At 37.7% G+C, this 55,434-nt stretch overlaps 1 protein-coding gene across 5 annotated transcripts; it reads right to left on the minus strand.

Moving 5' to 3' along the window:
- Window positions 1–550: 550 nt before the first annotated feature.
- On the minus strand, window positions 551–46,409 carry LOC111584796 (myocyte-specific enhancer factor 2C-like). 5 transcript variants are annotated; one of them, XM_035940893.2, is made up of 12 exons: window positions 46,198–46,409; window positions 41,622–41,727; window positions 30,426–30,601; window positions 25,660–25,863; window positions 11,006–11,149; window positions 10,737–10,920; window positions 10,562–10,606; window positions 9,976–10,139; window positions 9,854–9,877; window positions 7,781–7,910; window positions 7,564–7,687; window positions 551–5,574 (listed from the first exon to the last, which is right to left on the minus strand). In XM_035940893.2, the coding sequence occupies exons 3-12, from the start codon at window positions 30,477–30,479 to the stop codon at window positions 5,253–5,255; spliced, it is 1,395 nt and encodes a 464-aa protein (XP_035796786.1). In that variant the 5' UTR covers window positions 30,480–30,601; window positions 41,622–41,727; window positions 46,198–46,409; the 3' UTR covers window positions 551–5,252. The 5 variants fall into 5 exon arrangements, with proteins under 5 accessions (XP_035796786.1, XP_035796784.1, XP_023149831.1 ...); XM_035940891.2 differs by having other exon boundaries at window positions 10,737–10,923; window positions 46,198–46,404; XM_023294063.3 differs by lacking the exon at window positions 9,854–9,877 and having other exon boundaries at window positions 46,198–46,402.
- Window positions 46,410–55,434: the final 9,025 nt, after the last annotated feature.

A 55,434-nucleotide genomic window follows, 5' to 3' on the forward strand; every position in this document is an offset into this window, starting at 1 on the left:
CATGTGCCTATTTTAGAATGTTTTTTTTTTTTTTTTTGACTCAGACGGAATCATGACTCGAAGATGAGCCTGGCATCAAAATGTAGGTAATGATGAGATCATTCATTTGCCATAACATATTTTGACCAACCACCTGTCCTACATGGTGATACGACCCTTGAAATTCACCAAAAATCTACTTTTTAAAATAAACACAACACACTGGGTGCCAGTGCTTGTTTCAATGACTTTTTGTCATAGACTTTAAATTGGTGCAGCTGTGCTTGTGTGGTAATATATCCCATGATACTGATGCTCAAAGTTTGTTACAGAAAAAAATGATGCCGAACAAAAAACACACAGTGACACCTGGAGTGGATGTGGAATTGATTTGGTTGCCGCTTTATGTGTCTATCTCCTGTACTTCATTACATATATTAAAACTATTAAACATAAAAAAATGCTTGATATTATATAATGACCCATATCTCTGTTGATGCCACATCACCAAAAACCTGAAATAAATTCAAATCTAGCATGAAACTGAAGAGACAATAACAAACCATACCGAGACATTTGTAACAGAGCCTTTATGTATATTTTTTTCTGCAAAATACAAATACTACCACGTTTCTGAGTGAGGGATTGCTGTACATAATCTGCGACAACAGAGGTGCACTTGATTTAGTTTTCATTGTCTCCAAGTGGCGACAAAGGCCAGCTTATGCCGCTAACAATCTCTTAGAATACCTAACTGGTGTTATTAGAAGCATTAGTGCATAAAGAGGGGAGAGTACAGCCCCGAGTGTACAGTTATAGTACAGAGGACATTCACTGATGTCGCCAAATAACAATAAAATTAAATAAAACTTCACTTCAGGGCTTTTGAGGTACAGATTTGACAAAGTCCCAGGCAGTTACTAGTTAAAGAATCAAACCAAAAACACAAATAAACAGGGTTTTTCACACGGTGTTAGTTTACACTCCAGCTTCCCTTTTGTGTGAACTTCACCTCCGCCCGAGGACGAGCTCCTGGCTCTCACATCCTTCAGTCGGCCTTGTTACGTGGACGAGGCGGGCGTGGTGCAGTAAGACCAGCTCGTTGAAAAGAAAAGGAGCGTGGGAGAAAACACGTCTGGGCTCTGCCCTTCTCAACACACCTTGTAACTAAACAGCAGGGCCGCTCACACTAGAGCAGCTACAGGGATCTGAATTTACTTACAGCACACAGTGGTCAAGGGTTCAAGCTCCAAATATACAGTTTTAAAACCAAAATATTCAAATGTGAACAACCCTCAGCCACATCTGCTGCTTCAGAAATTACAAAAAACTAAGTGGATTTTGCTCAGCAGGCCTTCAGCTCGTCTGCTCAGTCTCTGACTGCAGTTGGTGTTGGAAACAGCTGACAAATGATTCACAAACGGAGTCATGTCCACACATATGCAGTGGTGGAAAGTACATTTACTCAAGTAGTTTGAAGGTATTTGTATCGTTTTGCACCTTCAATTATAAAATTAAGATTAAACCAGGGCTTCCCAACCATTAGGATTTTGAGCTAAACATGCTAAAAGTTTTCAAATATTCTCCTTTTTATTTATTTACAATTGTTTAACAGCTGTTACTTTAGAACATGTATAATTAACTTGCAAAATAAAATCATTTGGCCTTTTTGTGTAGTGCTGTGTTTCAGGTGCCTACAAATTAGGGTGGAATGATTTGGGGAAAACATCACATTTTTTGACAGATATTGAGATCTGATTTGACATTTTTCTTTAGAGTTTCAGTTCAATATTTACCCTGTAATAGATTTAAAACAAGATGGAGCATTACCACATAAGACACCACTGCTCCATCTGGTGATGTAGCCAGGTACTACAGCTAACATTTGCGTGTGCAGTGTTGGCTGGCACTAAATAATAAATGAACTTTTTAAAAATCCTGTATTTTCCATTTACTTCTTCTATTGATGTTTTAAAATGTGCACAAAATATGGTCCTACTGTTACTACTATTTTACTGCACTCTGATTACTTTAAAGTACATTTTGCTGAAAATACTTCAGCAGGATTTTAAATGCAGGACATTGCAGCTTTAGTAAACGACTACTTGTTCCACCACTGCAAATGTATTTGATGAGTGAGGCTGTGCTTGGAGAGACTGTTGCTGTGAGATCATGTTGCGTCCGACACCAGCTGAACAGCAGACAGGCTATAAAAGGGAATTTAATCTCTAACATTGAGCTGAATGTAAAATCTCCCTGAATGTCTAATAGAAAACTGAATGCTGCTCTTTATAGAACTGTTAATAAATAGAATTGCAGACATCCAAATATATCGATTTGATATAACAAAGAAGGAAGGACTAAAGTTCAGTCTGAAAAACACGACACTATGAACTTTGTGCAGCAAAGCATCACCGTCCCATCAGTTTATGGCTTTTAGGATCCTCACTCTGATCTGAAAAATCCTACAAACTATCAGCACAAGATAAATGAGTCTGTGCATAACAAGGACGTCTTCATCACTCCACTTTGTTGTATGGAAGCACATAAAGGCCAAACTCTATGTTTTAAATCATCTGGAAACCAAGTTGTGAAATGTAGCCACTACAGAATACTTAATGTTAGAATATACCCATCTGAACGAAAATGATGTGACTATAGGTCAGGGGTGTCAAACATGTGGACCATGGGCCAAAACCAGCCAGCCAGAGGGTCCAATCCGGATCGTGGACAATTTTGTAAAGTGGAAAAATTACAGAGATCGCATTAACAACAATTTGTAAATCAATCATTTTAAAATAATTTCTAGACCATGACACGTTGTTTTGATCATAACGCAAAATACTGCACTGTTCATTGTTTTGTCATTTTCTCATTTTTTGTAATATTTTGTCTCGTTTTTGTCTTTTTTTGTCTGACTTTTATCATTTGTCTCACGTTTTTGTCATTTTATTTCTCATTTTTGTGTTTGCTTTTTGTCTTGCTTGTGTTTTTTGTCTCATTTTAGTCATTTTGTGTTTCGGTTTATTCATTGTTTTGTGCATTGTTTTTGTAATTTTGTTTCACGCTTTTGTCATTTTTTGTCTTGTGTCGCTTGTTCATTTTTTTTGTTGCTTTGTACATTTTTTGTCTAATTTTTTGTCATTTTGTTTCTCACTTTTGTCATTTTGTATTTCATTTTTGTAATATTTTGTCTTATTTTTGTCTTGATTTTGTCTTTTTTAAAGTAAAATACTATATCGTTCAGTTGCAGATACCTGTGACTAAATGCTTTATGCCTTTGTAGATACTCTCTGATCTATAAGTTGTCATGTGTAAATGATAAACTGAAGCATAATGCTGTTAAAAGTGAAGTTATTTTCAGTTCATAGTGTTGTGTAAAAAGATAGCTGATTAAATGCAAATATTTTCAGAATGTACTTTTTTGCACTAAAACAAAGTAAAAATATGGAGTTGTTGTTATTTGTAGGTCATTATGCTGTGATTTTACTGGTCCGGCCCACTTGAGATGAAATTGGGCTGAATGTGGCCCCTAAACTAAGATGAGTTTGACACTCCTGCTATAGGTGGTTTCATTTGTTTTTTCAATTAAGAAAAACTCCTGTTGAAATTTTGTGAATTTAAAAACAAGATTTCCAAAAATGAAATTATTAGTAGTAGGAAATTTTAACAACTCAGTTTCTTTTAAGATTGAATCCTCGCAGCTTTTTTGCTTCTACAGTTTTGTGTATCTGGATTGTATTCACCGCAATTCTCACTTTTTCTAACTCGGTTCTGAAAATTATTCACTAACTCTGATAAGCGTCTTCACATCAAGTGAAATTTGCCTGAAGCTTCTTTTCTATGCAAACTGTTGCACGATCACTTTCCTTTTAGTCACACTAAACCCTCCTCAGTCACAATTCCTCCATCGCCTTCTCTTCCATCACTTACTCAGACTCTCTTTTCCCAACTGTTCCATTTGCCACACTTGATTTCCGTGTTTCAGTGTGTCTCTATGTGCACACATGTTGAACCTGCAACGCTGCATGTGGAGCAGTGGACTGCTCTCACATGACAATAAACTCACCAGTAGCTTCATCGTTCAGAGTACCAGACTTCTTCACTTTCACCTTTTTTGTTAGTTTGCATACATGTGCACATAAGCGAATGTGCGTTTTACATACGTGTTATTTACTCATATTCCCTCCCCCAACACACACACACAGATAAAACAAGCAAATACATGTACACCGATGAACCCTCCAGCCGCTTCAGTACATGCCAATCTGATCCTGGACAGGTAGTGTTTGTGGAAAACTTGTAAGAAATCGTCTAAAACTTCGCTCATGGATCAAAACACTCAACACAAAGGAGGAGCTTTAAATGAAAAATCTGAATGTGATGGTTTTTGCAGATAATTTCATTTTCACATTTGACTTTTTACTCCACTGCATTTATCAAACAGATCAAGCTACTTATGAACTAAGCTTATAAGAATTTAATAACTTAAAAAAAAAGACCCGTCAACTGCAACAGTTTGACAATTTTGACCTGAACAAATAATCAATTAATTTAATTGTCAGAGAATTAGTCAGCAGCTGTCTGATTGAAGTTTTAAGCAATTTTCATGTGAAAACATTTGAATATTTTAGGAATTTAGCTCTGGTAGTATGACAACTTGCAGCTTGCTTTGAAATTTAAGAAGCTGGAATCAATGAATTTAGATTTTTTTTTGTTAAAAAATACAAACTGATTATAAAAATATTTGCTGATTGACTGATTATTACAGCACTCATTTTTCAGCTTTGGTTGCCATAGAATCTGTAATCTGCTGAGAGATTCTTATTTATCTTTCCATTTTAGTTCAGGATGTTTAGTGACATACACTACAATTTCTATTTAAATTGTACTTTGTGACTGACAGTTATTTCTTGACTGCCTGTTGATCACACCATGACAAGATAACGCTCCCAAATCTACCTGTTAACTGACAATTTTTTGACACATAAGCCAAACTTTAGAACAAATTTCTTACAAGTTTTGTACATTTGTACTGATCTGCACTGATCTCCAAAAATCGTTCCTCTAGTGTGAAGTCTACCTACAGTACATGTAAATACAGCAGAGCATCACTGTATCCATAAAAAACAGCCCCCCCTCCCAATTTACATGTTACCATTACACATATAGCACACCCACTCAGTACAAGAATATGATATTATTAATAATAATAACACTATAAGGTAACTTTACTAACATTTCCCTCCCTTCTGGTTGCAGACCGGCTCCCATCATGTCGCCCAACCCTCCGATAACCTCATCCGTTTGACCGATGGGCTGTGGCGCTCCTCCTGATTAGGCAAAGGTCGGAGAAGGAAGCTGTCGTTCCCGTGATGATCGTCGCGGTCCTCGCTGCCTTCGTATGAGCTCCCACAGCTGGACGCACTGTCGCCGGGGGAGCGGCCCGGTTCATGGGGACCCCTGCCGCCGCTGGAGTATCCTGCACCCATCATGCCGACACACCGGTCTCTGGGAGGGGATGCTGGCTCAGACTTGATGTGGAGGTTCTGATGGCTGGAAGGTAGGTTGAGATTTGAGTTCTGGCACAAGTTCCTGTAAAATGAGAGCAAATTGTGGGAATGTCGAAAAAATGCAAATCATATTCACATTCTGAACAGAGAGAACAGATATACGGCCCCACTTATCAGGTATTATTACTGCAATCCTGACTGCCCCCTCCAGGTACAGAAGAACAGGAGAACAAAGGATTGCTTACAAACTTGACAATTCTCCTCAAACTATTGTGACGCTACAGAAATGCATTCACCAGCCACTTTAACAGGTACATCTCTGAAATCCAAACATGCCATTGTTCAAAAAGGTGATGACTCCCCTCTCATTACTAAAGTCAAATTAGGTAGTGAGCTGGACTGTATTAATGAAATGCGTTCCTAATATTCTGCCCGCATCATGTGTTATGGGATAAAATATTAGGGATATTTCTAAATGTCAAGCAGTCCTGTACACCAAGTATAGTCATTACATTTTTGATGTTTGAGTAAAAGTATGGCAGAGCTGATGTTCAAAATAAAGTGGCTGGTGAGGATATTTCTCATGCATGTCCATTTGTCAATTTGCAGACAAAGGATTTAATCATCTGTATCAATATCAGTCCTACTATTAGATAAAAGCAGTCCATAATAATATATGCTGTTTGCACTTATTACTCCACCAAGGAACGCAGTGGAGTTATGTGATGATCAGCATACGTTTGTTCATCTGTTTGTCTGTCTGTTCGCAACATTACTCAAAAACTGATTCAAGGATTTGGATGAAATTTTCAGGGAAGGTCAGAAATGACACAAGAACCTGTTGATTAGATTTTGGCAGTGATGCAGCTTATTGTCTGGACCCACAGACTTGTGAAAGATTTTGGTATTATTGCGAGGCTGTGGCACAGTGTCACTGTAACTATGACAACAAGTGAACACTACGTCAGCTGCCTGCTGATGATCACATGATTGCGATCCTACTACAAATCGACCGCTGTGGACTTATCGGGACTTATCCGTCGAAAATGATACAAGGAACAATTGATTAAAATGTTAGGGTTTTTCTGAGTCCCATCAATTCCTGCCACATGCTACATGTTTAGGTGACTCGATTCGGTATCCGTACATAACGTACACATGCATAACACACGCCTGTGCTCAGCGAAAGGCCATTTTGTGATCATCAATAACTAATAAATAAACAAATGCTGCATTTCTGAAAAAAAAAAAAAAAAAAGCTGCATTTCTGACAATGCCATATGGGGGGATGGACAGCTTTGGCAGAGTACTGCGATCTCTGACTGCTTTTATACTTTTTAGCAGTTTTTATGTCAGTAAACAAATTATGGTAATCCGAGTCATTTGTGCCAAATCTGAACTAATGTGTTCATTTTTCATAAAAGCATGAACACTGATACACTTGTAAAGTTTTGGGGGTCCTGAGCATTTTCAAAGGGATTTTAAAAGATAAAATGTTGTGCGGCAGCCATTTTGAACAATATGTTCTAAGTCAGACATGATGACACAGACAGAGTGATGTCTGCCCACATGATTACATCATTCATTGCAGTAGACTTTTTGAGAAGGTGCAGCATTCAATTTTACGCATATTTCATGTTCTCATATAGTATTATTTTCCTCTCGCAGTGTCACTGAATTCCCTTTTAGCTATTCACTTGGACAATTTATCATGTAGTGCATAGTGTAACTGTAATCCCAGACCATCAAAAAATTTGGCCAGATATCACATTTTCTGTGTTATCATGCAGGTTCAACCGAGACGGTGCACGATACATAAAGGGGTAATGGCAGAAAGTCAGGAGATTTTGTGACAGCTCCAAATGTTAATAACATTTTCACATATGATTGAACTACTGGCTGCAACTAAAGATTATTTTCATTACCAATGGTTTTCATTTTTTTGATAATTATTTGACTTGTAAAATCTTTAAAAATTGAGAAAAGTGCCAGTGTAGAAGAGGTCTGGTGTTTGCTCACAGTGGGCTGTAATGTGTTCTGAGCCCTGATGAGATATAAAACAGCTGCTCACCCCATGTGTCCAAGTGCCGAATGCTGTAGATTCTGTATCTGCTGCTGCTGCCAGTTTGTCATTGATCCAAGACCAGAACCTCCAAACCCAGACAGAGAGGACAGGTCGGTGCCAAGGGAGAACTCTGAGGATGAACCAGACAGTTGCAGGTATTTCATCCTACATGAGGCAGCCTCTGGTCTGTTGCTGAACAGTGATAATGTTTTGTCATACTCACCTGTGCCGTAAGAGGAGGAGAGTGCAGACGGATACCCGCCCATCCCCTGACCAGGCAGCGTGGCAGCAGAGAGGGAGACTGCAGGAGTGGACAGCGTCTGAGCGGTCTGGGAGTGATTTATTCTCTGGTTCTGTAAGGACAGCAACAATCTGTCACACACATGCATACACCAATCATCTAGCCATATGTTACATTCTGTGGTGTGTTTGAGTAGGTAATGTAGGTTGTGTTTTTTTTTCTTCTATTTTCCCTGTTCCCAGGTTACGCCCAGTGGGAGTGGCTAGGTGCACCTGTGGCTCCTTACAATCAGCAGGGATGGTTAAAGGATGAGCCAACCTGAGCGTTGTGGCCAGTGGGCCAGATCAGCTGCCGGAGTACTAGTGTGGTGTTGTTGTCATGCGTTCTGCTTAAGGACAAGTCTCTAATGGTTAAAGAGCTGTGTAGGGTGACCAGCTTTGTACTTACAAAGCGCGCTTTGTGTTGGAATTGTGTTTTTGGATAAATAAATTTTCTTTTGTTGATGTCACACAATCAGTTTTCCTACCTCTGCATCTGTTTCTTTATATTTGTTACTCCCCTCATCCCCTAGATCTCGGGGACGTAACACCATATCTTAGAGGGAGCTTTGGGTTAAAATTTAGTTTTAAAACCTTCAGTATATACACTATCGTCCAAAAGTTTGGGGTCACCCTGACAATTTCCTCTTTTCCATGAAAACTCACACTTTTATTCATGTGCTAATATAACTGTACAAGGGTTTTCTAATCATCAATTAGCCTTTCAACACCATTAGCTAACACAATGTAGCATTAGAACACAGGAGTGATGGTTGCTGGAAATGTTCCTCTGTACCTCTATGGAGATATTCCATTAAAAATCAGTCTGTACTCTCAAATCTCATGATCTCATGATGACCTCATGATTTACAGAAAATCATCTGGTATTTGCTGTAAGTCTAAAGAATAGTTCCAAGAAAAGCCTGTTTAGTTTGGAAACAGGTATGAGGGAGAATGTGTTTTTTGTTTTTTGCTACATTATGAATCAGTAAAGATACTCTGATTAAATGTTTCTTTTCATGATTTAATCAATAATTACTTGCAATTTTATCTCTGCATTTGAGTTTCTAATCTAATTTATGATGTGAAATTCCCACAGAAAGAGTCCCTTATCACCTGGAAGTATTCATTTTAAACCTTCTAGATGTGAGCTGCAGACTGACAGTCCTTTGGATGGAGGAATAAAATTGATTTGTGAAAACAAATACTACAATATTATTTTTTTTAAATTGTGAGCTACTCTGATAATCGCTTATTTGGTTTGAATAATTTATCTAAAGGAACAAAGTCCAAATTCTATGATAGCAGTCTCGTAAATGTAAATATTTGCAAAAGAAAGTCTGACATTTGATGCCATTTGATATTTTAAAGACTAAACAACTAAATAATTCATCAGCAAATTAACAAAAATGGAAACAATTGTTAGTTGCAGCCTTCGACAGCATCTGTTTTTGTTCAGCTTAATGCAACAGCTCCTGGCTGTCAAACAAAGTGTCATAAAACCAGTTAACCTCTTTCTATGGCAGCTATTTTAGGAGGCTTTATCTCCCATTGCTCTATTTAATGAGTTACGGTTAATGCCATAAACTGAAAAAACATAAATATCACAAAATTATTTGTTTCTGAATGAAAATATTGGACACTGACTTGACCACTCCTTATTTGATAAAACGTTTAACTGATATAAATTCAGTGTGGATTTTGGTGGCTAAAGAAGAATTTAAATGGCCTCTGGGGGGTTGAGAATATAATTTGTTAATTGCAAAACAACAGTAGCTTCTTTAAACATCCAGTTTCACATATTTGTAGCATATAAGTTGCTAATAGTTCTGGGAGCTTTATTTGTATGACACAGTTAATTATTGTTAGCTATTTTGCCACATACAGACTCTGGTGTCCACACAACAGGAGACGCTGCTGCAGAAAAAGGTTAAACTGATTCTGTGTCAGTATCTGACCAGTACAGCCTCCCTGTTCAGCACAACATACCTGAGAGTGAACTCTGAGATCTACTTACCAACATGAGGTCAAAGTCCTCACACTGCAGGGCAGCGTTAAAGCACAAACTAAAATTAGTCTCTGTGCTGAACAATGCACTTAAGAAAAAAATTAAAGTAGAACTTAGAGAGAAACACTCACAACAGTTGGCATGTTGTTGCACTTGTTGGAGGGCGGCATCAGTGTTCGCAGGTCTGGTTTGCGGCTCATGCTCATCGAAGGAGGACTCTTGTCCTGCATGTTCTTGGAAACTCCTGCTGGAGACAGCAGGCCGGGGGAGCTGCAGTGGTTGTAGCTGCCATTTCCTGCAGAAAAGTCCCCAGGAATTAGTCAGAGAAATATGTTGCTAAATATTATTGTAGGGTCTTAACCTTAATATTCATAATATACCGGTCAGTTTGTAACATTAATCTTATTTCTCTGTTAGAAAGCACTTTGGCTTAATCTCTGTTAATAAATGACAGTAACCTATTCGATTTCATCAGGCTTCCATGTCTTTTTGTTTTCAGATTTTTGATTATTCTCCTCATATTTAATTGAATTTATCAGTCTGTGATACCTCAGAATTTATGTTCTAATTTTAATGATTAAGTAATGATAATAAAGTTCAAATAAAAGTTGGTAAGATGGAATTTTTATCTCCTGTTCTGCTAAATAATAAAACATTCAACTGGTCTGTAATTGTTTAATTTGCTGATTGGAGGAAAATAAAAAAGTGAAGTCTTACCAACATTGGAGACAACAGTGTCGTGCAAATCTGAACCCATCAGACCTGCAGAAAACACACAAAGTCACATGCTGGCACCACAGTTCAAATGTAGTGTCAATAAATTAAAAATACAAAATGTAAAATAAGAGTTTGCATAAGTCAGTGTTTAGCAGATGTGATGAGGGTAATGTACCTGCATTCCCAGTGCTGGAAGGCCGCTGTGGGGACAGGCTGTTTCTCTGCAGGGAGGAGTGTGAGATGGGCAGCAGGTTGTGGTTACCCAGACCACCCCCCATGCCCTGGTGGGAGTACAGCAGCCCACCAGGGTTGCTGCCGGGGAGGGACACTCCCATGTCGTAGCTGGATGGAGGCAGACCCTGCTATACCAACATTAGGACTTGATGAGGCGACAACACGCTGCAGCCAAATTACACATCATTAACAGAACAGAGGTGAACTTACACAGATTCTCTGTCTGTTGATCATCAGGTCGATGTCTTCGTTGATTTTGCGGTATTTGTCGTCTGACTCTGGGCTCTGGCCAGCAGAGTCGTCGGCCTCGATGTCAGGGCTGTCGCAGCCGTTTAAACCCTTCTTACGCAGCGTCTATTAAGAAGAACATGGCAGACACATCTGGATGAGTTACAGAATCCAATTTCTGCTTTACTGATGTTTGCTTCACAATCTCACATGTGAAGAAATAACAAGTAGGAGGCGACTGATATGTCGTCTTTTTAGAGTTGATACTGAGTAATTATTAATGAAGGAGATATTCGGAATGGATAAACATTTACAGTAAAAAATCTCTGTTCAAATTCAGAATAACACTAATTCCAACAGTTCTAAATAAAAACAACCAAATCTATAAAAAAAAAAATTCTCATCTGACCACCTAAAAATCACATTTATTATGTACAACCATTTTAGTAAATGAAATGCAGACATGCAAAATTTTACTTTCACACCAATTACAGGCACTTGAATTACATAATAGCGAGCTGAATTTTATAGCTTTTAAATTCACTGTTTCCAGCATTTTTGAGCCTTCATAACATCATAAGTACAGGAGATAGACACATGAAATTTACAGGACTGAAAATAAAACATAATTTTTTGATAAAAATATCAAAAACTCAACATAGATAAATGCAACATTGGTATACCGAGGAGCAAGTTGTCAGCAGGCTGTTGGACATTACATTCTGCATGGTAAAATATCTTTATAGAGTTGATGTACAAAGTTGTGTGAAAAATGTTGTATATATAATATATATAAATAGTCAAATCTGTAGTATGTTGTATGTTGAGGTTGATTCCAGTTATATATATTTTTTTTATTTTTGTAAAAATAAGTATTTTTTTTCTTCTTGTTTACAAATTATTGCATTATGACTATTATACTGCACTTACACTACCCTTCAAAAGTTTGGGGTCACTTAGAAATGTCCTTATTTTTGAAAGGAAAGCAGCTTTTTTCAATGTGGTAAATGACCATTCTAGCTGGAAATGGTTGATTTTTAATGGAATATTTACATAAGGGTACAGAGGAGGAACATCACTCCTGTGTTCCATTGGTACAATGTGTTAGCTAATTGTGTTGAAAGACTAATTGATGATTAGAAAACCATTGTGCAACTATGTTAGCACATGAATAAAAGTGTGACTTTTCATGGAAAACGAAATTGTCCGGGTGACCCCAAACTTTTGAATGGTAGTGTAGGGCATTTCTGAGTTCTCTACTTCTAGCCATGGTTGGGCTGCTTCCATAGACGTGCACAAAGTTATATTGCAGTCAAAAACGAGGCCACAGAGAACAACATTGTGACAGGAGCAAATGGATTGCACAAAGACTGCTTGGTGTTCAGAGGGCTAAACTTAAAAGAAAAAAAAAACAAAAAAACAAAAAAAAAAGCACTGTCGACCACAAGAGGGCGCCATCCACCAGGGATCCGCCACAGACACGCCACAAGACCACATACCAGAAGTTAGTCAGACACACCACAACTAGGCTTGACAAGTTAGTTTCAATGAAGTTCAATGACAAGAACAGAAAGTCAGCCATGTTTCTCTGACTTTTTGTTCGTTTCATGTGTAAAAAGGAGCATCAGACTGTTCACATGTGTCGTGTATGTGACTCAAACACAGTCCGTATTGTGAAATCGTCTCTCACTCAGGTGTCAGATGATGGTGGCGGTGTGTGTGTGTGTGTGTGTGTGTGTGTGTGTGTGTGTGTGTGTGTGTGTGTGTGTGTGTGTGTGTGTGTGTGTGTGTGTGTGTGTTGTACAGTATGCGGTTTGGCTGTCGGTAGCCTGCTTCAGCACTTCACAGCCCATTAGTCCCGTCTGTCACTGCACAACATCGGCGCTATCACTCGGCGGCCGGACCAGCACAGCTATCCCACTCATCCCAGTCATGTCCACCTGTTTTGCTTTAGCGGGGAGGAGGGTGAGGCAGCTACCACCAATGCTGGCGTGGCTGCCTGAGGGATGGCCGTAGAAGGCTATTTTTTGCTCCTGTGCGCCGCAGAGTTCCTCGTCACTCCCATCCCTCCCTCGCAATCTGTCAATCTGGCTGCTCTATTAAAACATAAGAGCGAATCCGCTAGCCTACTTTCCCCTCTTCAAACACACACACAGTACACAGTGTTACTATACAAACACACTCCTCCTTCAATTGAAATGCAATGTAGCCAGGTGGAAAAAGCAATCAAAGATCATGTACTTTAAAGCAGCAAATACTCTGAGTTAAAGTTTTGTAGTATTACTAACAAAATGTACTCAAAGTCTGCAGTCTTGAAGGCACTTTCATGACCTTCATTGTTAAGCTCTAACATTATAAGGACTAGTCATATGTGCTGTACCTGTCTAAACTATCCAGATCCTCCATCATTTCAGATGATATTGTTTTTACATGAGATTTAATATTAAGGAAAGGATTTTCAGCAATTTTTGTATCTTACAATGAAAAATCCATCAGAGCTTCTCCCTTGAGTCCCTCTGAATCATCTGATTTTTTTTATGTACAATAACTTTAGTTCATTTAATGAAATCATGCAAAATCTTGCCTTCAAAAAATGAATATTTTTGAAGTACACAGGGGTGGGTTGAAACATAGGACTTTTCAATTTACTTGTTTCAGCATTTTTGGAGCCTTTATAACCTCATCAATACAGCTGATAAACAAATTTAATTTTCAGGTTTGAAAAACACATTACAGCTCTTTTAAAAAACTGCAACCACTTCAGGTATCACAATCTAAAGCCAAAGTCTGGTCCATGGTGCATGCATGATTTTTTCTATAACCAACCCGTGGCATTAGTATTATGGGATATAATGTTTATGACATGAGTCGGACAAACAAGCATCGGTAGCCTACAGGGCAGAAAAATGATTGTGCAGGAAAAAGCCTACATAAGTATTGTTTCTATGTCATAGACAATAAACTGGAGAGGATTTTTGCTACTGAGACTGTGATGGTTCATAACTGTGTAGGGGAGGCTATCTGTAATGAATATTTAGAATTTCTGGAGTTTTAGTCACACAAAACAACATGTCTGAAGACACCAAACTTGGTTCTATAAAGTTGTGATTGCTGTATTTTGGTATTTTCTAGCACTTTTTTTCCTTCAACCATTGAGCCCCAGACACTTTGTGTTCAAATTCACAACCTCAACACTGTTATGACGAGATATCTATCCTGCCAGCTTTTTATGGTGAGTCATGTAAAAACTACAATTTCACAATCTCTTCCCTTAATATTAGGGCTGATATAAAAAATCTCCAAGGTTTGTCTTGGAGGACCTGCATAGCTGAGAAAACGAGATAGGGGTTATACAGCTAGTCTGTATAATTACCAGGATAAAAGCTTAAAAGTAAAGGTAGTGCCTCATAGAACTCATAGGGTTGTTTATCCTTAAGGGCCTCCATAGAAGCATTTGGTTTGACGTGGACATTATTTGTTGTTTTGGCCTGTTTCTATGGTTAATTGAAACATTATCTGTGATTATACTAGCTATCATGTGTATTTTAACAAAATAACAGTAAATTGTTCAAAAACTGCATTTAAAACAGCACTTTTGTTGTATTTTGGTGTCATCAAAACTACTCTGCTGATAAAGTACATTAGGAGGCTATTGTAAATGTGGCATATTTTGGTAAAAAGAAGAAGAATAGAGTCAGAGCAGCATAAAAATGGAAATATTTGAGTATTTGGCTCTTGGTTACTTTTAACCACAAAGCAGGAGCATGTCTTGGTGGGTGTGTGAGGTGGCAGGTGGTTTGAACAGCTCCTTGTCGAGACAGAGAGGGAGGGGGGAGACAGCTGAGGCGAAGGGGGAGGGAGGATGCCATAATATCATACCAGTCTCCCTACTCCTCATCCTCATCCAGATCCACCCAGACCTCCTCCTCCTACTCCAGCCTCGCTGTGGTGCCTTTCCGTCGATTTTGTTTTCTCTTTTCAGCTTCAGCTACTTCCACCGCTCTCCTTGCCGTGGGTGGTCTCCTCCTCATCCACGTCATACGATGCTCTCAGTGTTTCTCTAATGGTGAGCGTGTGCCAGGCAACATGACATGCAGCTTTTACAACCCACTGTTAACCTATTGCTCAGGCTGCACATCAACCAAAGTTCTCATTTATCAGACCCATATTATGCGTACAGACACGAGAAAGGGACGGAACGTTTCATATTTCCTGTTCATTTCCAGGTAACTTTGTTCATAGACTCCTTAGCATTAGCTACTGTTTAGCTGTAAACATCAAACAGAATTCCTAAATAGTCTTACGCAGGAGTTTGATGCTAATTCAGGGTCAATAATAAGCGCTACAATCATTTCTAACGGCAGCACGTGTTGTTTCTACTCTTGATACTTTTGTGAAATAACCCCAAAAGCCACTGTCATGTTTGAAAGGTATATCTTAAAAAAAAAGTTCAACAAAATGACAATGACTTTTCAACTTTGTTACAGTCGTTGAATGATCTGTCTGTGAAGCGTCAATCAATCAGTAAACTTACTCAGATCATAAAAATTCACAAATATATACGTTACTTTACCCGGATTGTGTAAAATAAATGAATAAATAGATTCTGAGCTCCTCAGAACAGCCGTGTAGCCATGACCGAGTTTTCAGATGAACTGCAGCGTTTACACATAGGGGAAAGAAGATGACAAAGAGAGCCTGAGAGGAAAATAAAACATACTGGATCAATAAAATCATTGCAGCATGACTCAAAAACAGGATATGGTTGTGTGGAGATACATTCTGCAGTTGAAGCAGATGAGTGTGTAAAAAGGTTTGCAGTGGTTGTAAAAATGTAAACAGTAAAATATCTATATATGGAAGAGCCACCATGTTTTTTCAGTGTTTGTAACATCAGTGCACACTGATTGATTTCAGGTTTTGTCAAATACATATTAAAAGCAGTTTAGCTTTTTTCTGCCATAAAAAAATAATAAATTAGGGCTTTCTAACTGTGCCATACTGCACAGAAGAGAATTCTGAGTTCTCTCAACTTTCAGCCATGGCTGTGCTGTTCGCATTGAGGTGTAGGACTTTATACTGCAGTGAAACATAAAAGCCACAGCAAGGAAAAATGTACATAAAACAGCCAGAAACTGCTTGCAGTTCAGAGAGTTAACATATTTTGCAAGACACTATGAATAAGAAATGTTATTTTAGCAAAGCTTGAACTTTTAACAAAGCACCTCTAGACTAATGTGTTGCTTCTTTTGCTTAATGTATGAGTGCTTCTTCTGTTGCTGCTGAAAATGTATTATTACAAACACTTAAGACAGATTGATTTTATATGAACAAGTTTTTACATGTTTACTCGTAGTCAGAATCAAACTGAACTGGTCAGAAAAGGAAAAAGGAAGGAGAGAAGAGGCAGAGGAGGTCGTGGGTTACTCAGTCTGAAGTTGCTTCTCTTCCTTTTCTTTATTTTCCTCTTGCGGCTCACAGTTCTACGCAAACACACAGTCATTCACAGCAAACCACAGTCGCACACACTCACAGCCCGTCATTCCTATTCTTAGCTGTGTTCTGGGCTATTTATAGACCACTACCGGTTTCCAGCCATTTAGCAGGGAGGGATCTCAGCCAACACAAAGGAACTGGACTGACTCTGCGAGCACATGTGAGTTTCATCTGTTTCTAATCTGAAGGCAGCCACACACACGCACGCACGCACGCACGCACACACACACACGCACACACACACACACACACACACACTGCACAGCAGGCTGAAGCAAAAATAAGGTTAACAGAGGAAAAACGAGGAATGCAGAACTCCTCTATCTTAAAAATAGCAGCAAAGTTCCCAGGCGAAATCAACGCAACACAATACGGCGATAGTTATCTGGCCTGTAGCCTGTAAAACACACAAACAAGCCGATGCCAGCCCGCCACATGAGAACAAAAAAAAGATGACCAAAACAAAGGAGCCTCTCTTCTACTGAATTCCTGTCTGGCAGATATTTCTTTGGCCTTTTCACAGCTATGTGGGCGTACTATCATCCAACCCCCATCCAACTCACTTTTTCCCTGTTGCACTCCTCCACAAGTGAAGAGAAACTGGTTGTTATGAGCAAGACAGCAACTAACAATTATTTTTTGATTAAAATGCCAGAAAATAGTCTAAAAAATGCACAAGTGTCAGTTTAACAGATTAGAAAACAAGAACAGTTTTCTAATCAATGAATCCTCTGAACTCCAAGCAGTTTCAGGGCATTTCTTCACTTTCGTCACATTTTCATTTATTGTGGGCTTTTTACTGCAATATAAAGTTCTACCCCTCTATGAAAACAGCACAATCATAGTAGTAGAGAGAATTCAGAAATGTTGTCTGTACAGTATGACATAGCTACAATGCCATGAATCACAATAATAAAAAATTTCTGCGATCATTTGTTTTACAGAAATGGGCAAAGTGTCTGAGTGATCATGGATGGTACCAATACTGGAAACTGACTCTGCCTACTGTAGATATTATTAATATTAAAATCTAAATATATCCTATTCACGTTTTTAGGGCACAGTGGATTGGTGGTTCGCACTGTCGCCTTGCAGCTAGAAGATTCCCGGTTCATGTCCCCGCCTTCCCAGGATCTTTTTGCATGGAGTTTACATGTTCTCCCTGTGCATGCGTGGGTTTTCTCCAGGTTCTCCGGCTTCCTCCCACAGTCCAAAAACACACTGAGGTTCATTGATAATTCTAAATTGTCCATAGGTGTAAACGTGAGTGTGATTGTTTGTCTCTATATGTAGCCCTGTGATAGATCTGTCCAGGGTGTCCCCTGTCTTCACCCTGGTCAGCTGGGTGCCGGCCCCCTGTAACCTTAATGAGGATTAAGCGGTGTATAGATAGTGGATGAATATTTACGCTTTTACAAAAAAAGACGAAAGACATGTGACAAAAGAGATACAGAATGAAAGAGTAAAAAATGACAAAAAAGAAATTGAAAATGACTACCAAGAGACACAAAACAATACAGAAACGCAAAATTAAAAAGAAATTAGAATAACAGGATGCAAATTAGTACAAAGAGACTAAATGTTCATGTAAAAAGAGTATTTTTTTTACGCAAAACCGAAGATGTTTTTTACAATTTGATGGTTTACATTAACTTTTTCTAACGTGACACTTATTGGTGTGCCTAAAAATACATTATGGAAACATGGTGACTGTGGATTTGGAGACAAAAAATCTAACTTGTTTGAAGCCTAACAAAAAAATAATTTTAAATGATCACTCTGTCCAAATCTGCTGTATGTACTCTTAATAAAATAATATTATTAATTTATGATTTCCCTAAAAAGTGAGAATTCTATCCATGTGTAATCTCACCAGTTTTATACAGATGACCCGTGGTTGTGTTACTGTTAATGTGCTGTGTTAATTTTGAAGTTAATTTAAACAAGTTACTATTATCTGCACACTAAGATGTACTGTGATCAAAAGTATAATGTGAAAAATAATGAGTTTGAAGTAGTTTCGGAAAATTTGTACAATGAACCACAGCTGAAAATTTGGATATTGTTGGTAATGACTCCATGGAAAGACTCCAAAAGTTCTTTTGATTTCATTGTACTACCTTGTGTTTATGGACATTTTTACCATTTCTTTACTGAGCTAGTGTTTAATTTTCCAACAAAGACATTCCTCAGTCAGAGAAGAAATTTGTCAGATTCCATTTTCATGTCAAGTTAAGTGTGTTCATTGGCTTCGTTGAGGTTTCTATTATGCAATAATGTGTTTCAAAAGTACTCGATAATTTGAGTTACCCTAAATTTCATTCGATACTTTGGGTTATCCTAACCCAAGTTATATACTAATACTGTGAGACTTTGAATTTAAGCAGAAAAGCAGTAAAATCTAAAATAACACTGACATGTAACAAATAACTGAAGAGCACCTGATAAACTGTGACTCTGTGTCACTTTGGAGATGCTCATATTCATCCTGCTGTTGTCTGATGCTGAAGGTATTTCCTAAACTCACAGTAAAGACTCCTACAAACAGCTGGAAACAACAATCTATATTACATTGGCTGATTCTGAAACCTGTGCTGTGTGGACAACACATTGTCCTGAAGCAACAGCAGCCGACTCAAAGCTTTCCCATTCTTTTTTCTTTGATTGCTCCAAACATTTGAGTTTTCATGGACATTGATATAAGGCGTTGTAGTGTACAGCTATGCCCCAAAATGGGAGTAACAGACTTTGCTTCTGGGTGAGGCCAAGAACTTTTTGAAGGAACCTCGTATGTGCATTTGCTTTCATCAAATGAAAGCCTGCAAGCTGTGTCTTCTGCTCTTGGTAAAGTTTATGGACCAATGTTGATGCTGAAATGTGGAAAAATCCAGATGTTCAGACTTTGCCCTGTGTGCAGAGGAAGCCTGTTTAACCTATATAACTGTGTTTGTTTCCATGAAGGAAGGGCTCTGAGGCTTCCTCTTATTTGGGATGAGGTTTGTTGGGCAGCGTGAGAGTTGGCAGCTGTGAGTCAAGAAATACTTCCAACATAAACAGGATTTACTTTACTGGCATTGTCTATGTCAGACGAGAAACTTGACATGAACTTCATGTCTGTGCAGTAGAAGGAGACATAGTTAGCCTTGTTTAGCAAGTAAAGACTTGAAGCTGGGAGGAACAGCTAGCTTTCTTAAAAGAATTTTACACTACCTGGCAGGTAACATGTTTCCTATAAACTCTATATCCTGCTAGTGCAAGATGGCAGCTTCTCATGAATTTTGTTCTTTAATAACACACTTAAACTGATGCAAGGCATTCATATTTGCTTCCATTTGGCAGCATTTCTGTGCTTTTCAGCATCTAGTCAGAAAAACTGGACTTTCTGAATTCTATCTAGCCCTCTGGACCGCAATCTGGATCCCCAAAGCTTTCACAGAGCAGAGTGGAGACGACAGGAGAGACTGAGAAGAAAATGAAACTTACTGAATCAATAAAATAAATGCAGCATGGCTTAAGAAAAGTATAAAGATGAGCAAGTTGTCAACAGGTTGTTGGAAGATACATTCAGCATGGTGAAACATCATGGTTGGAAAAATGTAGAACATGATGATTTCAGGTGATTTTTAAATGAAGAGTAAAAATTCTAGACCATGTTGTACTGTTTCCATAGTGGTGCAGGACTTTACAGTAAAAATTATCCCACAATGAGGAAAAACAAAACAGGACCAAATGAAATGCCTAGAAACTGCTTAAAAGTGGGAACCTACTCCAATTTTCTTCAACTCAACCTCAGACAGAAAGAAAGCTTTATTCCTTTGTGTTGAACTGTTCCTTTAAAATCAGTCCTTCCAGCTGAGAACAACCCCAACTCGCTGATCTGGCACAGCAGGCCTGACCTTGGCACTGCTGCAGCACCATGTTGTGCCATGCATTGTTGCCCTACGCTGTGTGGTTGCACATGCCTTCCAAAGATTTCTATCCCTCGAATCATCCAATCAGAGAGTAGTGAGATTAAGTGAGGTGTGCTGTCCAAGTACTAAACACTATCAGCTAACACAGGAATCACACTGAAAACGTGGATGGACAAACTACTAATTCACAAACACACACAAAGACGCTTCCAGCTGCCTTGTTTTCATCAGGATGATTAGAAAGTTGCTCCAGTGTGTGACAACATGACAACTGCAGCTAAACATCTTAAAGACAGCTGACAGCCTCACAAAAAGCTACGAAGTCGAGCTTCAGTTAAGCTTTTTTCTTTGGTTTTTATGTCAAGAACAAACTTCCAGAATGAAACGTTAGAACCATCTTTCAAAACTTCACTATACACAAAAACAGCATTAACATTAATTATGATGTGGAAAAAGTTAAATAAATTATCATTTATTACATACAAATAGCAAAAGGTGTCCAATTCCAACCTAACTTTTCCTTGCAGTTAACAATTAATGTGCATAATTCAAACTAATGTTTAAATAAATGCAAATAGAAATTTTATGTGTCATTCCATTAATGGCAATTCCATTTAAATTCAACCAGATTTGAATGGCTTGGTGCATCCTCAGCAGTGATGCAGGCGTTTATCAGACTATCATGATGAAGAAGGAGCTGAGTCGGAAGGAGCCCTCTGAACTCCAAAATCTGCCAGCAGGTTTGACAGGCATGACAAATTTACAAACAAACACTGAAACTACAGTATTTATTAGAGCTAGAAATTGTAAAAACAGAATGAATGGTTAGATTTTCAACTTTAGTTCCTTGAACTTATCATGTGTGTCTGTCATTGGGAAAATTAATCATAAATAAACTGTTTTGTTTAACCAAGCTCTGTAAAAAAATAAATAAATAAATCAAATATTTGGACAACTTAAAAATGTAAATAATAAACAGTAAATATCTACGTGGTGCCTCCATTTTTTCATTGTTGGTAACACCTGTGGACACTTGAAAAACACTGGACTTGTTGATTCTAGGATTTTTCCATTTTTGCAAAATAGATGGTGAAAGAAATGTTTCTTTTTTTAATGATTTATGACATCATAACTGTGTCATACTGCACTGAAAAAAAACTGCATTTTTGAGTTCTCTCTATTTCTAGCATGGTCAGAGTTGTGCTGTTTCCATAGAGGTGCAGGACTTTACATTTCAGTTAAAAAGTAGCTCACAGTGAGGAAAAATGTGACAGGAGCAACAGACGCCAAGAACCCTAACCTGAAATTCTGAAGGTTGATTACTTAATGATTAATTTTTATTATCTACAGATGGCACAGAGCAGATCAGAATTTAAAATGCATTCTTTTTAAAAGGTAAAAGTTGCTTTATTACTAGCTTTAATCTTTCAGTTCTATTCTAATCAAACATCACACTTTCATTGGCCGAAGGAGTTCAAAACCAACAAAAGCCAAGAAGACACAAAAAAAAGACAACGGTGAAGAGCAGCGAGGGCTGAAATGTGAGGTGAAAGTTCAGCAGGTCCTGTGGCAGCAGTTACGGCAGTAAATAACTCAGACTGTGTGGATGCGGCAGAGATGAAGAGGCTGCCTGCATGGATTACACTAATGAGCTAAACAGGATTGTGCTAGATTACAGAGGATTACTGAAGAGTAAGCCCAGGTCTGACAGTGCTGGCCAAGAGGCCATGTGGTGGGCCGCGTGGAGGGGAGGGCTCAGGTAAACGCACATACATGTTTGTACATGTGCACAGAAACAGCCCACAACAGCAGCAATTCAACGGCGCCTGTTACAATAATGTCAATATTACTCTGACGCTCAGCTAAAAATATTTCTTTTCAAATTACAAATAAAAGATCTTAAGGGTTCATTAGATAGGAAATTATCATCTTTATTTTGCAGATCTTTGTCATTATACAGTGCCTGTAAAAAGCATCCAATTGAAAATTATATTCACCATGATTCGTTGCTGAAAAGTCATGTCACGTGGCAACAGACATGTTGCACATGATAAGTTGTGCTTACTCCCTGCACATGGGCACGAAGCGCTACAAAGTCTCGGTCATGGCGGCCATTTCTAACAAAACTGTCACAATGCTCTCAGCACATAAACACAAAATTGAAACTGCCTGTAGCCTAAGCAACTGCCTATTTGGGTTGCTACAGCATCAAACCCAACACAACCGGGTACTACAGCTAATGTACAAGACATTTTTTTACATGAATATCCGTTGTCATATGCCGTAGCGATTAATGTATTTGTAATAGGTTCATTTATTAATGAATATAAAGATTCCCTGCATTCTCAAGAGTATTACTTTTATTTTGAAATCTACAAAACACGATGGCTACCAGCTGAGAAGAACTCTAGTATGTTGCCTGGCAGGGCTTCAGTGAAAAAATCAAAAATCTTGGTTAACTGAATCAATCGATTGGTTGGAATGTTCCCTACATATTCATGTTTGCTCTTATATATGTTAAATTGTATACATGAGGGATCAATAGAACAATAATCCATTATGGCAAAAATGTTTATGTTCAAAAATGCACATGAATAAAATTATTGTTATTTGCAGCGCTGGTTTGTACACTGCAAAAAGGCTACATCAAGTTAAAAGGAAAAGGTTAAGTTTAGGCCTTACAGATCTTTGCTAAGGTTGGCATTAGCAAAAGTCCTTAAGTAACTTAAGACTTGTTTACTAGCAGTATTTTCATTCATCTCTGTGGTCACTGTCTGTTTCAAGTGATTACACAAAGTCGAAGCAGAGAGGAGCTCAGAAACCAGCAAGAGGACGGGAGATTGTAAAATGAATTCATTGACTAGCTGTTATCTATTAAGTAGTCTACAAATCAGCTTGAGTAACTTTTCAAGTAAAATTAGTCTAAATTCTGTGTGTGCAGCTTCTTAAATGTGGTTATTTTCTGTTTTCTTTCCTTGACAGTCAACTGAATTTGGGTTGTACACAAAACAAAATATTTGTCATTCTGGACTTTGGAAAACAGTGACTGTAACAGTGACATTTTATACATCAAATAATGAAAAGTGAATCCAGAAAATAATTATTTGCAGCTCTGGTCTGAAAGCACACAATCAAAATGTTCCTTCTAAAGTCACTCATGGGGACATTACAGCTCTGTGTTGACATTAAATCCAGATAAAAATAATAAAAAAGGACACAAAGCTTGCACATAGGGAAACCACAGAATCCTTAGATATGTCAGGTATCCTTGTATATTTTTGTAAGGTCAAAACTTTAGTCTTAAATTTGTCAAATTAATCGTTAGGGTCACAGCTTTGATGTCCATATGAGTTAGGTTAAATTCCATAAGTTATAATATTGTCGTGTTTCAGCTACATCAGTGCACTAGATAGGTTATTCTCCATATTTATTATTACTGTAGAGTCTTTTTACGTCATTATCAGCCTCATTATGTATTAGAGTCAGGTTAAGTTGTATTTCATATAAGTTTTGTAGGTAAAATCACACTATGACTAACATTGTAGGGTCTTAACCCCAATATTTGAACTAGTTAGGTGTATTCATTATCTTTTTTACTAGACAGTAGGTTGGCGCAATGGCTTTAAAGTGTTAAATGTGCTACATAAAAAATGGTGGTTGGACTTGATTATTTTGACCGCCTAACACATAATTTCCTATTTTTTCCTTCAAAACTTTAAAGTCAGTAAATAAGTGCTTCAGGTTTTCTTGAAAGTATTCGTATAATTTGCATCAAATAGCAGCCAGTATGAAATTTCGAATATATTTTCTTAAAAATGAGCTGAAAAATAGTATGTTGTGTTGTTAACCGATGGTCCCCAATTGGAGAAAAGCGAAGTCTTGTCATCACTGCACTTATCAAATTAGAGAAAATCTTTCTACAAATTGCATACAACTGTCTCTGTAATCAATAACATAACTTTTGGCTGATTCCAGCTCTGTCAGCGTCACAGCTCCACACTGCTGTCTGCACACTTGACTTATGGTGGCTTAAATGTGACGCTGGTGTAATGGTGCGCTTAGCTGGGTGTGAGTGTGCGTTTGCATGCGTAGTACACTTGCTATTGTGTTCTCCTAACACTATTACGTAACTCAAAGCAGACTGAGGTTTGCTCTAGTACACACTGTATCACTGTCACACACTTTCACACAAATTGTTCTGCAGTCAGTTACACAAACATACACCTGTACTATGGTTTAGATCAAACTGCTATAACAGCAGTCAGACTTCAGACACATCTACATCCACATTTTACTGGGACAAACTTAACACAGGCTGTAACAACATAAAATGTTCTTATTGTAGCTTCCTTGACTAGATAGAAATGACTAACAAAGTCCTCACTACCGTTTAAATCAGTTTCTTAAAAACACTGTTGCCACTCTCCAAGACATGACAAACTACAAATTATCGGACATGTTAACCTGTTTTTTTTGTTGTTGTTTTTTTGCTATTTGTTTCATAGCAACTACAATCTAGTTTTGCTAGTTAAAAACAAAAGCCTTTAGTAAATTGGTTGCTAATTACTCCGCCAAGGAAAGCAGCAGAGTTATGTGATAATTGGCGTTGGTTTGTTTGTCTCTTAGGAACATTACTCAAAAATGGACTAACAGATTTGCATGGAATTTTCAGAGGTCAGAAACGACACAACGACCAATTGATTACATTTTGACAGTGATATGGCTTATAGTCTGGATTTCAGTTTCATTGATAGCGGCACCGAGTCACCGTAACTATGACAACAAGCGAACACTACGTCAGCTACCTGCTGCTCACATGAGTGCGATCCTACTACAAATCGACCACTGTGGACTTATTGGGATTTATCCATTGGAAATGACACAAGGAATGAGCAGCCTTGGCGGAGAACTGTGCTCTTTCAGTGCTTTTCTAGTTAACATCTGTGGCAGCGACCAACCAGAAAGCAATTGACAACAGGAGTGGACTATATTTTATGGCATGGTATCAGTATAACACAATATCATTGAACACAAGTTACATCAGCCAACCGTTTTGGTCTTCTAACTGGTACAAATAAAAGAATGTCCAAGTTCTGGCTCTTCTGCATTTATTACTAGTGACATACAGTTTTACAGTTTCCTCTCTGTTTTGAAGTCCTTAATGGTTTAGCTCCACAGCAAATCAAATCTAGTTCCAGTGTGCGTGCAGCATATATGTACTGTACTTACGTCCACGATGTCAGAGTTAGTCCGGCTCTCATGCGGCTCATTGTATTCGGTGTATTTGAGCAGAACTTTGTCCATGTCGGTGCTGGCGTACTGAAACAGCTTGTTGGTGCTGTTGAAGATGATGAGGGCGATCTCGCAGTCGCACAGCACGCTCAGCTCATATGCTTTCTTCATTAGGCCAAACTTACGCTTCGTGAATGTCACCTGGAGAAAAGAAACACTATGAGATGTCTATACCTGTGGATTTACCACTGCTAAATCACTCTAGGCGTACTGAGAATTAGTGCCATCTAACTCAGTGTACCCCATTTAGCAGTTTGTAAATCATGCCTCTGTATTTTTAGCTAGCTGCATAGTTTGATGGTTGGTTGAACAATTTGATTCAGAAATATCTCAACAACAATCAAATGAATTATCAGAAAATTTGGTTCAGACATTCATGTTCAGTAGACGATAACTAACGGTCTTAACGATCCTCTGACTTTTCCTGTAGTGCCATCAAGTCAACATTTGAATGTGTCCAGTACTTTGGTTTATGACCAAATACCTGCTAAGTTAATAATAGTCCCATCATCCTCAGCTGCATTTGGTGTTTAGTGCAAGCAGAAAATTCAGATGAATTGCCTCACAAGATGCTGGCTCGAAAAAAACATCCATCAAGCTGCATCAAAGTTTCCCTAGAATTTCTGAGCCGATATATTTTCAACAAGTTGTTTTGGGCTCAATTACTAAATTCAGTCCCTCTGATCAGTGTGCTGGTGGTCATTTTGGAAAAGATGTCTTTGTTAATAACATTTGAAAGCTCCACGGCTACTAACTGACAGTTTTGATTGGCAGTTTTGTCTTCGGTTCCTGAACTCATCCCATCTCTGACTGTTGGAGCTTCTATTTAAAGAAAAGCTGTTTTTAATAGACACGCAGCTCTATTGCATTTGTGGTTCAGGAGTTACACGAATTACTGCCCACTGCTGAAATCAGCTCCCCATGGAACGCAGATGCACCCAAACCATAACCATTTATAAAACTAACTTTGCTAAATCTATTTAATGCAGAAGTATAAATCAAGTCTGAGTAAAGACCTTATGAACCTCAGCATGTTTAGCATCATCCTTCTGAGTATGTTAACATGCTAACATTGTTAGCATTTAGCTCTAAGTGCAGCCTGTACCTCTGCAGACCTGATAGCATTGCTGCAGACTCAAAGACATCCACTGATTTTCGACTTGTTTCAGAACTTCAGCATTGAAACTACATTGTCACTCAAAAGATTGTAATGGCATATAGATTGCATGTTCAGAGCCTCCTTATTGATGTTCATTTTGTGAAGAAGTAAACAGAAACTGTAGTTCAAATCAGGGATGTCCTGATCAGGTTTATCTGCCCCCAACACTATACAAGTGATTTACTCTTTAGTGTCTGCTGTTACCCGATACCATTTTTCTAGGTAAAACACACTTCGTGTATCTCTTACTGTTTAACACTATAGCTACCTGGAAAGGCCAGCAGTTCTATGTTGGCAAGCAAAGAGCACTGTGGGGGTTTAAGCTAGTAAAGCAGCACATGAAAGTCTTCTGTGAGGTTTGATGACATCCAGTCAACGCGTATGTGTTAACTTAAGCCGGTATCAGCTAGAATGGCAAAATGCTGCTGAGTCATGTGTGGCTTAAAACAGTGACATCAACAAAGGCTATATGTCCAGTGTGTTCAGATTATACTAAATAATAATTAATTGATAATGGTATACAAAGTTAATCAAATTTACGACACCTGTGTGACAGTGGACGTGACCAAAAGATCGGGCTTTTGGCCGATTGACTGAGCCTGGTGGTACAACCCAAGATAAAATATTAATATACTGTCTAGAGAATACATCAATCAGCCACAACGCTAAAACCACTGACAGCAGAAGAGTTTAACATTAACAATTTAATTATAATGCAATGCTCTGGTGGGAAACCTTGGGTCTTGCATTCATGTGGATGTTACTTTGAAACACATCTTAACCTTGTTGCAGACCAAATACACATTCAGTTGTATTTTGCAGCTTCAGCTATTGATTGGTTCTGATCACTCTGAACTCACTGAATCTAAAATCTTCCTTTGGCAAAGCTATAAATATGATCAACTGGTGAAGAAACCTGAGCAGTCAGTCTGTAAACCAACAAGCATTTTATCCAGATGATCTGAACGTCTTCATTTAGAGGTAAAGTAATGATCCCTGATTATAAAGAAAAAAACTGCTCACACTACAGTAAAACGAAGCAGTAAGATGAACCCTTACTCTTCCACATAATTTTGACTAACCTGGAGGTTTGATCATGTGATCATTTACTTGTGTTTGGACTATTTTTAGCACCACCGCCATTTTCCCACATCTCAGCCATTACTACCTGAGGCATTAAAATCAAACTTACGTTGGATGAAACTGTATTTTTCATACAACTCTCTAAAATCCAAGCAGTTCCTGGATGGTATTTTTTTGTTCCTATGACATGTTTCCTCATTGTGGGTCCTGCACCTCTCTGGAAACAGCACAACCATAGACAGAAGAACTGACACGTCTTCCTTGCAGTAATAAACAGATAGAATAACAGAAATAAAAAATGAAAATGAAAGTAGAATTTATTTGATTATTTAAAATTTTACAAAAATTGAATAAAGCTATAATCAACGTACATTATTTTTGCAATTGATCCTTACTATGTACATTTTTACAGCCTATACAAACTTTTTCGCTCTACTCTGCACATCGACTCGAGGTAACAGAAAGATGTTTCACCATGCTGAATGCATCTTCCAACAAATTGCTCCTCTGTAAACTGTTTTTGAGTTATGCTGCATTTATTGTATTGATCCGGTAGGTTTTATTTTCCTCTGAATCTCTTTCATTGTCACTGCCTGCAGTTCAACTGAAAACTCTGAATTTTTGACTGTAAGTCACAACTGAGTGAGCCATGACTACTCAGTTGTGTTGAAAAATGCAGAATTATTGTTGTTAACAGAATCAGTTTACAGCAAACTGTTTATTTTAAGTTTATCTTTTTGTCAACTTTCCAGACAGAACTGTATGTCACACATTTCTGGCTATCATGCCTCTCAAACCAACTGGTGACATTTTGGGGTTCAGAGAATTAATAAATGAATGCACACTGTGGTTATAGCATCAGCTTTTTGTTGCTTTTTCCTGTTTATGGTCTGTGGTCTTTGGGGTTCACAACAACACATTTTCTCAAATGAAATGCTTCACAACCAAATCCTCAGAGTTTGTTTGTTTTTTGTTGTTTTTATATTGTCTGACTGAGTGCAAATAGGTAGACAAAAACTAGCGCTACAGTGATTAATATGAACTACTAAATTAGTTGCTAACTATTTTGATAATTGTTTGAGTAATCCTTTTTAAAAAGTCTAAATTCTCTGCTTTTTCAAGGTGAAAATTTTGTGTTTTTTTGTCCTCTGTGGCAGTAAACTGAGTATCTCTGGGTTGTGGACAAAACAAGACATTTGTCATTTTGGGCTTTAGGAAACACTGCTCTATATATTTCAGAATTTTCAACCTTAGAGACCAAACAAGTAATCAGGTAATCTAGAAAATAATGGTTTTGTCAAGCCATCACGAAGAAACTGCTGTAAACACTCATTCGCTCACTCTTTTTCTTTTTTTTACACTCAAAGACAACAGCAGCTGCTCACAGAGCACAGACACTGGCTGATATCATGTGATGCTCACACTCAGTGACTGTACAGAGACTATCAGTGCAACACAACAGCAGAGTGATGAGGGCAAACTGTTGATGGGAGTTTTGCATGGCTGCATTGTCACACACAAGTGCACACATATGAACGAACACACGCACGCACGCACGCACGCACGCACACACAGTTCCTCTCTTCCTGTTATGTCAGGAAATGCAGGCCCATGTGCTTCCTGACCTCCGTCACAGAACTGACCTCACTGTCCTCTGCTGGACCATACGATGGTACCAACGTTTCTCTGTGAGGAGGAGGCTGCTGCTTTATCCTTTACAGGGTTATATATATTTTTTTATAGGCAACCATTTGAACACCACAACCTGTCAGCAGGTTTAAAAAGCATATCTTTTTTTTAAAAAAAGTATCAAAATTACACAATATATCAGCCAGAAACTGTAAAAAGAGAAAGAAACGTCTGATTTTCAACTTTCTGACAACACATGAATTACTCGTGTGTGATGTGTGGATTGGAATCTAAACCAAATCTTGGCTTAAAATTGTCGTAATTCGTTAAAATTACTTTATTCAACAGTCTCACTCAAAGATTCATCAGGAATAAAACAAATCCTGTACCAAAACTAAATGCTGAATTCTCGTACACGTTAAAACCATAAAGCTATGACCGACTATGAAAGTTCCAAGATTTTTTGGGTGAAGTGCTTGCTGCATTTATACAATGTAAACAGCTAAATATCTACAGCATCTAGAGTAACACCTGTAGACACTTGGAAAAATGTTGCACGTTGATTCCAGTTTTTTACAATAAACTGTCAGAGAAATGTAAATTTTTTTTTCGTTTTTATGATTTATAGCATTCTAATTGGGTCACACTGCACAGACTATATCAGTGCTCACTATACTTGCCATGGTTGTGCTGTTTCCATAGAGGTGCAGGATTTTATATTGCATCGTTCCAGCTGCTTTTAATTCAGATGTGTGTCCACCTTTTGCTGTGTACTGTTGTTACTTGAGTCTGAGTGACTCTGAGGTTACTGTCGGTGTGTGTGTTTGCTTACGTGTCTATTCCGTTCATCCATAATCCGAGCTATCTGAATCTTTTTCCTCCCCATCTTTGCTATTTTTCCTGTTCCTCTTCTTCTCTCCTTTATCACAAGTCTCTTCTGGCTTCTTCAATTAACTTCCAGGTCTTTGCGTTATTTTCACTTCTCAATCCCAAACTGCTGGCTGGCTTCTGCAGAGAAAAGAGAAACAAAACACGACAGCATTAAAAAAACTCAGGTCAAGAACTGTTACACACCTCTGAGTGCAGGATTATCAAAAGATAATGTCAAAAAAATCAACAACCCCCTTTATAGAAGAACATATATACACAGTAAATTATATTATCAATGAATGGGATGTATTAAAATGAGAAAACGCATAATTCCCAGTCGCACATATGGATGAGAGAAGACCATAAACAGGTTTGTTAGATTTCTGCGTCGACTCATTGCCAGGGCGACACAAACAAAAAAAAAAGCAGTAAGACAAAACAAACACAAACTTGTATGAACGCTTCATCTAATTACAAAAACTGGCTCTCGTGTGGGCGTCATGTCGTGCTTTGGTGAAGAGTTCAACCGCCATGCACGCACAGACAGGCAACATATTGTGTGTTGTGGTGTTTTCATGTCGCTGCTGCTGGATCCCCCTGACACACCCAGAGAGCAGCTTCCTAAGGGGGTTAACTGTACGCTCAGGAGGAAGCGAAACAACCCGGCATGTCAAAATGCAAATAACACACATGGAGCTGTCTGCCTCTGTTTTACGCTGCATAAAACAACAGCTGTAGCTTCTGAGAAACCACACCTGAAGACGGGAATTTAACCGCTGGCCAGAAAACTTCCTCTGTGGGTGGAGCTGAATGAGGACAAGCTAGCGGGAAACACCTCGACTGTCACTAAAGTCTGCTCAATCAAGATTTTTATAATCAGGATTCAGGGAGTTTGATTTTTTATAAGGATATCATATTTTGACAGATACTTTCACATGTGCATAATAAAAGCCACTCAAGAAGATGTAGGGTCAGCCTCTGTCATTTGAGATATGGACCCAAAACACAGTTTTGTAAAATATTTTGGCTGAATTTTGAGGACTTCATATGTTTTTCAGAGATGGGAAATCTTGTTATCTTCACTCTCAAAAAATGTTGTACCATTTGCAGGGGAGCCATCATTTCTCAATGGACTTACATTTACACTACCAGTCAAAAGTTTGGATACACCTTCTCATTCAATGCTATTTAATTATTTTATACATTGTAGATTAATACTGAAGATATCAAAACTATAAAAGAATACATATGGAAATATGTTGCAAACAAAAAAAGTGTTAATCTTTAATATTAATCGACAATGTATAAAATAATGCAAATAAATAAAAAGCATTTGAATGAGAAGGTGTGTCCAAACTTTTAACTTGTAGTGTATGTGCAGAACGGAACTCAGTCTTGCATGTGTTGGTTGATTTGTTTTGTGGTTATAGCACTAACCATGATGTGTTTCATTAAACATACATATTTATTGTACCCTCTGTTGAATTATCATCAGTTTCTCTGCTGATTCTGAGAAGGTTGGCTGGAAGGCATTGATAGACTGAGATATCTGCAGCTGATATTCTGACCAGTCCAAACTGGATTACACTGGATATCTCTAATTATTGTTTGGACTAGTCAGTATGACGTTATAGTTATGCATAATTTTAATTTCTTACAGTCACTTTATACAACAAAGCTGGTAAATGTTAAAGCGTATTGTCACACATGGCTTGAGGCTGTCTAATACAGCATGAAGCCATACTTGTTTGGTCAACAAGTAAAGTCGGTGTAATGAGGGGTCTTCTTAAAGTCAGTATAGCAGGATCTCTGTGTCTCAGAGAAAACACTCTTAGTATTTGTGTGTGTTTGTGTGTGCCATGTGACATGCGTCTCACTCCTGAAGTGCAGCTTAAGAGCTCTACTCGCCGAGTTAACTGGATGTTCACGCGCAGTTAAATGGATGTTCACACACTCTGGGACAGACACCAACACACAACACACACACTCAGCAGGTTTTCTTGGCAGCTTTTGTGTCATCATCACAGTCGGCAGGGCGACGACAGCAGAGCGTGACTGCTCTCAGGAGGTGGTGGCCCTCCGGCACACAGGCTGAAACCAAGAATGAAACAAGGACTCACGAGGCGATGAAGGTGTGTGCTCTCTGAACAAAGGGCAGAAAATCACTTCTTTCAAAGCCGGCACAGTTCGGTCTGATCATGTAATTACCATCATCATCATTATTCATTATACAAGAGCTAAGTTGCAGCGATTGTTTTCAACATTTATTTGGTTACATAAAAACAGACCGCAGTGCTCAACCACAACCAAACCATAGCGAGCTTAAAGCCCAAATCACAAAATGGGTTTGCACATTGAAATCTGTTGGATATTTTCTTTTGTCTTCAACTTTAGACTAAATGTTTGGAGGAAAATATCTAGCTGTGATCTTTGACTGACATTGTGATTTAATGTTTAATAGTCAAATTTCAGTATTCACCATGTAACAGATGCAAAACGTACAGTTATATCTAAGACATTTTAAAGCACATTGGGTGTCTTTTAAGAGAAAAACTTCTGAAAAAGGTAACTTTGATACCAAGAGATGAGATCTTTGGGGTTAAGTCAACAACCTGAGAGCGGCTGAGAGCTTGATATACAACTATGTACTGAATCCACCCAGTAGCCTGACAAGCACCTCCTCTGAAATGTCGCTGCACATTGTGGCTACGCAGACCACAGCAACTGTGATTGGTCCGCTTGGTTGTAATATGCCGTGTTTATACAACATGATGATTTGTCTGTACTCTAATGTCTAACAGGGTGTAACTGTATCTTTTTTCCTCATAACTTTGCTCATGATAGAGCTGAACAACTAGGGGAAAATAATAATAATTCATTTGAGATATTTTGATTATAGCTTGATTTGGAATGTATTTTTTAAAGTCTAGCTTCAGTTTAATATTCACTGTGTAATAGATTTAAAATGTGATGGAGCATAACCACACGAGGCACCATTAGAAATGTGACTGTCACACAATGACAGAAATTTGAAAAACAGTTTAAACATTAGGGTTGACAAGTGTTGCTACATGTATCCACATTTGCAGCCTATGTGATCTGCTAATAGCGTTGTTTCACATTCCAATTAAAAGCTCTAGAAGTAACTACCCTACAGAGTTTGTACAGGTGCAGTTCCTACAGCCAGAACATGCTTTTCATGTCAACGCTTCCTGCAACGTAAACTCAATAGTGTTGTGAACGTTTTGTCAGAGCACCAACTGTTGTCTATGAGTTACAGCATGCTAGTAGAGTTAGCCTTTAAAGCTGCAGACACTGCAGGTGATCTGAATTGTGTATAATGTTTTACCTCACACAAAATGCTTTAATTCCTGCAGCCAGAACCTGAAACTACCACACCATTTGGCTCAATCGACCAGCCGCTGACAATCTGATTAAATATAATTCAAACAAGATGGCCGTGTCCTCAGTGTTGACAGAAACAGAGAAATTTGTTACTTTGTGCAGCTCTAAAAATCAAATTGGACCTTCTGTTGTTAATGTGTCATTTCCGTTCATTCCAAGCATGTTGCCCTTTTTATTTAAACTGTCTAAACCCCCAAATTTGCATCAGGTTTGAAAGAGATGTTATCTTAAAAAAAAACAACAACTTTAAAATAAGGCCAGAAACTGTAAAACAGAGACAACTGTGAATTGTCCAGATGTCTAATTATGTACGACACGCAGTTCTATCTCAAAAATAACTAAATCTAAGCTTAAAACATGACATTTAATAAAATCACCTTATTCTACACATCTTGTTTAACAATAGACATAGAACAGAAACACATACTGTGAAGCAATAACTGACTTAGCTGTGACCAACACTTCAAGGAAAAAATTCAGAACATTATCAGCTGAACTTCAGGCTGTGTTTACAAAGAGCAGAGGGGAGACATGTATGGAAACTAATTAAAAATGTAAATAGCAAATATCTGTAGTATGTCAATCCACTTCATTTTATTCCTGTACTAGTAACACCTGTGAGCACTTGTAAAAAAAAAAAAAAGTTGGACATGTTGATTCCAGACTTTTTAAAATTTCTTTAAAATTAATCATCAAAAAAAATTCCATTGTTTTCCTTTATGCAATTTATGGCAATTCTAACTGTGTCACAGTGCAGAGAAGACTTTCTGAGTTCTGTCCACTTCTTGCCATGCTTGTGCTGTTTACATGGAGGTGCAGGACTTTACACTGTTGTTGAAAACAAGCTCACAGTGAGGAAAAATACTTTAGAGTAAACAGATCAGAGCCTTTAATTACTGACAGTCTCTGACCTCTTACAGTATGAATTGTGGACAATTTTGTGTGTTATCACAGCTATTTTACATGATTTTAAATCAAATACTTTTAGTTTTTCACTGCTGGTTGGACAAAACAAACTTGTGATGCATATTTTACACTCCAAAAAATAAGGAGCATCAATCACTATTGACTAATGTAATAATCATTTACAGCCCTAATGAAGTGCACTGTGTAATTTTTCCCCCTTTGTTATTGTCTGGAATGCACCAACTGACAGCTTCTGACATGAAGCCATAATTGGCATGTTTTGCCACAACAAAAACAAAAAAAAAATTACGAGTAGCAATGTGATAGTATCAAAACGATCTGCAGCAAGCAGCAACACGCCGGTGGCAGAGTGAATATCTAGTGTGTGAGTCACGCTGAGCCTTCCTCGCTTCAGGACAACACTACAAGGATCAACACGGTTTAAATTTAGAGTGCTCTCCGACAAGCACACTCAGCATGTTGCAACAGAGAGAGGGAATTTTAGGCCAAGGAGTTGTGCTTAAAACAATAAGAATCAAGCGTTTGGAGGTGTAATTTACTGCAGAGTTTGATCTTCTGCAGGATGACGGCAATTCTCCACCCACCTCACCCTCCGCGTACAAACCTCCTCGCTATTCTTAGACTCAGTGTGAAACAGAAGGACTCCAAAAATAAAAGAATGAACTTTTTACCCCAAACAACAATACGGCTGCTTTCTGATTCGTAGACTGAATAGCGAGCGGTGATGGAAATCAGTTGCCTCTCCTCAGTTGCTCCCTCATCAATTACTTCCCAACACACACACTTGGGCTGTGTCACTGAGTGTGCCTATGTGGTGTACATTTTCTGAGTGTCTACACAGCAGCTAATGGGTGACATGTGGCGGTGCCCTTGTATTCCTTGGCAGGACACTCTGCATGTCTGAGAGCCACAGAGGATGGGGGTGGGACGAAGTTGCAGGGGTGAGGATTGAGAGGGCAGCGGGGAGTTGGACTCTCATGCTTTGGACCATAGAGGGTGGATGGACAGCTGGACCCATGTGACCCTCAAAGAGTCTGATGTTTAGCGATTTTTTTTTTTAGAGCTACTGATTGATTAGAAAACAACAAAGAGCAGCTTATTAAAGTTTAATGAGCAGAGCATTAACCCTCTGAACCCTGGGTGTTTTCCACTCTCGTCACATTTTTCCTCATTGTGGGCTCATTTGTCAGTCTATGGAAACAGTACAATCATGGCTCTCTAGTAGAGAGAAATCTCTTCTGTGCAGTAAGACACTGTAATAATGCCAAAAAATACCAAAAAAAAGAATAAAAAGTGGAATTTCTTTGATCAGTACATCCTCGTCTACTCTCAGCTCTGTGTAAACACAGCCTGCAGTTCAGCCACAAAGTCTCGGAATTTTTGTCTCCTGACTGTTGATCACAGCCGAGTGTTGTGTTTTTTTACAAAATCTTGCTGGTGGAAGCCTTTTATTTTGGGCAATTTTTAAATATAATACAAGCAAAATAGAGGGACTTGGGTGATATACCACGATTTGAAGCTTAGTTTTGGTAAAGATTTTCAATGGAAAAATCGTGTGAAATCAACATTTTTCCAAGTGTCCACAGGCGTTATCAAGACTGGTAAAAATGGTGACTCCATGTGCTATACATATTTTACAATTTACCATTTAAAATTGTTACCATACTTGTCTCCTCCTTGCCCTGTGTAAACACAGTCAACTCGGTCATGCAGAGGAGCATATAAGTCTTTGTATTTTGTACAGAATCTGCTTAGAGCAAACAGTTTATTTTTGGCAATTTTTTAACAGAGATACTTACAAATATCAAAATTTTTAGCTTAGATTTAGTTAATGTACTTGATGTAGCCAGCCCTGAATCAACATGTCCAACTTTCTTCTAGGAGTTACCAACACTGGAAAAGTGGTAGTTATGCATACTATAGATATTTGATCTAACAACTGCTGACAACATCTTTCTGTCCTAAGGGTGTGTTTTGGGGTTCAGAAGGTTTAAAGAGACATAAAGCCCAGCAGTGTACAACAGAGCAGATGCTGTAGATACATAGTTTACAAATTGTACATTCACTTAATTAAAGGCTTGCAGGCCTTTTAACTGAACTTCCCCTATTACTCTCTAATACAAACCCTCCTTTGTCAAAGCCTCTGATGTAACCTACAGAACTATATGTTTTCTGTACTACTGTGGAGAGGAGTGCAAAGTGCATGAAATGGAGAACAGGCTGACTGCTTTTGAAGCATTGGAGCTTCTGTGGAGTCTACTGTCTGTGGTGGCACACAACTGTGTTTATAGATTACATGCAAGTAAACACAGAATTCCCCCTTAGCAGAAATCTTTTGAGAAACTCAATGACTCTGCCCAGTGGAACCAGGAGAAAGGAGGGTACTAAATGAAGATCCAGGGAGATACGTTACAGAGCCTATATTCTGCTTTTTGGTTCCTCATGTCCTCCAGTCTGTTATATCGCTGCTTTTTTTTTGCATGTAAAAGGTCAGCAAACTTACAAGGTCCACACCAAAGGAAGTTTTCCTCTCACAGAAAATGCTGCTCCTTACCTGCAGGTTTTCCTTCCATTACCTATCTACATCACCATGTAAGACATCTGTATATACCCTGCTATACCCACCCGGCCCCCATCCTCACTTTCACCCAACTGATCAAGGCAGATGGCCGCCTTCCCTGAGCCTGGTTCTGTGAGATTTTTTTTCCCCTCCCTATCCCGGGGTATTTTTCAATCTTTCCCAAAGTCACTACAGGGAATCTAAAGGCATCTTTGGATTGTTGGGTTTTCTGTTCTCTGTCTGTAATGCATAAGGTCTGTACCTTACTTGAGATGCCATATGCTGAGAATCCGTGCTACGTAAATAAAACTGAACTAAAAAATAACCTGAATACACTGAATGTTGAAAATGCATAACGCCTGGCTAACAGCTAGCTAAGAAAGAGCAGTTGTTGCTGTCCAACACTATTTTCTCATTCTAGCTTCTGCTAGACCTATACTCTCTGCCTGTACTCAGAGATCTGGAGTTACTAACCAGCATTATCTGGATTTGGTCTGGTCAGCTGACCATTCACTGGACTTTTCAGGAGAGAAGCCTTAAAGCAACAGTAGTTAAAATTGAGTGTTTTGAACGGAGGCAGAGAAGAGATGATGCATCAATGTACAGTATGTGGAAAATGTGTACTTGAACATTATCTATAGCATGTAAACTAGAGCTCTGCTAGGGCACAACAATAAAATTAGAAATCTGTAAAAGCGAGGAATATTGGCTCTTTAAAGCAGTTTTAAAAACACAGTTGCTTATTTCTACATTGAGTAGCAGAGCTGAGTCATATTTTTATACACCTAAAGAGTGAAAGGCCTAGATCCATTTTTGGTTTTCACAAGCTCCTGACAAAAAAAAATATGCTTTTGCACATCAAAATATGCAAACATATTTTGGTAGACCCCCCAAAATAAAACTAGAATCCTGTAACTGTGTAGACCGTGTGATATTTAATTCCCAAAAGTACCTGCTCCAGGGTGTAGTACTTTTAAAAAGACTGGGAATACTTATGGACATCAAAATTTCTTTCTCTGCCCAGAGGTTATTAAGTCCCACAGGAGTCTTTGTCATGGTGCCCCTTCACTAACTAAACCCACACAATGGGCGGCATTGTCCTTGTCGGACAGTCACATTAAACTGCATGCTATAACAGAACTTGCTAGCATGCAGTGCTAGTGATTGCCTTGTCTGGTCACTGCAGTATTAAACAGTTAGATGCTCCTAGTGGTGGCACAAACAGGGTACTATAGATAATCTGTGTTAGTTATCTTGTATAAAGTGTTGACAGATGCTAAATAATACATGCCTTAGGTCAAATCCGGTGCAAAAAAACTTGATCAGGACATCCCTACTTAAGAATCAACAGTATTATTTATTGTGTGATTTTGTCTGACTAGTTTAGCTACTACAGTTAAAACCTTACAATATTTTTAAAAACATACCTTACCATTACCTGATTAAAGTTAGTATCAAGAATCAACAACATTATATACTCTAACAAATAACCTGACTAATTTAAACATTTGGCTTGTGAGCCTACAAAATTATACATGGATGATCGAACTAATCCAAGGATAACTAAGAACAGTGGTTGTGTTCTGTTACATTCACTGTCCGATTTGCCTATTCTTTGGACCAAAAATGGTTTGAAGGAACATGTTAGTCCTCTGGAAAGTTCCTGGACATTAGTGTCTACTATTAGAAGTTCTAGGGACTTTCTGGGGAATTGCCACTTTGAATTCTGGGTTATGGCTTGTAGTGCTGAACGTTGCAGACTGCTGAACTACACACATATTCATAAACATCTTGCACTTCTAAAACCTGAATCTACAAACTAGTTGTTTTGAGGCCAACAATAATCAGGATGGAGCAGCCCAAGAGATTTTACAGCAATGGAGTGACAACAACCCAGAGTCTAGACTGGTTTTGTTTTTCCAATGCTGCTGGTGTACTAATTTGCTTCATCAGCCTGGGGCTTTGGCCATGCCGTGGAAATACAACAATGTCATAGAGAATGTTTTATTGGTAGTTCTTGGAAAATAGTTCATGGAACTTTTTGTGGAAGAGCACCTGATGAGTACTCAAACAAAGGCTCCCAACTGATTTCCAAACACTTGTGTGTTGTCACGTCATCAGTCATGTTTGGATGTGTAATAGCAGGTGGAGCAATATGACAACAAAGTTCAAAGTGTCTCATCAACTTCAAAAAACAAATACAGGCTAAATGACTGATTAAAGCCCCTTTAAAGGTCCCACATGTAGACGCAGGAAACCTGATCTAATACATGTGGTCTTCTTAGGAACACCCCTCCATAAGCAGAGAATGAGTCACTTGTGGCATAGACACTGAACCATATGTTCCTTGCTCAGCATAAGTGAATGATATCACACTGATGTTTGCAGTGTCTTTACAAGGACACAGCTTTTCGCTTTACTCAAAGAAAAGTTAACTGTTTTTAATCTGATTCAAACTAAAACAGACCCCACACTTTGGAAATCTGAGCTTTGTAGAAACGCTGTCATGTCAGATTACTTCGTTTTGTCAGACTAACCATCAAAAGACTCTCAATTGTGAACTTAAGATCATAGAAAAACAGAATCAGTGTTATAGTTACATTGAACTTAGTTGTAAAGTTGGGTTTCACATGGAATTATTTTATACATGACACCCTACACCCAACCTGTACTCTAAATCATTAATTTGATGACTTCTTAATGCAAAGTTTATTGTTAGCAGCTTCTCAAATGTGAATATTAACTAGTTTTCTGTTTTTCTACAGACCATGCCAACATAAGCAATTTATCAAAAAAGGTAAAAAAAATAAAATAAAATTTTTTTTAAAAATAGTGTACCATGAACAAAAAATAGTAAACTAGTGCCAGAGAAGTCTTAGAATTTTTTTTTGCTTAAAAAATCATCTAAACTATATTCATATTTATTTTGTATGTTATCTAGACACCAAAGAGATAGAAAGAGATAGAAGCTGACATTAAAATTATTTTTAAAAAGATAAAAAATATTAATTAATTGTTATAATATATAATGATCGTATTATTACGATCATTATTTACTTTACAATAAATAATTTCTAGGTTTTTGAGTTTCTATTGGCGGAAAATTTGAAACTAGCAAAATGGCAAATATTAACATTTGAGAATCTGGTACCAGAGAATTTTGGTGATTTTATGGTGAAATTACTTAAATAATTAGTCATTTTTAGTAGTGAACACTGCTACAGTTTGGAACAGTCATTTTGTTAAGCAAAACTGTCAAAAACAAGTCAGGCATTAGTGTATTACTGTAAATATTTGTTAGTTTCTCAGTTTTCTATGACCGTAATGTCAGACCATGTCCACACTACGCTGGTTTAATCTGTCCAAAGAGTCCAAATTTAGAGTTTACAGTGGTAGAAAACTAGGAATCTAAATATTTATACTTGAGAAACTGATCCCAGGGACCTTTAAGATTTTTTTTTTTTTTTTTTTTTTTTGCTTAATATCACTTTAAAAAAAATAACCAGTTTATAACTTCTGGAAGCAGCTTCTTATTGTAAATATCTGCTACTTTTCTGGTTATCTACAATTTTAAACTCTAGCCATGTCCACACTCAGCTGGTAAAATTAGTTAAAGAAATCAAAATTTTCAGTTTATGATTGTAGAAAATTGGAAAACTAGTAATTTCCCATTTGGAAAGCTGGTACCAGTGATTTTTTTTTTTTTTTTTTTTTGCTTAAAAACGACTTGTCCAATTACAACCTATTATTCAATTGTGAAAATTGTTGCCATGTCAGCTGTAGATAGTGGGGCTCAGGGTGTCAAGTATAACTGGAGTCCAGTTACACCAAACTTTGGCCCGGGGCCCCTCAGGAGGTCACTCCGGCCGTGCAGATCAACACATTGGATGAACGTTTAGTCCATCGTTACAAACTTTCTCCAAACACTCACCCAGAGCTGTTGCAGAAAAGTAAAACCACCGCGCTTTCATTCCTCACTGTCGGGAAAAGATTCCGAGTGTTTCCTCAGAGTCCTGCCAGAGGGAGGCGACCTGCCCGTGGCTACATACAACTCAAGAGCCGCACCGCGCGAAAACAAGCCAAGTTGTCCAGAAAGTGCGGAGCAGCTTGTGAGGAGGAGGAGGATTAGCGCCGCTGTTTGTGTCCGCTTGTTTATCAGTCCAACACACACACACACACACACACACACACACACGCGCACACACACACACACACACACACACACACACACACACACACACACACACACACACACACACCGCTTACCTCCACCTTCAGTCCTGCATGTCTCCGTCCGTGTGTTCGTCCAGCGGGTCAGTCCATCCGTCCGTCTCCTCTCGGAGCACGCGCTGCTCAAGCTGTCCGCGAGCACCTGGGCGTCAGGAGGCGGCACGCGCATCCACACGCACGCGCAGCAAGACGCACAAATGAAACGAATAGTGGTGAAACATTCCATTTAAAAAGAAAAAAAAAGAATCTTTAACAAAACTAAAGTAAATGGCTGACAACCTGGATTTTAAATCAGCATTTGATATTTATTTTTATAATAATTTTCATTTTCAACAGGTCTCCGAACTATAAAGACTTTATGTCTGTGCTCGGGTTCACTGCTGCCTCTCAGTGGAAACTATTGAAAGTGCACTTTCACTTATTAATAATGTTCAAACCAGTGATGGGACAGTCTGGTATTTTATACATGATCAAAAAATAGCAAAACATAATTTATTAATGGTTTCAAACATTTTTTAACCAAAAACGGAATTCCCCCACCTACTTTTAACCTCCAAAATGCAGTAATTTTCAGTTTTTCTTTGTCTTATCATAGAGTAAATTAAATGTATTTAAGACATAATTGACTTCTCTTTAGTAGCTTCTTAAACATTAGCTGCTATTAAGCTATTGATTTCAAACCGAATTCGAAAACAGTTTTATGTAGCATTTTTTGTTTTTTTAATGTCACTTGGGGACAAGGTTCAAATCATCTTAAACAATTTTTCAGTCATTTTGGACAATTTTTGAGTCATTTGGGACAGTTTTACATTACTGTGGACAAGTCTCCGTGTTTCTGTAATGGTGAGCATGTGCCAGGCAACATGACATGCAGCTTTTCTAACAACCCACTGCTAACCTACTGCTCAGGCTGCACTTCAACCAAAGTTATCAGACCCACATTGTGCGCAGAGACATGAGAAACAGATGGAACACGTTTTATTCTGCTCGGAAACTTTCCTCATAATCGCCTAAAGAATAGCTGCCATTTAGCTGTAAACTTCAAACCGAATTTCAGAGTCCTATGCCACAGTTTGGTCTTAATAATAAGGATATAATAAAGATCATAATGATTTTCAACACCAGGGCTCCAAATACTGTCAATTTTACAGAATATTTGCCACATTGCTCTCAGCTGAGTTACTCACGACTTCACAGTTGCACAAAGGTGCAAAGACGTTTTTGTTTTTGACTAATCTGGTTAGGGAAAAATAGTTGCTTTTCACAAATTATTTGATTGAGATTTGGTCCATTTTCCCGATGGAATCACACACCACATGTGGTTAGTTTAAGGACTGAATCAATTTGTCCAAAATTTCTAAATGTTCGCAGGTGTTACCAGCACTGGGGAAAAAAATGGTGGCTCCACATAATATAGATTTTTAGATTTTTAGATTAGATTTTTACGATTACATTTACACTACCATTCAAAAGTTTGGGGTCACTTAGAAACGTCCTTATTTTTGAAAGAAAAGCAGTTTTTTTCAATTAGGATAGCTTTAAATGAATCAGAAATATAGTCTAGACATTGTTAATGTGGTAAATGATTATTATAGCTGGAAACGGTTGATTTTAATGGAATATCTACATAGAGGTACAGAGGAACATTTCCAGCAACCATCAGTCCCGTGTTCTAATGCTACATTGTGTTAGTTAATGGTGTTGAAAGGCTAATTGATGATTAGAAAACCCTTGTGCAATTATGTTAACACATGAATAAAGGTGTGAGTTTTCATGGACAACATGAAATAGTCTGAGTGACTCCAAACTTTTGAACGGTAGTGTATATATATGCAGCCTCTACAAACTTCCTCACACTAATAACGTGAACTCTACAAAGATATTGCACCATGCTGAATGTATCCTCCAACAACTAGCTGACAACTTGCTGCTCTGTATATCATTTTTGAGCCATGCTGCATTTATTTATTTTTTTTATCCATTCTATTTTATTTCCTCTCAGTCTCTCTTGTCGTCTCCTCTCAGCTCTGTGGAAACACAGCCTGCAGTTCAACTGAGAACTCTCAGAATTTCAGAGTCAGTCGTGGCTTCTCTGTAGTGCAGAATTTTTAGTTATTTACATGATGTGTTTAGTGCAAACGGTTTATCTTCAGTGTATCTTTGAAGGAGATGTAGAAAAAATGATTTTGATAAAATATCATGATTTTAAGCTTATTTTATTTTATTTTTTCCTGACAGAACAACGTGTCACACATTTCCTGACTCTAGTAAATTTCAGAGGGTTAATAAATGGTTTTTGTGTTTAGTTTTTGTTCATTTAATAAATCAATTGAAAATAACTTAAAAACTTCACTAAAAATACTCAGCAATTACCAGCAATATAGCTCCTGTCACATTTTATTGTTCTAATGCCTGTTGTACTTTTAAATTATTATTCCTGATGTGTCATTATGTTGTATTATTTTAATAGCTTCTGCTACTTTCATTGGGGTATGTTGTTTCTTGTTGATTTCTAATTTCAAAAAGCATTTTTCTATGTAAAATTTTAATATGAAAAGTTATGGTAAGACAAATGTAGGTATAAAAATGTGCTTTAGCACTTTAATTCTATATTGTACAAAATTGTAATTTCAAACAAATATCTTTTCAAAGTTCTGCATGTCACAAACACTCGGTCTCACTAATGTGCATACAAAGAGCAAAAATGCAAACTCCCAATTTAAAATTCACTGAGAAAGCATAACAACAAGCGAATATATACAAATCCTGCTTCTTCAAACTCCCCTGCACTGCCAGACCAAACAACAGTGTTTAAAGCTGCACTAATCAATATTCTCATATTAACACTGGATCTAATAACGACATGTAACGTGAGAGATGTTGTACCCACAGACAGTTATCGTGACTCTGCAGCTATACACATCTTTTCAACCTGTTTCAGCTCATTGTTGTGGTTTTACAGCCTGCAGCTTTAATGTTTTCATTCTGTTGAATTGTAGATTTCTTCCTTGTATATTTATCTATATGCGAAAAATATTATAGCAAAATTTCCACAGTACTGTATGTCTGATGGCATTTACAGACAGCTTCTGGTTATGGTTTGTCCACCAGAGAGCACTGATAAGCTTATTTTTTTAAACTGGTTTATGAGATTTGTGTTTTCTGGTGATATAATGATATATATTAGGACAGTGTCTGTCTGCTTTTGACAAACCTAATATTTAATATGTGTTCAGCAGACAAACAGAAAGACATATTTTTACTTGTATTAATTAATTTATGAACTTAATGTACTAATCTAAGAACAATATTTGAAGCCAGTAAACACTTTATTCATTCACTCAACATATGACTAAATTTACTTTCAGTTAGATGTGCAATGTTGTCCTCTCCTCTGCTTGTCTATATTGTAAGAAGAATATATAGAAGAATTCATAAAGCACAAGATTATTCAGCAATATATGAAGTAGTTAAAATGACCTGTATGTCCACTAGTTGTAACATTAAAATGTTGCTTACAATTAAAGCAGTGGTAATGTTACTTTAACATTATACAACATACTTTTTCCAATTTACTTTTTTTATTTGTTCTTTTTTAAATGCACATTAATTTTCAATTAATTGTTTTAATAGGTATTTAATTATTTGTAGAATTATTGTTTTTATATTTTTTTATTAATTTAGTTTCTACATGCATTTTTGTCATTTTATTGAAACTTTTTTATTGATGTTTTATTATTATTATATTTTATTTATTGATTTTCTTTTTTAACAGAGTCACTGCTTTATGTTTAGGTAGGGAAAAGACAGATTTAATCATATTGACAATCAAGTGAACCAAACTGCTTTGTTACCCAACAGTATATAAAGTAGTAACAATGAGCTCGATGTCCACCAGCTGTAATATTAAAATTTTACTTACATGTTAACCTCCTGAGACCTGAGCTTTGGTTGGGCTTGCATTTTAGATCTCTTCTAGTTATTTAGGATAAAGAGCAACCAATAAATATAATAATCGGATAATATCTAATATTTGAATATTATTATTATTATGAACAATATGCTCTTTTTGAAAAAAAACATGTCCGCATATGTGGACGGCAGGTCTTAGGAAGGTATAGCACTAATAATTACACTCCCGGTATATGATATATTTATATCGTTATATAACTCTTTGAAAGGGATCACTCTGTCCAAAAAGCACTTCCTGCTTTAATTTCAGTAAAATATACAAGTAGCCTACTCCTATTAAATGTAGAACGTTTAGTAGCCAAAGAGGGATTTGAAGTCCAGCAACTGAGCTAAAAGACGCTGAATACTGGATTTACATCCAACAACCAGAAAAATGACAACAAAAAAAAAGTTTCTCTGTATTTGCTGTATGCTTGAAACGACACTCAACTTATAGCTGCTGCCACCAGGTGGTCAGAAAATCTACTATTCCTGCTCTAATCTAATCCAGCGTTCAGTTTACATTTCCAGTTTCAGCTATTGTTTTGCTGTGTCGTAAACATGCTCTCCTTCTTCTCTAATGCATTACTCAGCAATATTCCAACCCAGATCAAGCAATCACCCTTCCTTACACAAACACACATTATTTGAGCTGACTCACCTGCTCTTTGTCTTCACCTGGAAGGTTTCCCAGCAGCTCCAGCTGTGGGTTTCAATCCCTTGTATCAAACAAGACAGGATTAATTAGAAAACAAAAAATAAAAGGAAGACGTAAATGTAAGCAGAGATGTTAAGCCAGACCAGCTGGCTTAGAAGAGGGGGGACCCAGAACTGGTTTGGATTTGAGCTCTGTGGGCTCTGAGCAGCAGAAGTAGTCAACGCCCTCCAACGCCTCCGTCCCACCAGCACCGCCGCACACCCCCTGACCTCCTGTGTCCGAGTGTGTGGAGGAGCCCGGTCACCTGTCGCCGTCGCTCGCAGTATATTTAGCTCCGAGGTGTCACTGCTGCTGCCAGAGAGTGTGTTTGTGCTCGATGTGTGTGTGCTTGAGTGAGTGTGTGCGGCAGAGAAAAAAATGTGTTGCTGACACTCAGGGGCCTCTGAGGGCCTCAGTGTAAGAGCCCAGGATTACTGGCCCAAAGGCCGGCGGCTCGACACATTACAGAGAGAGAGAGAGAGAGATCAAACCTGCTAGCGTGTCCTAGATATCAGCACTCGGAGCATCTGCTTGGCGGAGGATTACCCTCAGCTGTCCACTCCTGTCAGGTCCGAGCACAGGGAGGAGAGGCTGGGCTGCTCCATGATCTATGAATCTGTCGGATGTTGGTGCAGTAACACGGCTGAGTAGCTGAAAGCCCAAAAACAACACACCCCCGCTAGTTTCTAGACATAAGAGCAGCAGAACAACTCTAACTCCTAGGAGGGGCATTCTGTATGAAATCAACCAAATCTGAAAAAAAGTTCCCACCTGATCCATTCACAAGAAGTACAATAACTTCAGTGTATTTAATGAAGTTGTGCAAAATCTTGCCTCCATACTAGTAATATTTTCAGTTACAGCCCCTTGAGGTACAAAGAGGTGGGTGAAAAATTTGCTCATTTTTAAATACTTAATATTTTTCTGAGAAACACATTTGAGCTCTGTTAAAAACAACAACCAAATCCAGCTTTAAATCCACTCCAGGTGTCACCATCTGAAGCCATGAAGCAGTTTTTTGTTCCACACCATTTTTTCTATAACCAGCTTTGAGCATCAGCATCATGGATATATAGTTTCAGCAGCAAAACTGCACCAGTTTAATGTCCATGAGATAGAGTCATAAGAAACAAGCATTGGTACCCTGGATGTCTCATCTGTTTTCTGATAATTAATTGCAGAAGACTTTAAAAAGTGCATTTTGGGTAATCTTTTACAGTTCTTATTACCATGTGTAATCGTTGGTCAAAACTTAGTTACAGCAGGTGAATGGTCACAGTTTTATCTACATTTTGAGACCAGGCTCATCTTCTAGTCATGATTCTTCTTGTGTCAAAACTATTGTCTAATACAGACATATTCTGACACTCAAATAAATGTAAACTTTGAGATTGTACTTACTGAAGGAATTTAAACTCTAATAATTCCTATGCGGTCATTTTTCTGCCCCACATTAAAGACAAGTTTTGCATATCAAGACTATGCAACATAAATGTTCACAATAACTTAAATAAGTTATTTAATAAGTTATTATTTATAATAATAAATAATAAGTTCACAACAACTGAACAACATTAGAGGAGAAATTCTACAAGACTCTCAAACAAGCACTGAAAGCTGCAAACTGGTTTGATCAATGTGATTTGATCAGAGCCATGAATTACATTCACCGGTGTTAAAACATAACTGTATTTTAAAAAAATATACAGAAGTAAGCATTGTTAAAAGCAGCATCATTAATCAACAAGAAAAGCACTCAGAGAGCACAGCACTCTGCCAAGGCTGCACAGTCGTTGTATGATTTCCAATGGATGAAATCTTTAAAAAATTCATAGTCTGCAGAGGTGGATTTGTAGTAGGATCGCAACCATGTGATCGTCAGCAGGCAGCTGACATAGTGTTCACTTGCTGTCATAGTTACAGTGGCGTCGTGCCGCTATCTAGCAGTGATACAGAAACCTTTAACAAATCCATGGTTTCAGACTATAAGCTGCATCACTGCCAAAATCTAATCAGTTAGTCTTTGTGTCATTTCTGGCCTTCCCTGAAAATTTCATCGAAATCTGTTTAACCGTTTTTGAGTAATGTTGCTAACAGACAGACAATGGACATACAAACCAACGCTGATCGTCACATAACTCCACCGCGTTCCTTGGCAGAGTAACAATGGATTAATGAGTAACACAAACTGAGTAATGTGCACATTTGTATTGTGCTGATATTATTGTTTTAGTCAACAGACACACTATTTGAGTAGTAAAGGTTCCAAATGGTTCAAATTCCACTGTGACATTGGAGAACAGACTATCCCAGCTTGTTTCAAAGGCATGAGCTCTGGCCCGAGTCCATTAACTGCCACAGAAGTCTTTGTCATAGTGTCCCATTGCTTGCTATATCCACACAATACTCCTTGCTAATACAGAACTGTCAGCAGCCCGAGTGAACATCTCCTGTGGTCACTATAGCAATAAACAGTGCCTGGTTGTTCCAGGTACTACAGCTAATTTACAAAACATTTTCTGACATGCATGCATATAATACAGGTTTTTATCATCTTTTGAAGCTTGAGGAGCTACAGTACACCATCCTCACTATATTTCAGACAGTGCTCTGCTGGAGCTTTACAACAACGTACAAAATATTAGGAAACAGCTTGAATGTAAAAGAAACATTTTTACTCCGCCAAGGAAAGCGGCGGAGTTATGTGATGATCGGCGTTGGCTTGACCAATATTTTCTCTTTTTCAAACCGTTCTCTGTCAACCCTAGAGACAGTTGTGAATGAAAATCCCAGTAGCTCAGCAGTTTCTGAAATACGCAGACCAGTCCATTTGGCACCAACAACCATGCCATGTTCAAAGTCACTTAAATCTCCTGTCTTCCCCATTCTGATGCTCGGTTTGAGCAAGTTGTCTTGACCACATCTACATGTCTAAATGCACTGAGTTGTGGCTTTGTGATTGGCTGATTAGTTATTTGAGTTAACAAGCAATTGAACAGGTGTACCTAATAAAGTGGTCGGTGAGTGTATATCACCATTACATGTCAGTAACTCAGTGTTTCCCCCGTCCTGTGTCCTGTGTCCTGTGTCCTGTGTCCTGTGCTTGTCGTCTCTGCAGAGGTCTCTGGATCTGGAGCTACACGTCCCTGATCTGCAGCCGCTGGCCTCACCACCTGCTATCCTGCCATTTCCACCCCAACACCTCCTGCTATCCCCAACCAGTCGAGGCAGATGGCCACCTTCCTTGAGCCTGGTTCTGTCTGAGGGCTTTTTTGTTCCTTCCCACCATCACTCTTAGGGAATCCAAAGGCATCTTTGGATTGTTGGGTAAGGTCTGTACCTTACTGTGCTAAGCGCTGTGAGACGACATATGTTGTGAATCTGCGCTATATAAATAAAATTGAACTGAATCTACAAAATCTTCATGTGAATTACTAGATAGAAAACAAAATCAAAATGAAAGATTGACCTGGTAAGTAAAAATGCAGATTTTGTCCCATACTTTTTACTTTTAGTCATAATTGAGTTAATAAAGGATTTATTTTTTTAAAAATGTCAGCAATAATATGACATATAAAGAACAAGACTGAACATCTAAACTTTCAGTCTTTTTCAGTTTAGTGAGTTATAATTGTGACTTTCTCTGAAAATTTTGATCTTTGATTCGATCAGATTTTTTGTCTCATACTTTAGAAAATGTCAAAATTTGACGTTAAGTCAAAATACGATTTTAAAAATTGTCTCATCTCATAATTTTAGCAGAATTGTGACTTTTTAAAAGTTCTGTCTCTTTCATTTTTCATTGCATACTTTTGACGTTCAGAACTTTATCTGATGAAGTCAGATAATTACAGGGGTTAACAGCAAGCCTAAAGCTAGCAAAACCAGCCAATCATACTTTTTAATTTGCTAAATTCTTGTATCATGGCATATGAAGGGTGTTTTACAAAAGGTGTTGTACAAATAAAAGTGATTTAACCTGATAATTGGTATAACATCCAGAATGTTATGTGCCTTCATGTCACTAAAAGAAGCCTCCACACAGTAGGTCAGTGAGTTTTAGTCAGTGAGGACCTGTTGATGGAGAGCAAACCGCTGGAGCGTAAAGGATTATTCCACCTGAAAATAAATTTTGTGCATGATTTCCCTCTTACAACACACAGAGCGGCAGAAGAGGGCACATTGTCAGCATTCAGCGTCAAAGGAATGTGCAAAATGTTCCGGTGTGTTACATTTACGTGTTTTAATTTCCCCGCCGTTGGTTTGCATCCATCCTTCACCTCCTCCCAAAAAGAAATATGCTGTTCATTTTACCCCCCTCCTCCCGCCGACCCGACAAGCTGTTTAGACTCCTGTGTGCACCATTTAGACTCGAGGAAATGAAAAGAGGTGGGAAGGAGGAGAAAAGGCCGACAGTGATTGTTTGTACTTCAGCCGTTCTTCAGGAAGCTGGTGAAACCAGGGCCTGAAATTGAATTATGGCAGATTGAAGCTGTCAGAAAAATCTGTTCATCCCTGGCCACCTGAGACGTTAAAACAAACTTGAACCATCATCTTTACATTTTTCTGACTTACAGATATTAATGTAATGCTATAAGTCATGCGTTAATATTAACATAGTATTTAACTTTTGGTGCTGGTTGTAGTGGAGCTGCAGTTTTAAATAAATATGTGAACTCAAAGCGGCATCTTCATGTTTTCTTCTGTCAAACCAGCATTTTAAACCTCAAAATTAGGAATATTGTAAGAAAAGGCAGAAACTCACCTCGATGGAGAAGCTGAACAGATGAATTGTCTGAATGTTTTTGCACAAAAATTGACTCCAGAAGGACAAATTGAACAAACTTTGAATAAATTGATTCAATTTAAGTGCACTGCAAAACAGCTAAAGATTTTTTTTCAACTGTTTTAAACTGGAATTCTTTGAACAATTAACTATCATTTTACAGATGGTCCATTTGCTGTTTAAGTATTAATATGCATGTTGCCAAAACTGGACCTAATATCCAATGTAACATAAAAAATCTGTATTTTTACTAATAGTTATCCATTATTTTGCAGCGTATGACCATAAAATCACTCGGATGGCTTTACTGAAGTATGCAACTGATCAAATGGTCAAAGAAAAGGCCTTCTGGAGGAAAGTTTTGTAGTCAGATGAAAAAGTAATTGAGCTATTTGGCCACAATGACCTGAAATATATTTGAAGAGAAGAGGAAGGATTTAACCTCAAGAACACTAAACTTACCATCAAGCATGGTGGTGGTAGTATTATGCTACAGGGCTGTTTTGCTGCCAGTGGAACTGGTGTTTTACCTCCTGCTGATTACCTCCACATTCTGAAGGAAAACCTAAAATCATCAACCAGAAGGTTGGATCTGGATACAGTTGGGTGTTCCAGCAAGAAAATGAACACATTAAATGTAGCAGTTCAATTTTGAGAAATGACCACTTCACTTTTTTCACATTTTTTCCATGTTATGTCACTTCACAACAGTTTAGTTCTTTGTTTTTCAACGATACATTTTGCTTATTACTCCGCCAAGGAGATGATCAGCGTTGGCTTGTCTGTCTGTTTGTCTGTCTGTCTGTCTGTCTGTCTGTTAGTAACATTACTCAAAAACAGCCAAACAGATTTGGATGAAATTTTCAGGGAAGGTCAGAAATGACACAAGGACCAATTGATAAGATTTTGGCAGTGATGCGGCTTATAGTCTAGATCCATGGATTTGTTAAAGATTTCTGTATCATTACGAGATAGCAGCATGGTGTCACTGTAACCATGACTACAATTGAGCACAACTGATGATCACATGATCACTGTAGACTTATCCGTCGGAAATGATACAAGGAACAGTTCATTAAATTATAGAGTGTTTCCAATTCCCATCAATTCCCGCTATATATTCAGGCCATGCGATTCGGTATCCGTACATAACGTACACATGCATAATACACCCCTGTGCTCAGCGCAAGGTCATTTTGTTTGTGGGTACAGTTATATTATATGGCCGCATTCTATGTTGCCGTGATTTCCGCCACGACTTTTTTCAAGATTTCATCCATAGGAAATGATACAACGACTGAGCAGTCTTGGCGGAGGACTGCACTCTCTGAGTGCTTTTCTTGTTTCTATTTGTAAATATAATTGATTGACAGCTGGAGGTATTTTGCAAGTCCAAGAGGTATTTTTATATTCAAGATAACAGAAATAAATTGTATTTTACACATGAAATATTTAAAATAAACCAACCTACTTTTGCACATTCACATGTAAGCAGCAGTAATGTATAACCAATAATATAATATGCAATAACACAACACTATGAAACATTGCTTGTATTTGAAAATATTGCTGAAACAGTTTAACTTTCAGGGAAGGAAATTTTAAATTTCAGAATTTTTGACATTTGTATAATTTGTAAAATTATATACTAGGATCCAAAAATCTTCTCTGCTGGTTTTTTAAAAAATTCGGGGTTCAGTATTTTTACGTTTGTGCAGCGGGTACTTCTAAACGCTCTGACTGGTAACCAGAGTCAGAGTTTAGCTCTCGTGTTCACCTGTCAGTCATTAGATAAACTATGCTGGCCATGTGACAACACTTAACCTCTGACCCCGACCAACACAAGGCAGCATGGCAGGGGAAATACTTTTCCACCAGGAGAAATAATAAATTCATAAAACAGAGAAGAAAAAAACTAGCCACAGACAAAAGTTAAGCTATATTTGTTACTTAGGAAGCAAAATTATGATAAACAGTCAAAACAATCTGACAAAAATTGAAAATCAAGTCGAAATTTGAACTTCTCATAAGTATGACATAATTTTGAGATAAGAACTTCACATGTTGACAAAGTCAAAAACACAAGATAAAAAAATAGCGAAAACATCAAAATCATTAGAAAACACTACTAAGTCAGGTAGTAAGATAGAAAGTCAAAATGTATATTTTCTTTTAACTTTCATACTTTTTTGTCACATATCAATCATTTTGAAAGAAATTCCTTTCTTGTCCTTAATTGTGACTGAAGCATCAGAAAAAACTCTATAATTTTACTTTTCAAATTGAATTTTTGATCTTTTTCTAATTTTGACTTTGTTTTATCTAATAACTTTGATTTAGTGAGTGAAAACTTTGAAAGTCAAAAATATGAGTTGTAAAACTGTTACAAAAAAGTCAAAATTCTTAGACGATTACCAAAAAAGAAGTCACTTGTTCTAATTTTAACTTAGTCAAAAGCATGAGATAAAAAAAATCAGAGATACAATATGAAAGTCATGAGAAAAAAATTACATTTAAATTATAACATGGAAAGATTTTTTTTTCATTCTTTTTAAGTTGTAAGTAAATTAAACCCAAGAAACCTGAGAAAAAAAATCTACAATTTTACTAAATCAAAATAATGATCAGTGGCTTTGACTATAGGTTTTTCTCGTAGTACTTGCACTTCACATGAATTACATCGTAATTGTTTCATCACAAAATAAAATTTGACGAAGTCATATCTATTAAAAGATCCTTAAAAAGTCAAGACTTTTCCTATAACCAAAAAACTAAACAGTACAAGATAAAAAAAAAAAACCCTCCGCAAACTCTGATTTACTATGTCAAACTGATGGTCTGTTTTTAATTTTTACTTAATTTAAGCCAGAATTCTGATTCATTGTGTCAAGATGATGACATAATATAGTTAATAGATAATACAGATTTTATCTGATACATTTTGATTTTTTAAGATATTTTAATTAATATTCTTAAATCGCCAAGTCCAAATGTTGACTAATAGTGAATGCTGAAAAAAGCCTTCGTTTTTTTTTTTTTTTTTATCTGCGGCAGAATTTATGTACGATCGGTGTATGTACATCTAATGGCCACATTGTATGTTGTCGTGATTTCTGATCATCAATAATTGATAAACAAATGCTGCATTTATTTTAAAAATGCTGCGGTTCTGACAATGCCATATGGGGGAATGAACAGCCTTGTCGGAGTACTGCGCTCTCTGAGTGCTTTTCTAGTTTATTTTAGTGCACTTCCATACATCTGCTTTGGCATGTGAGCAATAAGCTGACGCACCGATATCCGTTTATGTAGAAACAATACATAATTGTATTTTCTGTCTCGTGACGGTGCTGTAAATGATGATTAAAAAAGTTCTCACATAGTCATGGAGTGTTTTTGTCAGCTGGACATGTGACAGCAGTGTCAAGGTGGAGGCCGTGACCTTCCACCTCCCAGTAACAGTGACCTCACCATGCATGGCCACCGTGAGCAGAGCTACACTCTGAAATGACTGGCATCCCAAGCTGCTAAACTGCACATGAACATGTTTGTATTAATAATATACAATATACAACACTCACAATGGCCAGTTTTTTTCCGCATTGACCACTGGTGTGTGGATGCCAGCTTCAACAATCATTTTAGATGTAACAGAATTTGCCCATTAACCAGCATCATACGAAATGCAGCTCTGAAATTGCTCACTTGAAAACAGGTGAAATTAGAAGTCTATACGTGCTTAATCCTCTGAACCCCAAAACCCACCAGCATAATTGAAAAGCATATCTTATTTTTAACAAACATGCCAAATTACACAAATAAGCTTGACTTACAATATTTAATTAGAATCGCTTAATTCTACACAACTCATCTAAAAATTTGCTGAAGCAAAGTTGCTTACATAGGGGTACAGAGGCCCATTTCCAGCAACCATCACTCCTTTGTTCTAATGCTACATTGTGTTAGCTAATGGTGTTGAAAGGCTCATTGATGATTAGAAAACCCTTGTGCAATAATGTTAGCACATGGATAAAAGTGTGAATTTTCATGGACAACCTGAAAATGTCTGTCCAAACTTTTGAACAGTAGTGTATGGTGTAACACAAACTCAGATTAAGAGTGTTTTGAATAAACGTGTGAGTTTTCACGGAAAACATGAAATTGTCTGGGTGACCCCAAGCTTTTGAACGGTAGTGTAAATGTTGCCCTTTATTGACACAAAAGCAGAACTCAGCCAGCAGTTTCATTACACATTAACATAAACAACATAATAATTCTGTTTTTCATATTTTGTTTACAATAAACTATTACATAAACCGTACTGTGTGCAATAGCAACGGTAAACAGCGATGGAGGAGTTTACAAGGCGAGCAGACACAGACATGGAGAGGGAATGCCTCGAGATATGCGCTGGA

Source organism: Amphiprion ocellaris, chromosome 17 (genome assembly GCF_022539595.1).
Source record: "Amphiprion ocellaris isolate individual 3 ecotype Okinawa chromosome 17, ASM2253959v1, whole genome shotgun sequence".
Classification (NCBI taxonomy): Eukaryota; Metazoa; Chordata; class Actinopteri; family Pomacentridae; genus Amphiprion; species Amphiprion ocellaris.

Coding starts and splice junctions, on each gene's coding strand:
- LOC111584796 (XM_035940891.2), bottom strand. CDS start 30,479: ATGGGGAGGAAAAAGATTCAGATAGCTCGGATTATGGATGAACGGAAT. Junction 25,864..30,425: donor TGGATGAACGGAATAGACAC/GTAAGCAAACAC, acceptor TCTTTTCTCCAG/GTGACATTCACGAAGCGTAA. Junction 5,575..7,563: donor TCGGCACTTGGACACATGGG/GTGAGCAGCTGT, acceptor CTCATTTTACAG/GAACTTGTGCCAGAACTCAA.